The 51,920-nt window shown below is 47.9% G+C and overlaps 2 protein-coding genes and 1 pseudogene across 4 annotated transcripts; 2 read left to right on the top strand and 1 right to left on the bottom strand.

Annotated features, from left to right (window-relative positions):
* The first annotated feature begins 204 nt into the window (after positions 1–204).
* Positions 205–9,654, top strand: LOC136650915 (zinc finger and SCAN domain-containing protein 23-like). Of its 3 annotated transcripts, none has more exons than XM_066626864.1 (5): positions 205–257; positions 2,083–2,938; positions 4,417–4,543; positions 5,179–5,268; positions 6,385–9,654. In XM_066626864.1, exons 2-5 carry the CDS (start codon positions 2,159–2,161, stop codon positions 6,882–6,884), a joined length of 1,497 nt encoding a protein of 498 aa, XP_066482961.1. In that variant the 5' UTR covers positions 205–257; positions 2,083–2,158; the 3' UTR covers positions 6,885–9,654. The 3 variants fall into 3 exon arrangements, with proteins under 3 accessions (XP_066482961.1, XP_066482962.1, XP_066482960.1); XM_066626865.1 differs by having other exon boundaries at positions 230–356; positions 2,510–2,938; XM_066626863.1 differs by having other exon boundaries at positions 230–356.
* LOC136650914 (zinc finger and SCAN domain-containing protein 23-like) lies at positions 9,507–23,517 on the bottom strand. The gene is made up of 4 exons (XM_066626862.1): positions 23,483–23,517; positions 18,705–19,769; positions 15,833–16,034; positions 9,507–14,658 (listed from the first exon to the last, which is right to left on the bottom strand). Exons 2-4 carry the CDS (start codon positions 19,563–19,565, stop codon positions 14,012–14,014), a joined length of 1,710 nt encoding a protein of 569 aa, XP_066482959.1. The 5' UTR covers positions 19,566–19,769; positions 23,483–23,517; the 3' UTR covers positions 9,507–14,011.
* Positions 23,518–30,790: 7,273 nt separating this feature from the next.
* Positions 30,791–30,907, top strand: LOC136655012 (5S ribosomal RNA; annotated as a pseudogene).
* The last annotated feature ends 21,013 nt before the right edge of the window (positions 30,908–51,920 follow it).

The raw sequence follows: 51,920 nt of genomic DNA, 5'->3' as shown, positions 1-51,920 counted from the left end.
CTACACTGCCATTGAAACCTATGCCAAGTGGAATTCTTTTTCTTTTTTCTGTCTCTTTTCAATGCATGAGCTGCTCCAAGGGTTAATATGATAGAGCAAGGGGATGAGAGAGGGAGTTAGGAGAGTTGCTAAAGCTTCTTCCTGCTCCGCCTCTTTGGAGGTGCTGGTTTGGAGTGTGTGTGTGTGTATGTGTGTATTTATTTATGTAAGTACTGCAACAGGACAGTCCAAAGCTTGTGGTGGATGCAGTCCTGGGGGTGAGTTAAAGAGGCATCTGGAAGCTGGGAAAGGGCAGCATTATGGGAGGAAATCTATAGCAAGAGGAGAAAGACACCCAAATCCATCAGGATCAGGAGGTATCTATCAGCTCTCTCTATTATGATTGATTTGTGAGGCATATATCTACTTTTTAACAAACAGTACGGTTAGTTTTCCCTTATCCCTTAGCTTTTTGAGACTCTAGGTCAGTGATTTTCAACCTTGTGCTGTGAGATGAAAAAGTCCTACAATTGTGAAGACATACCATCAGCTTTTTGACAATGGACAAGGCATACTTTGTTTTTGGTGGGGCTCACATCTCCCAATGGTCCTACTAATAAATGACCCTCCTCCAAACTCCCGTGGCACACCTGCAGACCATTCATGGCACATCTGTGTGCCATGGCACAATGCTTGAAAATGGCTGCTCTTGGTTGGGCATTGGAGTCAGGATCGTATTTTTTTCAAAACCACCCCCCCCCCCAAGAGTTTGTGTGTGTTATGCTTAAGTGAAGGCAGCACTTCAGACCTTCTGATCAGCTAAGTGACACCCACCCTCCCCCTTACAATCTTTGCTATGGACAGAAGGGACTGTTATCCCAATTCACATCAAGAGGCGATTGTTGATCCGGAAGGTACCTCCTCTCGAAAACTCAGCAGTTTCAGGAAGAAAGAAAAGGAGGCTTTTCAAGCGGTTTGAAGTCAGCTTAAATGTCATGGGCTCCCCTAACTCTGGGAATTCTAGTTTTGTGAGAATTCTTTTTATTATTAGAAACCACTAGCTGCTGCAGAACTTTCATCCCCAAGCTTCAGTAGCTGGGAGCCCTGCAATTAAACAGGTTTGAAACAAGTGTGCAGTCTGTGCATGCTCAGAGAGAGGGTTGGACCCACTGGGAACCTGAATCACTTCAGTTTGTTCATCCTTAATTTATACTGATAATTCCCTTTTTAGAATTGACTGTCACAAGCCAGATGTTCCTGGTTCCTATACTACCCTTTCTTGCAGTGGTTCCCAAACTCTTTAGCAGTGGGGCTCACTTTTTTAAACACTCAGTCCTGTCCCACCTAGGTTAACCAGGCTTTTAAAAAAGGTGATCTAAAAAGAAATAATATCTATATTTATAAATAATAACCAGAAAAAGGCCCTCAAACATTTATTTCCCTATATTTACACATGCTTGCAAACTGCAGGAACTGAGATCTTTGCAGGGTTATTAGCAGCTACAGTATCTGATTTTCGAATAGCCTCGGGGCTTGAGGCAATTAATTATCTGATCTTTCCATCACCCTTTGGCAAAAATCAGGTCATGACTCACCAGTGGGTCCTGACTACAATTTGGGAATCACTGCTCTAGAGCCCTTTATAATTTATTCAAGCTGCAATCCTGTGTACATGCTTATCTGGGAGACAATCCCACTGAACATCAAAGGGCTTAGATTCCAGTTGATATGCATAGGATTTCACTGTTGGTTAATTGCAGGTATTCTAAATGTTGAAATCTGCATATATTTGTATATAAATAAAACAATGTGTTGGAAAGAAAGAAGCATTTGTTCTTTCATTTTTTGACACCTGAGACAGGCAAAGGAATGCTTCTGTCACTCGTGGTTTTTGTAGTTCTTGAAAACAATACTTTAAAAAGAACTGCTGCCTAATTAATTGAGGGCACATTTTTAATTGATCAAGATATTTTTAATGGACTAATCAGTTAGTGGAATAACTGTTGCAGCCTGTTCTTACATGGCTTCCTCAACATGTCTCATATACCCACTGAATTACATGACTGAACTAGGGGGCTAATAAATTTCCCCTCTCTTTGCTAGAAAGAAAGAGAGTGCATGCGCGTGGGAGAGACTCAGGGACTGACAGGGCAGAACTGGAGAGAGTGAATTCTGTGCCATGAGAGAGAAGATGGCCATGGAGGACGGGGTAGAGGCAGGCCTGGGACCCCTCTTCCAAGTGCCTCGGGGTCAGCAAGGAGTCAAAATGGAAGAGCAAGTACCAGCTTGCCTCAAACTGGGAGAGACCCCTGAAAAATCCTGTGTCCTTCATGGGGAGTTGTCAAGTTGGAAGGCACTGGTAAAAGAGGAACCAGGTGCTGGATTCCCCTGTCGCTGGGAAATTCATGGCCATGGGACAGAGCAGACCTTTCACTTTGGGTGGGAAAAAGCTTGGCCAACTGAACTTGACCCATTGGATGACATGTTGACTCTTCTGGGTTCCTTTGAACATGTGGCTTACGCCTGCCAGTGGACAAAGGAAGAGTTGGTATCCCGGCTTTTGCCAGCCCTGAGCGGGGATGCTCGAGAGGCCTACCTCAGTTTGGATACTTGTGACAGACAAGACTATGGGAAAGTGAAGGCTGCCATCTTGAAAAGGGAACCCATGGCAACAGAAAAGCGGAGGCAGCACTTTCGGCAGTTCCGCTACCAAGAAGCAAAGGGTCTACGGGATGCTTGCAGGAGACTCCAGGAGCTTTGCCATCGTTGGCTGAAGCCAGAGAGCCGAACTAAGGAGCAGATCCTGGAGCTGCTGATCCTAGAACAGTTCTTGACCATCTTGCCAGAGGAGATCCAGAGCAGAGTGTGGGAACAAGCCCCTGAAAACTGCACCAAGGCAGTGGCCCTTGCTGAGAATTATCTGGCAAGGCTGCAGGAAGCTGAAAGGCAGGTACTCCAGGTGAGAGGACCTCTCATCTCCCTGTTAATCCCTGGTGGTCCAAAGAGCTTTTTTTTTTTTTTTTTTTTTTTGCTTTAATCTCTCAGCAAAAAGCTGAGGCTGGGAGTAAACAGACCCCTGTGAGCCAAACACCTTCTGCTGAGCTGCTAAGTCTTAGCAAGTGCCAGGCTCCAAGCAGTTGTGCTCTGGGACCCAGCCAGAGGGAGCTGACTATCCAAATGGGCCAAAAGCAGATACATTGTCGAGAACAAGCAGGGTCATGTTCTAGAGCAGCAAACAAGGCTCGGAGGCAGAGCTGGCTCAAAGCCAAGGAAGCAGCAATCTGGGCAACCTTTTCATACCAGAGACAGACTGCTCAGTCTGAGGAGCTAGTGCTGAGCTTAGAAAGGCTTTATAGGGCATGCTGGGCTGAGATTGGCTCTTGGTGTCAACTGACTGGATGTGCGCACTGACTGGTACTGCAGCCTAGATGGCACTCTCAGAGCACACAATGTGACATGAGCTTTTGCATGGCAAATACTATCTGGCTGGAAGATCATACTGTCTTTATTTATCCACCTTAGGGTCCAATTCTATCCAGCTTTCCAGCACTGATGCATCTGTGCCAATGGGGTGTGCGCTGCATCTTGCATTTGCGGGGCTGTCATGCAGGTCACCTCAATGTAAGGGAACATGGTTGTTCCTTATCTTAGGACTGCATTGTGGCTGCATCAGTGCTGGAAAGCTGGATAGGATTGGACCCTTTGTGTGTTAGAGAAGGGGGAGCCCCAAAACTTCTAGCTTTACAAAAACACCTCTTGGCTGCACTGGGCCGCATTAGAAACATTGGCATCAAAATCATGCTATGCTTTATGTATTTATCTGCAAATTCATATACTGCTTTCCCCAGGAAACAAAATATGGTTCCTAAAGCAGTTGTTATAATATAAGCACAAATACGTAATTTATACACTTTATAAGTAGAGGTGTGATTTTTTTTTCCCCCAGTGATAACGGAATAAAAATGCACAGCTCTGCTTTCTGCCCTTCTCATTTTTGTGAAAAACAAATCCCAAATTCTCTGAAAAAAATAAAATTGTTTTCTAACACCTCAACTAATGGTCAATATAGGCTGGTTGAGCTGGACTGCAGGGGGAGGGCGTGTATGGGTAATGATTATGGTTGCATCTACTGACACTATACCACCTATATCACGTACCTAGTACACTTTTAAAGTGATTATAATTTATAAAAATGAGCCCTTGGAATAAAAAACACATGCTTTCTGCATTTCACTTTTGTCCAAAAACAAAATCTGTAACCCCCCCCCCCATCACATCTATTTAAAAGTGTATTCAACTCGGCCTCCAACCAACCAAGCAAAGAGGTTCTTTGCTCCCAGAGCTGTTCTACACCAGGGACTCCACACCAGGATTTTCAATATTCTGTTAACAAGCCTTGTTCCTCTTCCCTGAATGGGATCTGCCCTGCTGTTTTAGGTCCCAGGGCCATTCGAGGACGTTGTGGTGAATTCCCCTCAGGTAGAGTTGGCTGCTTCAGATACTGGACAGAGCCTGTTCTGCACGGAGAACAAGCAGCTAGGCGGTGAGGATGCCAGCTCACTGGGTAAGTGTTAACTGCGTTGGAGGTATACAGCGCAGGTGCTTTTAAGATTGTCTTCGGCTTCTCCCTGTCTTCTGGCATTTAGTGGCTTTCCCTGTGATCAAAGATGTTGGCCTTTTCACTGTGTTCAAATAGTTGGCAACCTTCAGTCTCGAAATACTATGGTATAAGCCTACAGCACCCAGTATTCCCAGGCGGTCTCCCATCCAAGTACTAACCGGGCCTGACCCTGCTTAGCTTCTGAGATTAGAGGAGATCAGGCGCCTGCAGTTTCTCCTCTAATGTTTTTTCTGTGGTCAAGTCCTGCTTCCTGTTAATGTTCGCGAAGTCATCCCCTTTAGCTGCAGGCTGCCTGCTTGCTTGTCTTGGTGTGAGCTTTCTGCTTACAGCATCTGGTTAAAGATGCTATAAGATACATGATCCTTTGTGGGACTGTAAACAACAAAAACAAAGGTAATGGGTGCATGGAGAGGCGTGGGGGGCTGCAGAGGTACAGTTCCCCCATATCCATGGTTTCCTGTATCCACAGGGGGAGGGCCGGCAGAATGCATTGCCTGCAGACATTGGGGGACCTATATATTTCCCCCCCCACAAACATTTTGGGTTGGTTTGCACTAAGCTCTCTCTTTCCGGTGCAGGTTCTTCTGATTCGGAGGCTACATGGAACTCCTCAGAAGATGAAGGAGGTTCTGGAGGATGTAAGAGGCAAGGCCCTTCCATAGTTGCAGGTAAGCAGAGTGCTCAATTACTCTGGGGAATATGAATTCTTGCTTTAGACAGGAATACCTTAGTGGCCAAGACTGAGCTATGGATCAGAAAATCTGCTTGAATCTCCCCTGTGCTGTGAACTCACTAGTAGCCTTAGGCAGTCCACCCACTCTTGGTATGTCCTTCCTCAGCTGCAACATGGGAATAAAAAATATTGACCTACCTTACAAGGGTATTGTAGGATTACCAGGCAGGAGGTCTGGCTCAGTTGGTAGAGCTGCCGCCTTGTATGCCTGAAGCTCTGAGGCTGCCAGTTTGAAACAACCGGAAGTACCTGAGAACTGATGACACGCTGATATACTGATGAACTAACCCTCAGTGGCAGAGAGGAGTTGCTGTCAAGTGGAGCGTGGGAGGCGAAGGGCCAGAGAGGCCAGACCGGGAAGGAATCCAGCTGGAACGAGGAGTTCTATGAAAGACTAGAACTATTCAATTGTAAAAATCCCTACGGGGGTTTAGAACAGCCTGCCTATGTAAACCGCCTTGGATTAACGTCTGAGGAGAAATCTGACGACCAAAGAAAGGCGGTATATAAATACCTGTATAAATAAATAAATACCACAACATAATATATGTGACATTTGAACACACAGAAGTGCCATGGAAGTGCAAAGTATTATTATTTCTGCCCTTTGAGACATGGGATCCTTTTAGCATACAAGATTTCCTATCTCTGATCTGGCAGCCATGGGATGATGGCCCTATTCAGGTATTCTGAAAATGTTTTCTAGCTAAAGAAGAATAATCAGTACTCTTAAAGCAGATTACTTTTAACAATCTGCAGTTGTTTTGCAGGCGTTCAGAGACTGAGCAAATGCTGCATGTAATGTTAAATGTGTAGTATGATCTTGCATGTTTTTCATTAAATTCGGCCATAGTTTTGGGGAGGGGGGTTATCTGCAGTGGGACAGTAGCATGTGTAGAAGGAGGCTTGAAGTCTCCACCACAGCTGCTCTGTTCTCCAGGAGGGCAGTTCCTAATTGCACCAATATTGTAACAGTAAAAATTCTGCCATGTCCTTTAGATTCTTCCCCTTATATGCTATCTGATTATTACTTTTCTTTCCTCACTGATAGCTAGTAGCTGTGGTATTATGTCTGGATTCTCTGTGGTGGCAGCGCATGAGAGAAAGCCTATCGGAACCAACAAGCACTTGCCGCAAGAAGAATACAAAGAAAGGTTTGTGGGAGCCGAGGGACTCCGGGCCCACCCTGGGGCCGCTAGCAGGGATAGTGCGTACTTATGTGCCCAGTGTGGGAAAGGGTTTCGGTGGCCATCGGCACTGGCCGTGCATGAGCGGACACACACTGGGGAGAAGCAATACCGGTGCACCGAGTGCGGGAAGTGCTTTAGCCAGCGCGGACATCTGACTGTGCACCGGAGGATCCACTCTGGAGAGAAGCCGTACAGCTGTCCACAGTGTGGGAAACAGTTTGTGGACTCCTCCCACCTCACCAAGCACCAGAGGACCCACTTGGGGGACAGACCCCACCACTGTGCTGAGTGTGGGAGAAGATGCCCAAATAAACGATCATTTGTGCAACACCAGAGAATTCACAGCAAAGAGAAAGTCTAAGCCATGGGTTCTCACTGGCCCCTCGTGGAATACCACAGTGAACAGCATTTTGTTTTTCCACTCTGGGCTCTAGAGGGGGAAGAAACATCTGTGGAGGTACAGGGGCCTCTCCCATTTGCCTGTGGAACCACAACACCAGCAGTCTCCTCCCCAAAGGAGGGATACCTGCCCCTCTTTCTCTCTCATTCAGTGAAACTCTTTGGTTTTGCATTACAGTAGTTCTATGAGATGAGAATATAGCAGGCCACATCCTTTCCCTTACTTTCTCCTGTTTCCTATGACAACTCAAGTGCTCAAGTCCAACTGCAAACAGTTCAGGAGCAGTAGTTCTACTGAGCATGGGTAGGATGGGGAACTAGAACTCTGCCCACCACAACATCAACCAACCAACCAACAGTATTTATATACCGCTTTTCAACTAAAAGTTCACAAAGCGGTTTACAGAGAAAAATCAAATAACGTAAATGGCTCCCTGTCCCAAAGGGCTCACAATCTAAAAAGATGCAAATGAATACCAGCAGACAGCCACTAGAACAGACAGTGCTGGGGTGAGGTGGGCCAGTTACTCTCCCCCTGCTAAAAAAAAGGAACACCCACTTGAAAAAGTGCCTCTTACCCAATTAGCAGGGGAAAAACATCACTACCCCTTCATTTCCCCCTCCCTCCCATTTAAAGCCTTTTCATGGCATTGTCTCTGTTAAAATTTTTTGAACACTAAAGTAGCCATCCTCAGGAACCTGAGGGTGGAAGTTATTCCAGTATAATTACTTTGCAATAAAGGGGTATGATGGTGGGTGGGTGTGTAAAGCATATTTTTAGTGCAGTGAGGCCACTCTGGAAGCATCTTCTTCGCCATATTCATTCCACGCATTCCTCTCCAAGGTCAGGCTCTGAGAAAATGTTTCTGTGAGTTTGAAGCAGCAGCCGGCTCTGCACAGCACTGATTGGGTAGCTTCTTGTGATGTCTTAAAGCCCTTTCCCCCTGCACTGCTATTTCAATAATACCCAGTCCTCTCACCCCTTCTTTTTTTTATATTAAAAACAAGTTTCAGGGAGCAGGTGCTCATGTGATAAATGCATCATGTAGCTTAGGTCTCTTAGTGGCCCTTGCCACACCTTGGGGCAGTGAATTCCTTAAGGGCACATTGTGTAAAATCCTTTTTTCTTTGTCCTGCAGCTTTCCCCCAAGCAGCTTGGTTGGGTGACTGAGTAGTAGTGTTACAACAGGCCATTTATGGTTTCGATAAGCACCACACCAGCGCCCTTCGTCACTTGAGAGCGCCATAAAAGTGTCAGCCTCAGCCATGAAGGCAGGAGCAGGGCAGATTGGAGCAGGTTTTAAATTTTAAAAAATGACAACCTGCAATAAACAGATAACATCAAAGCTTTCAGAGAGGAGAACCTAGAAAAATCAAGCAGTAATCCTGTTGACAATGTTTTGAGAGGGAGAAATAAATAAAAAGAAAAATAGCAACCTTTGGCTATCCATATCTCTGGAGCAAACTCTCTGGCAGCCAGGACTAATTCAAGATCTCCTGGCACCTGAGGTAGTGTGTCAAATGCTCCCCCCTCCTTACTAAGTGCCTGCCTCTACTCTTTCCACTTTCTGGATTGGAAAAGGAAGAGGAAGTGTTGAGGAGAGAGGTGCGCCACAGTATACACTTTGAAAGGAAAGAATACTCTTCTCCCATGGAACCTCCAGAGCTTTCATCCCCTCCAGAACTTCTGTCAGTCACCACTGGAATGGAGAACACATGAAGCTGCTTTATACCAAGTCCCCTTTGTCTAACTCAGAATTGTCTGTGCTACTGTTTTTCAGCTTGTGGGTCAGGATAGCTGACGATCAATAGGGTAGCGAGGCCACATTTGGGGCATTGTGGCAACCTTTCAAAGTCTGTGCAAGAGGGGGCCTGGATCCAATCCAATAATGGTACTGCCTTATCAAAACTGAGTTCTTGATATAATCCTGCACAGCTTCTTGTCACTGTCTTGCTCTGCAGCTTCTAAGGCTGGCCCTGCTCAGGCGGCTACCTTACAGGGTTATTGTGAAGATGCAAAAGGTAGGGAGAAACAGAGTGGGCAGGGGTGGGCAGATCAGGTCCTGGAAGGGGAGGTGGGATCAGCATTGGGTCTCCAGTCTATTTATTTCCTTGGGCACAAAAAGGGCTGAAAACCACTAGTCTATGTCGACAGGCTCAAGTTGGGGTTCCATAGATGGGCCTTACCCAGCCTTCCTGGAAATGCCAGGGACTGCACCTGGAATCTTCCACATGCATAGCACGAGCTCTCCCACTACCCTCCACCACTGCCTTAAAAAAAGTTCCTTGTGTATTGTTTGCATAATGCCAGCTGCTTTGGAGGCCCATGTGGGTATCCATATTTTATGTAAAGAGATACATTTGCATGACTGTGCATGCAGGAGCAAGTGGGATTGGTCACCTGTTAGAGGTATTGTCCAGCCCCTGAGAACTATCCATGGTGTCTGGTGGTGGTGGTGGTGGGGAATTACTTTTCATTCTGTAAACCAAGTGAATGCTAATTCCTTTATCCCTGCCAGAGAGTTTTAAAAAGGCACACCCACTGTATCCCATAAAAATATGAAAGACCAGAGCGAGCACCAAAAATGTGAGATGTTTTAATTTTCTTCAAAAATTAATCCATACAAACAAAATGAAAATAAAACTCAAATCTTATTGTGAACAATTGAAATAACCCACTACCTTCGACCACCCACTCAAATCTTATTGTTTTCAACAAGGAACTGTCACCACAGAGTCTGCCCCTGAGATCCAAATTCTACGGCTGAGGGGCCAGAAATCCATCTCATCAGGGATAGTAACCACATGTGGGTTTGGTGGTGCTGATTTGGGGTTCTTTGGTATGAGGGCTTCCGGGCAAAGAGCAGGGCTCTTCAGAGACTGTGGGTGGGACTCTGGGTGGGCCATGTGGCGAAAAGTCCCAAGGAAGGGAGGAAAGGGTTCACTGTAAGAAAGGTTGCCAAGAAAAAAAGCTGGGAGTTGGGGCAGGCCACAAAACTCAAGCTAGATGAGAGGATGGATCATGGGGTGGTTTGGTGAGGCCACAGCCAACAGAGAAATTTTTTTTTTTAATTTCTAGAAGATATAGTAGGTTGCTCCTCTGCTTGGATCTGAAGGAGCTGCACAGAGAAGTGGGTTTAAGAGTAAACCCCACAGCTCTTGCTGCTACATGGCTTTTACTGCCCCCCCACAAGATCCACAAAGATGCTCACCAGCTTACCACTGGCAAACACATTCCGATAAGACCTCTCTCCAATTTCCTTCAGCCAAGAGATCTCCTAGATCTTGTGCCAAACTGGAAAGCAGTGAGACACCTCTCTGCTCTACAAGCCTTTCCAAATTCAGTGCAAGGTCTGAGAGATGCTCCTTTTTATGCTTGAAGGGAGGGAGGGGGTCGTCCTGCCCTTCACTGTGCCTTTTGAAGACACATGACATGGATGAGCCTCTGCCTCCTTCCCCAGCTTGGTTTTGCAGTGGTGCAGGGAAGGTTCGGAGAGCCTCCAAAACCCCTGCACTTTCTCCTTGGGAAGGTTTAGAGGCACATACAAATTTTGGCTGGCTCAGCTGTGACTTGTGAACTTCTAGCCATGATGTGCCCTGCCGCTATCCTCAGGTCAACAGGACTTCAGTAAGTTGTTTGACTGGCTACTGAAGAACCACTGCAGCCCAAATCCTAAGCAACTTTCCAGCACTGACACAGCTATGCCAATGGGGCATGTGCTGCATCCTGCCATTGGGTGGCAGTCACAGAGGTCTACTCAAAGTAAGGGAATGTTTGTTCCCATACCTCAGAGCTGCAATACCTCGGCGCTGGAAAGTTAGTTAGGATTGTGCCCTCAGTCAGATTACTGAGTCAGAAAGCAAGAATGCTCAACCACTGAGCTATGCCCCCGCCCCCCAGGACTGGAACTGAAGCTGGGGCTGCCCCAAGTCTTTCCCAGCAGAACCGGTGGTGGTATGCCAAATACCGCCATCCTTTACAGGTGATGTAACCATTCCACCCACTTCCTGGATTAGAAAAGGAGAGCAGTGGAGGTCAGTACCTACAGCCAATCTGCTGCAACTGCCTCAGTTGGCCTCATGAATGGGCCAGCCCAGGCTGAGTCCAACAAACTGAGTCCTAGTATGAGGGCTACCAGTTCAAGCAACCACACTAAGTGGAAGTCATTCTGCTGACTTTTGACAATAAAACATAATTCCAGCATTACTTCAGAAGTTCTGACAACAAGCCACCAAATTCTGGATGTTACACAAAAAAGTCTGACAATTGGTCTGGAGGCTTAGGGACCAGCTGAGCTATCCTCCTGTTGTGGTTGTTCTGGTTACTTGGCCAATTTACTCAAGAAGATAGTAGCTGCCATAGGAAATTGGCCTGAGCTGGAACTGTTTCCCTTTCCAGATATGAAGCCCACCTCTTCTCTGCGACTAAACTGGCAACAAGGTGGGGGCTGCAAGACCATTGCTCAGTCCTACCTACATTATTTCTCATTGATGTTCTCTTTGTATGCAATTAGGAATGTACGTGAGATGTCAGGAAGGAGACCCAAGGATGATGGGGACATTTCTGATTAATTCACTTCCACTGTGAACTCTGATAGTGTTTTACATCATCTTGATCAGAATACAAGCCCCAAGACATTAAGACCATGCACGGGTGTAACTGGAAGCTGGGAATCTTGAACCCTCCCTCCAACCCATCACTCCCCACATTTGCAGCGCTTACCGTGAAACCCACTGCTCACCCCAGCCTGATCCTGCCTAGGCTTTGGGGAGTCTGCAACTCAGTGATAAAATCATCAAGCTCATTCTACAGAACGCAGCTTAACAGCACCAAGAAAACCGTCAGTGAGCACTTTCATCAGGTCTTCACTCTATGGTAAAAGCTAACTTGTCACCTTACAGCCCAATCCTATCTGGGACTTAACACTGATGGATCTTGCAATCTGTCAGCAGGAAAACCGCTCTGCTGTTCCACAGGCTGTGGCCAGCAAGTCAAGCAGCTGGAGGCTGTACATGGGTGACAGCCATCCGCTGAACATCTTCCATCTCCAGTCATCCCTGGAAAGTCAGTAGGGGTCAGGAGGATCTTGGGAGGAGCCACACACACCAAGATCTTATCCCCACCCCTTCAGCCAGGACCTGCTCCCAGGAGTCTTCTCAGACTTATACCAGAAAAAGAGCTGAAATACGCCCAGGAAGACCCACTGGAGAACAGGTGGCCTATGGAGAGAAAAGTATAGCAGATTTTTGATTATCACTCCGGGGCCATCTGGTTCCTCCCCCCCCCCCATAGCATGCAGCATATGCTCTGTTGGCAGCCCTGCATGGTCTCGGCTGGCAGGGGATAGGACTGGGCTCCTAGTGACATTATCCAGAAGAGCATGGTGGAGGGAGAGGGGAAAGCAGAGCAAAAATCACTCTGTAAATGGCACTGACAAGCTGTGGGAAGTAGCGAGGGGTAGAAGGGATCTCAGCAGTAATTAAAATAATCGTCTTGTCCAGAATATGGCACCACAGGTTCCCGAGATTTAGCATCAACCTGCTATCTATGACAGGCATTGGATTCTGATGCACTAATAATCTGAATAGGCACTGCATTTTTTGCCCATAGAAACTGGCTTTGTTTAGTAAGCCGAAGCAGCAATGTGGGGAGGGCGGAAGATGGTCCATGACACAAATGATATGGCCGGCACTGGGCAGCAGAAAAAGCAGCAGACTCAGGGTGCCCCTTCACCCCAAGTTTGCTCCCGCCTTCCTCTAGCCCACTGCAGATGGAGCTCCATCCATCTGTTTCCTTTGCCCAGAAAACTGCATGAGCAGCAATGATTTGCTTCATTCATCTCACTTGTTCCTTTAAACTTAAAAGAACCACATAAGGAAAGAACAAGGTAAGGGGGAGGTGTTTTTAGGGTGTAAACAGCTATGGTTTTCGGGTGCAGGCAACATGGTTTTTCTGTTCATGCAGTGATGATCCACTTCTCCCCTCAAACCCAGAAGCAGGGGAAAAAAGCACACTTTGCTCCTTCCTTGTGGCTCCTTTAATTAAAACGGTTTTCTTTTCAAGAACAAGCGGGGTGTGCTGGGAATTCCAGCATGATCTGCACTTCCTGTTTTGTAGAAAGGGATTCAATGAGTAGGAGCAAAGTAAGGGGCTGCTTTTTGTTTGTATGCTGTGTGGTGGCTCCAGCACCAGCAGTGAATCTGCTTGGGCTGTCCCTGTAGAGGTGTGTAACAATGGGGGGGGGGAGATCCCTGGGATTGGTGGTGATGCTGTGGACCACATGGGGTTGGGCCAAGTCCCCGAGGTATCAGCTGCTGATACTTAGCATGGGTGTGTGCCTGTTATCTGAACATCTACTAACTCCAAACATTCAGTTTCCCAGGACCATAGCCAGCCTTACCCTTATCAGTGCAATTCTCTCATCATCAATATTATTTCCCAAAGAAAAAGCACCAAAGCAGCTTCCCCCAAAGGGTCCTCCACTATTCTGAGGATTTCCTCCTTTTCCCCCCCAGCACTGAATGTGCTCCCCCCGCCTGGGCATTTTCTCTTTAAAAAAAAAAAAATTCATTGCTTGTGTTTCACTACAAATATATGGTCTCAGGGGACAGAATACAGGCCACATCATGTAACAATAAACTTGTCTAGATGACTAGAAGATCTATCTCCTTTCCTAAAAAGAAAGAAAGGAAGAAGGAAAGGAAAGCGTGAGAGAGAGAGAGACATCCAACTGGTGTCACTACAACGTTATGGGTTCAGTGTTGTTCAAAAAGCCAACCCAAGCAAGACTTGGCATCTTTCTAGATAATTCAGTCTTGTTTTGCTGGGACCGCCCCCCCGCAGGCAGAACACAAAATGGGACCTAGAACCGACAATGCTGTCCATCCCACTTTGTGTGTTAGTAGGGTTCACTAACTAAACCATCCCTGACAGATATCTTTCTGCAGATGGTGTGCTGAAGGGACATCAGTCATTTGGCCCATCACTGCAACCAAGCTTGATGGTGTGGATGGTCCACACTTAGCCCTCAGCGGACATTCAGGACTGACTAGAAAACGCAGCTTTCTTTTCATCAAGGAAGATCTCTGCTAAGTCGTGTGGGTCCTCCGATGCCGAACCAGGTGGGAGTTCTGCCCAAATTTCTTTCCACACTCAGGGCATTTATACGGTCTCTCTCCCGTGTGGGTGATTTGGTGTCGGATAAGATCAGAACTCCACCGGAACTTCTTCAAGCACTGGCCACACCCGTACGGCCGATCTCTTGCATGGGATGCCCGATGCCGGGTCAGCTCCGCACTCTGGTAAAAACTCCGGCTGCACTGAGCACACCGGAAGGGTCTCTCTGAGGCGTGGGTCCTCTGGTGCCGAGTCAGCTGGGAGGTGTGGCCAAAGCACTTGCCACATTGCGGGCACTGGTGGGGTTTCTCTCCCGTGTGGATTCTCTGATGGGTGAGCAGGTGTGAATTGCGGCTAAACGTTTTGCCACATTCCGTACACTGGTGAAGGGGCTTTCCTGCCGGGTGGGGGATTGCAATGGGGTTGGGGCACGCGGCTGGATTCTCGCCTGTGTCATTGCATCTCTCCTCACGCTGCTGACTCACTTGCTCAACCCGACTCTCAGAGGGCACGTTCTCCTGGGAGTTCCCAGCTGGAAAAGTCCCATGAGCCTCCACTTCCATGGGACCTCCCTGCAATGGGTTCTCCCTTCGGCTCCCATTGGCCATCAGGGCACCTGCTGAGAAAAGGATGCAAAAGTACATCGTAATGCTGAGCAGCGGGATGGTTGCAATCACTGCGGTTTACAACAGCCAGGCTGTTGTCTGATGGCTGTCATCACACTAACATTGCACAAAATCAACTCCATAATTTTGCACCTCTCAATCATGACACCCCTCCGAAGCCTTTTTTCTAGAGATCAATGGTTCCCAAATATGTTAGCACCGGGACCCACTTTTTAGAATGACAATCTGTTGGGACCCACCAAAAGTGATGTTATTAACTTGAAAGTGATGAAGCGGCTAGAAGTGACATCATCAAGTAGGAAAGTTTTTAACACCCCCCTATATGAAAAAATCAAATCAGTTAAGTAAGTAAAGGCGTAGTCTCAACCTACTTTCCAGCACCTACATAAGGACAATGCAGCTCCTAGGTAAGGGAACAAACATTCCCTTACTTTGAGGAGGCCTCCAGAGTGCCACCCAACTGCAAGGTGCAGCACACATCCCATTGGTACAGCTATGCCAGTGCTGGAAAGTTGGTTAGGATTTGGGCCTAAGTAAATTAAAAGTTTACAATAAGTATGTTGAAAAATTTATTTAAAATAAAAAAGAACCCTATCCCTCCCAAGCAGTTGCTGTTATGTTTAAAAAAAAAAAATTCTCTAAACATCCCAAAGGCTGCAATCCTATCCACTCTTACCCGGGAGTAAGCCCCATTGACTATCATTGTTAAAAGCATATATATATATATATATATATATATATATATATATATATATATATATATAGCGCAGCCTGTTAAAAATACGGATCTATAACATTTCCCTAAATGCAGTCACATAGCATGGTAGCATCAAGTCTAACAGATTAAAAATACACATTGAAATGAATGGGGACCCACCTGAAATTGGCTAGCGAGTCGACCCACCTAATGGGTCCCAACCCCCAGTTTGAGAAACACTGTTCTAGATTCTACAGCGGGTCCCAGCATATTTTCGTCACTCTCTTCTGCACTTTTTCCAGTTCCACTCTATCCATTTTTGAGGTGTGGCGAACTATATTCAATACTCCAGATGCGGCCTTACTCTTGATTTGTACAATAGCATTATAACATTGACTGTTTCATTCTCAATCCCTTTTTTAAATGATCCTGAGAATGGAATTTTTGGGGTTTTTATTTTTACTACTCACTTGTTTCCTGAAGGACTTGAGGCTCCTGTTTGGGGATGCAGGGAATCTTGAGAACAGGAGCTGGAGGAGGCGGGTTTAGTGTTACTTCGCCCGAGGACACACATTCCGGATGGGGCAGCAGTGGTGCGGGAGGTTCCCATGGTGCTCCAGGCACAATCATCTCTTGTGGGCTCACCTGTTCCACTTTCACACGCACTGTCACCTGGCAATGATGGACAACAACAGATTTTAAGGGTCTTCTTCAAGCCTTAAACCTTCTCCTTTAAAAGCACTGGGGCCAAAGAATGAAAGTCACTGGCCTAAAGAGATATTTGTGCCCTCAAACAGCTCTGCCCTGCCTTCTTCATGGCTCCCAGTGCTGGGAACTTCTTCACAAAATGCTTTCACAATGCAAGCCCTCTTCAAAGTGCACCTTTTCTGTGAAGTCAATCATACAACCCCTTAGTCCTCATCCCCTACAGCAGCGGTCCCTAAACTGTACCCCGTGGGCGCCGTGGGCCACTGATGGCACCATGGCGAAATCACAAGAGCACACCCAGGATGTCCCTGGCGGCCTCTCCTTCAACTCTTCTGGTCGCCACCATCTTGTATCACATGAGAACTTGTGCAATCCAAGATGGCAGTGCCCATGAGAGTCAGGAAGAGGCCGCCACAGAAGAAGGGTGCTGTGACTACGGTTAATTTGGGAACCTCTGCCCTACAACAACAAGGCCTACTACATGTAACTGAAATCAATGCACTGTTTCCCCTTGTTAAGCCCTGCCTGTCCTTCTCTCCCTTTTGTCTGCCTTGTGCTGAATTGTAGATTGTAGGTTCCTTGGGACAGGGACCACCTATACACCATACAGTGCTCCACACATCACTCTTGCTCTACAAATAAATACTTCTTTGAGGCCTTTCAAAAAAAAGTTTTTGGCAGCATTGATTCAGGTCCCATCTCCCCAGAACCACAAGTCACAAAATGTGTGTGATCCACCTTCCCGCAATGTCATGTCTGCCTGTATTACAGACAAACACGTTTAACCTGCATTTGTGTGCTGTTGTGGTGGAAAGAGGCATTCTTGAAGAAAACCACAGCCTGGAGGCAGAACAACTGCTCAGCATGTGTAGTGCTAATTGGGTAAGAGGCACTCCCTCTTGGGTAAGGGTAACCCCTGCTAATTGGGTAAGAGGCACTTTTTCAAGTGGGTGCTCCTTTTTTAGCAGGGGGAGAGTAACTGGCCCACCTCACCCCAGCACTGTCTGTTCTAGTGGCTGTCTGCGGGTATTCATTTGCATCTTTTTAGATTGTGAGCCCTTTTGGGACAGGGAGCCATTTAGTTATTTGATTTTTCTCTGTAAACCGCTTTCTGAACTTTTAGTTGAAAAGCGGTATATAAATACTGTTAATAATAATAATAATAATAATAATAATAATAATAATAATAATAATAATAATAATAATAATAATGTCTCGGATTTGATCTCCAGCACCTTTGGAGCACAACGCTGGGAAAGACCTAGAGATTTTAGAGACTCACTGCTAATAAGGGCGGATTGGGCAAAGTTACTGGTCTGGCAAGGGTTGGAGTTGGTGACAGCAGCAAGAACTGAAACAAGGAGACCAGGCTTGGTGCGTGTTTGAGGTTTACTTAAAACAAGTGCCAACCATCCCTTTCCACATGTTATAAATGTGAAAGAACAGATGACTCTGAGATAGCTTTTTCCTCACTGTTTTAAATGTGTTTTTCTAACTGGAGTGCTGATATTAATTAGAGAGGCAGTGTTTCATCAATTAACCAGATTAATGATTCAATTTTTTATAATTATTATTCTTGAACAGCTAAAAAGCTGTCTTTGATTAACTGGGCTGATTTTTTTTAATATTCTTTCCCTCATAAGTACTTATAACAACTGCAAGATGAAAGTGTGGTTTTAGAAGAGGCGTTCCCTCCTGTGAGAGAAGATGGCCTCCTAGGACAATGCCTACTGCAACATATGCACACTTCACCTGAAAAGAAAGTAAGCAAGGTGTTTTCTTTAAAACAATTTCAAAAAAAAAAAATTACAGGCATGTTAACGTAATTAACAGCCCAATCCTATGCAGGACTGGGCTGCAGGTTATAGTGCTTTGTGACTGTGGAATGGAGTTCCGCTGTCACAAAATGGCCGCTGACAGTGTGCAAAGGGCTCCATCAGCAGCCATAAGAGGTGGCAGTGCTCCCAGTCTGTTGCCAGACCCTGCTTCAGCCACCGGAGGAGGTAAGGCAGCAGCGAGGGAAGGAAGAAGGCAAAACTGGACAGGGAGGGGGGAAAACTGGGGAAGAGGAGGGGGGAAGAATGGGGGGCAGGGAGGCTGCGGGAGGGAGTGGATCCAGTGGCTATGGTGCAAGCTAGATCCTATCTCTTCCATCCCTCCCACTCTCTTTCTCTCCTCCAACTTGTACCAGCTAAAGAGTTGGAGCACGTCTAAGAAGACCCACTGTGGAGCAGAAGGCTTACGCAGGGGTAAGGGGATCCAAATTTCCTTTCCCCTCTGAAGCTTCCTGATCCATCCTCCCCCCCCCCCCGGATACAGTGTGCTCCTTTTTGGCATGACTGCAGCGTGTGGGGGGAGAGATAGGACAAGACTCTCAGTAACAGAGTCCCAACTTTACCCTCTTGGACATTAGGTACTTTGGGGTAGGGACATTTTAGTACCTGCAAAGCAACTACAGCCCTTGTAGGTGTTTCGGTAGAAAGTTTGTGATGAAACTCTGAGAAAAATTTGAAAGTGTTTCTCTGGGGACGGATGTGATTGGATCCAGGGCTAGAGACCCTCATTCCTGTTCCCCCCACCAAAGTCCTGCCTTTTTTTGTGCACTGGAATCACCAAGATGAAGAAGACCCTCACCTGCTGCTCCCACATGCCAGTCTCTCGCCGTCCCATCTGATAACCCTCCACCAAGGCCACGGCCTGGGCACAAGTCATGGGGCCTCGTTCCCACACCCAGCTCTGGATATCCTGGGGCAAGATAGTCAGGAACTGCTCGAGGATCAGCAGCTCCAGGATTTGCTCCTTGGTGCGGCTCTCTGGCTTCAGCCAGCGACGACACAGCTCCCGGAGTCTCCTGCAAGCCTCCCGCGGGCCTTCAGCCTCCTGGTAGCGAAACTGCCGGAAGCGCTGGCGCTGCATCTCCACGCTGGTGCCGGTCTCCCCTCGCAGGCCCGAAGACTTGGACTTCCTGTGTTCGCTTCGACTGCCCCTGGAGTCCAGGCCGTTACGAGGAGGCTGGTTTTTCCCATTGAGAGTGGGCATGAGCCGGGTCACCCATTCTCCTCGCGGCCACTGGCAGCTTTCTGCCGCTCGCTCAAAGCTGGACAAGTAGGCTTCAATATCGTCCACAGGCGCAAGCTCAGGTAACTGAAGGTTCCCCCAGGCAGGGGGTGGGGGTGGGACAGGAACAGGTACAGGTGCTGGGACTACTTCGGCGGGAGTCCGCAGGGTCTGTACCATCTCCTGGCACTGAACCTCCCACAACTGTGGCACTGGGTCAGTCCTTACTTGGGGAGGAGTTGTCCATCTCAGCAGATCACCAATGGTGCCCGCCTGGACGACAAGGGGGGCTTTCCCTGCAGCATCCCATTCCCACCCTGCTTCTGGGCATGGAGGTCCAGGCTCCTCTATTTTCACCCTTGGTGGCATCGTTTCTTCTAAAGGGTACAAAAAGTGGAGGCCGAGTGCTGGTGGTGGCACCTCCTGTGTGGCAGCCATTTTTTTTTCCACTCAGGGGAAGTTCGTATCCTCAAACCTTCCTATAGACTCACAGCAGATCCCTCAGGCTTTTTGGGCCAGTCCGACGATGCTCTCAATGCAAAAGACAGTCTCAGGGGTGAAATGGCACAACAGGAGAAGGCAGGTGACCCACAAGTGTACTGTACCGTCAGGGGAGTGATGAGCGAATGAGAGAATTCCTCCCTGACAGAGAAAGGAAAGACAATTGCAAATTATGCTCATAAGAGGGGCAGCTCCATCAAAAAGTGTTACCTCTACAAAAAGCAGCACAAGGCTGCAAAACGATTGACTATCCTGATTTTGGTGGACGGTGAGCTGCTGTTTAATATTTTAATGGGTTCTTTGTAATCTTAAATATTGCCGCTTATTGTTTTATTGTTGCCTTATTATGATGATTAGTTCTGGTAAATGGTGGTGGTGAAGTATATTCAACAAATAAAAATTCAGTAACTACATAAAAAGGAACAGCAGAATGCACCTGTTTTGCTGTTGGCTTCAAGGATGGTTTTGGCGTTATGTTACTGCCTGAATCCAGCGGCATTCATTACTGCTTCTTCTGGGATGGGCAACAGATAGGACTAAGTTATACAGAACAGAATGTAAACACATCTACCAGGCAGAAATAGTTGGGATACATCCCTTTATCAAAGGCAGCTTCCTCCATACTGCCTAGAAATATAGGACAGTCGCTAATTTTCTTCTCAGCAAAGGATCAAGCAAAGAGCCATGACATGACTGTACAGGCAATGTAGCAATAGAGTACTTAACTGGCTATAGAATAAACTCCTGCTCTTTTAAAAAAAACAACCCAGGTGCAAATTTTCTCCCAGCATGAAAATGCATTTGCAATTACTTATCATGCCCATCACAGCTCACACATAAATCTACAGCACCCCAGAGCCAACACTTCGCACTTTTAAAACAAAACAAAACAAACACACAGAAAGCACCTTACTGGATCAGCCCCAAAGTTCTGCATTCTGTTTCCAAAGAGTGGCCAGCCAAGCATCTCTGAAAACCCATGGGCATTACCACAGAGCAACTGGCCTTCCCCTGCTGTCAGGTTATTCAGCTAAGACAGTGGCCATCACTGCACACTGTGACCGTGAATTCCAGAAATACATCATGTGGTACAAAGAAGTGCTTCCTTTTTCTGTCCTGAACCCTGTCGTCAATCAATTTCATTGGGCATCCTTAAGTTCTAGTGTACTTGGACGGGTGGGGAACTTGGGTGCACCTAGGTGCAATTTGGAGGGACTCTTCAACCTGACCCATGGAACAGAACTATTTGGTATTTTGCTATCCCAAAATCCTATACAGTGGGATCTGAGAAATGTTCCCCAGAATCCTTTGCAAAGGAATCTAGGATTGTGTAATTGGATGATGGCTCACTTCACAGATTCCCCAAGTAACTGCTTGAGTTGTTTGTGTGGGTCAAACAAGAGAACGGCCCTGCTAACAGGCCAAAGGTCCATCTCATTTAGCATCTTGCTGCCATCTACCAGAAACTGGTATTCAGTAACACCTGAGCATGGAGATACTCAGGTATCATATGGCTACTAGCCATTGATAGTCCCAAGACAAAGTGGTGTCTGAGGCAGCATGCTAAATGCTGTCCCCTTCCTGCTGATGTGTCAGCCTCCTTTGTGGAGATGAGCTAACCCTTACCCTCCTCTCCTGCACAATCCCTCTTCCACTCTGTCCCTCTCTTCCCTTTCCAGTCCAAGGAGTGAAAAGAGGAGCAGCAGTAATGCATGGATGGAAGTGGGTGCTCCCTGGCAATCCACTCCCCTGAAGCCATCCAAGTCAGTGGCTATCACCACAATCTGTCGCAATAAATCCCACAAGTTAGTTATACACTGTGCGAAGTGCATTTTTTGTCTGTTCTGAATCTAGTGCTAATTGATTTCACTGGTTGCCTTCCAAGGACAGCAAGTTTTGGTGTTATGGGAGGAGAAAAACATCTTCATCCACAAACTGGTCCTGCACAGAGAACTGATCACAGTCCCCCAGCAGAGAGCAATTCTGAGCACTCAGAAGAAGAGGAAGAAGAAGGGAGAAACTTCTTCTCTTCTCTGGTATTAATTGAGGCACATTCAGTTTTACCTGCAAGCACCGATCCAGGGAACATGGAGGAGTTTACATGGACGGACCACCATGGGACATTTCATAGGTCCCAAAATTTCCAAAGGGAAGGCACTTCTGTGTAGGAATTCATGTCACAAGCACGTTGGAGCCAAAAAATGCAACACGTTACGTTCCTAATATTGTTAAAATAGACAGCTGACCTTAGAGATGAGCACTGGTGGACCAGCTCTTCCAGTATCTCCCTGGACCACCCCTCCACAGGATCATACCATTTGTTGCAACAGGATCCTGCCTCAGCAGACCCTATTTCTCTCCCACAGACCAGAGTCCCCATCTCCCACCCACCACCATTTCTCTGGTGTGTAACCCATTCTCTACTGCAGAAAGTCAGCATCCGAAGACTCAGGAGTCTCAATGTCCAGCTTTTGCCAGTTATTCTTTCAGGAAAGCTTCAAGAGTCCTCGCCACAGCAAAGCAGACTCCCACTCATCTCTCCATCCAAAGAAGCCAAGACCTCCAACTCTTGAAGGGCTGTGGCTCAATGGAAGAGCAGCCACTTTACAACGGAGATGATTCCTGGTTCAATCCCTAGCATCTCCAGGTGTGGCAGAGGAAAAAACTCTCATCTGAATACCTAAAGCGCCTCTGCCAGCCTGTGCTGACACTTCTGGCCTAAACAGAAGTCTGGGTCTGGCCTAAACATGGTTTCTGACCCAGTATAAGGCAGCTTCCTTCTAATCCCAAGATCTCTCCTTTTCTCAAGAACTGATGGGCATTTGCCAAAATGGTGAAAAGTTCAGTCATGCTTCAGTGCTGGCGAAATCTCACTAAATCACAGCACTCAGTGACTGTACTCACAAGTTAAAGTTGGGAGTAACTTAAATCTTGCTCATTTCAGTAGCGATTATTAACCTTTCCCTGGACTGAGGCCATTGGCTCTCACTTCCAAAAGAGCCTGATTGTTATATCATATTCCATGATGTTTCTACTTGTGCCAATAAAGGTTCTGATTGATTGATTGACTGATTGATTGAAAAGAGCCTGATCCTGAGTCACTTGGAGGCATCTTGGCTCCAAGCCCCCTTTCCCTATAACAGAGAAGTCCTCATTCTAACTTCCAAGCCCCCCCCCCCGGATCTAACTTCCCCTGGTCTGAGTTCTCTAAGGGGTCCCCTTTCTAAGGGAGCCCAGAAGTCCTACTTGCAGCATCCGAGACCCCCCACTCCTAGGAGGACCCAGCGGTCCTTATTCCAACATCTCCGAGGCGATCTGCTCTGCCTCCAGACCAGATCCTGCCCAGGAATCCCAGCTCTCTCTCGCCTCCTTGCAAACGGTACCCAGGCGACTGAAGGCAAGGTTGATGCTCCCTTTCCTTAAGGTCCCACCCAGAGCCCAAACCTATGCACGTCTCCTCAGAAGTAAGCCCCACTCCCATACAGTCAATGGGACTTACTCGAGGGTAAGTCGGCGTGGCTAGGACCCAGGATGCAACCTTATGCAAACACTTTCCTGGGAGTAAGCCCCATGGAACCCAATGGGACTTACTTTGGAGTAGACCTGCTTAAGGCTGGGCCGCCCTCCGCGCCTCCCTGCCGACGGGACCTCTCCCAAGCGGGGAGCCCAAGGGAACCCGGGGCGCACCGGCTCTGTAGACCTAGCGGGACGCTGCAGCTGCCCCAGCAGCAGCCGATGCCCCTTCCGGGGCTGCGAGCCTGCCCCGCGCCCCGCCTTTGTTCCCTCCCCGCGCCCCGCGCCCGGCTGGGTCTCCTCCCCGCCTGGGTGGCGCGTCCCGGGCCCGGCGGCGCTACCTGGGCCGTGCGCCTCCAGCAGCGCGCCCCGCTTCAGGGCTCCGGCAGCGGCAGCCCCGGGCGCGGCGGCAGCAGCGGCAGCAGCGGCCGCGGAGGAGGCTCCGCCTGGAGTTGCGCGGCGCCCATCGCGCCCCTGCCCGTCGCTCCAGCGGCCCGGCCCGGCTCGCCTTGCCCTGCCCTGGAGGTGGCCACCAGGTTGGTTCCCGGGCTGCGCCGGACAGGCTGGGGTTAGTCCGCCCTCCGCAGGGCGCGCACTGGCTGCGCTCTCTGTCACTCAGCGCCGAAAGGAAGGGGAAGCCGGCTTGGGACAGCCCCTCGCCCATCGCAGGAGGAGGAGGAGGAGTGGGGAGGGGGGCCGGCTTGCACTGCCACGATTGCTCCGTGGTGGAGCCGCTGAGCCTGCCCCGCACTTCCCCGGGGATCCGCGCCGCGCCACGCGTGCTGCAGGGCGCACGGATGTGGCAGCCAGGAGCCGCTCTGCTCCTGCGGCTCCTCTCCTGCCCTCCCCGGTTGCCTTGGCTGGGAGGCACGCAAAAGGGGCACAAGCTGGCCTGCCAACTTCCCTGGCCCTTGGGGCGCATGCACATGTGCCATGCACACTAAAAGGGCACCAAGCTGGCCTGCCAACTTCCCTGGCCCTTGGGGTGCATGCACATGTTGCCACACACACAAACAGGGCACCAAGCTGGCCTGCCAACTTCCCTGGCCCTTGGGGCGCATGCACACGTGCCATGCACACAAAAAGGGCACCAAGCTGGCCTGCCAACTTCCCTGGCCCTTGGGGTGCATGTACACGTTGCCATACACACAAACAGGGCACCAAGCTGGCCTGCCAACTTCCCTGGCCCTTGGGATGCTTTGCCCTGGAGTGTGTGCAGAGTGTCTTCCTTTAGCTGCCCAAGGGCTGGTTACATCATGTGCTGTGCATGTGCTTCTTGTGCAGAAGTATTTTCAAAGATACAATGCTTTATAATAATATACAAAGATATAGTACAAAGACATAATATTTCAGAGGTATAATACTCTATTAAGGCAGTAAATCCTGGCATCAAATACAGTCAGTTCTCTTTATATGCAAACTCGCTTATCTGCAAGGGGCAGAATGGCCACAGTTCTCATTATCCGCAAATACTGTGCAGGTGCAGCATTCCATTGGGGACTGGTATTGACCCTGTGGAGAATTGGCAGACACATTTGTGTCCACATCTTGGGCACTATCTCAGGGACTCCAGCTGAATCTTCACAACCTTGGCATTGACAATGAGGCTGATGATGAGAGGTCTCTGGAAGGCTACCTGAGGGTTGTTCTGGTGCTGGGGCAAGCCAAGGGAGGAGCCAAGAGAGAGGAGGTGAAGGAGGACAAGTGAAGAAACCTCCTCCCCACTTCTGATCTTTGAGGCCTTGTCATTGGGCCAGCAACCTTCAGTGAGCCAAGAGATAGCCAGCATGGAGAAATAGCCATCAGCATCACCACAATCTTTAGCGCATCAAGAGCTAGCCAGCATGGAGGAGGAAGCATCAGATGTTGCAGATGAGTCCTCACTATTACCCATTCCTGTGTACTTCAAGTTAAGATTCAGGTTCATAAAGTCCATAGAATGTATGGGGAAAAGGGTCTCCTGGAACCTAACCCTATTTTCACCTTAGGTTCAATGATTCAGTATTGGCTGATTTGGTATCCACTAGGTTTTCCAGGAACCTAACCTTAGCAGATTCACTCCCGGATTGGCCTTTTCAGCCACACTAGACGCTGTGCCAGAACCACCTTTCAGAGCGCGATACCATAGTCTTTCGAGACTGAAGGTTGCCAATACAACCTTAGCGGATAACAAGAACCAACTATTCAGCCAGGAGCAAGGCATGGAAAGAGCTCTCCTGCCTCAGCTGCTTCTGGGCAGAACCAGACAGACCCGGGCTGGGTGGATCAACATTCTGACTTGTGTGGCAGCAACATACAATTTTAAAATAGGTAGAAGGACACAGGTGCTCTGAGCATGTGCAGGGCCTTACGGAGACCAGTAGGTGCAGGCACATGTACACCACAGTAAAGAGTGCTGTGGAATATGATATCAAGAACCACCTCTTGATGTAAGGACGGTTATTTTTCCAAAGTGGTGGCTCAGTGTGGGGCTCTGAACATCAGGACTCTCCAGTTCTCGTCACTGGAGAAGGAGGAGGCATCCAGAGCAGGACCTCACTCTGCAGGTGGGTTTATTCAAGCAAAGCTTCAGATCTCCACACATCAACATCATTTTCAGTCATTTGAATTCACCGCATAGCACATTAGCTCATGGGTGTGCTCAGATACATGAACGCCAACAGTGAAAGCACCAGGGAGACACCATTCGTGTTTAACATCTCTCTGTTCTTGCAGCCAGCCAGAAGGATGGAAGTTTGGCAAGGCTGCTAAAAGTCTGGCCAACTGGCAGTCCATCAATCCCTTTGATGGGGAACAATAAGTATGATGGTCAACAGACAGGAACTTCCTAAAGGTGGTTAGCCTGAGCTTCTTTCTAAAAAGAGAGGTACAGTACTGGCAGGGGGGGGAGTCCCTGCTTTCTTGGGAGTTGCATCTTTTGAGCCTGAAACAAATCTCAGCTGAGTAGGAACTGGCTTTGTGGTTGAAGATGGAGGAAAGGCACTCTGTCTATGCTCAGACTGCCACCATTTCTTCTGGTAGGACTTATGCATGAAATTCGACAGGGCACATTTTCCCAGTCTGCATATGCTACAATTGGAAAAGCTTTGCGCTGTGTCAGGCTTCTCTGACTACGGTTCCCAGCAGACAGTAGTCCCAGCTCTGTTATTTAGAAGCAATTGAACAGAACAGTGTTCTTCCACCTATCGGTCATGACCCCAAAGGGGTTGCAAAACCTCATTAGGGAGGTTATGGCACCCTTCCAAAGCCTGTGCAAAAAAAGGGCTTGGATCCAATCCAATAATGGTACTGCCTTATAAAAACAGTTCTTGATATAACCCTGCACAGTCTCTTGCTGTCTTGCCCCACAGCTCTTAAAGCTGGCCCTGCTCACAACAGGGTTGTTGTGAAGACACAAGAGACAGGGGGAAAAGGGGTTGGGGCAGGGAGGAGAAGGATTGGGTCCAGGGAAGGGAATGGGATTGGCGGTGGGTTCCCAGTTTCTTTCTTTCTTTCTTTCTTTCTTTCTTTCTTTCTTTCTTTCTTTCTTTCTTTCTTTCTTTCTTTCAGGGGGGTCATGGTACAAAAAAAGTTGGAGTAAAACTCCCCTTCTCTCCCCTATCTTGTGCTCATATAGCCCATTACAAAGGGGGGGGGGAATATAAAACTTAAATTTACTGAGCTGTTTGCTAGTTGGTCCAATGTAATTTACTGAGCCGTTTGCTAGTTGGTCCAAGAACAGTGGTCACACAATACAATTAAGGATTAAGAAAATGGCACAGACTCCCCCTCCTTTGCAAGGAAGCCTCTTTATTAGGTATGCACAGATGAAGGTCTATGGAAGTAGTTGGTGCCTGTGTGGGGTGGGGGAATCACTCAAATTGCTGCATAGAAATAACCTGTATGTAGCTGAGGGCAACAGACATGAGGTCACAATTGTGGTATTTCTGCTCACACACCTTTTCTGCAGTGTGCAAACAGGATGAAACCGGGAAACGATTGAACCCTGCAAGTTTTCAGTGCTGGCTCCAATTCCTGTTTGCTGGCTGGACAGATCCAAAGCAGTTGCCCTATTCTTTAAGCTGCCACTGAGCATGGTAAACCATAGGCACACTTGTCCTACAAATCTGATCCAGTTTCAAACTAGATTAACTGACATGACTTCAAGGAAAACTGGAAGTTTTGAGCATGGTGGGGGTGTTGAAATACTTCTCTCAGAGAGCCACAGCCTTCACAGAAAATGAACCATATTCCTTGGAGGCGATGAGAGGGTCTCCTTGATGGTTGAACCAGATTCTGTTCCAGGCCAAACCAGTGCTGATGTGCTTTAATTTGGGATGCAACTCAAGTTGCAATTGCATGCATTAGTCACTAGATGGCACACTGAGCTTGGGCAAGCAAGGGTATCTTCACACCCCATAAAAAAAATAAGATGAATAGTTTTTCTACTCATAACTCAAAAACGTTTGGTATTTTGCCGGGAAGGCCTATGCTTGGCTTCTAGCATGGGGCATGGCAGCTGCGTGCATCCTGGCTTGCTCTGAAAATGCCACTTGAGACCTGAAATTAGGGCTGGTTCATCTGTGATGCTACCTGAGGCTGTCACCTCTGTCCGCTCACTTGCATCTGCTGTTTCTCCGCCTCCCACTCTCTGGACTGGAAAAAGAAAAAGGGGAATGGAACGCAAGTGGAGGTGTATAAGAAAGGAGAGTGATGGGCTAGAGTGTTAGACACACTCTAGCCCACCACTCTTTTCTCCTCCACACTTCTTCTTCTGCCACATCCTCTGTTCCTGTTTAATCAAGGGAGTGAGAGGAACAGAGGCTGGCACATCACCAAGTAAGCAGGGGCAGCTTCTGGCACATCAACTTAGGGATGGAATGGGACATAGAAAGAGCACCAGTGTGACGGTCTTTTCTGTGGCGAAGAGCATGTGTGACAGCCATGTTGAATTCAAAGACAGGCATTCCAAATGCAAAGTAGTTACAGCTGCACTACTTGCATATTTAATTTGGGAGGAGACTCCACTGGATTCCATGCAATGTACTTCCAAGTAAACATATATCATATTGGGGTCCTCATATGAACCTCATCCTGGCGTGGCTGTGACAGTTGGGAAAGGCAAGAGTCAGTGGCATTTCACATTTTAAAATTAGACTTTGAGTTGAAAATTTGACACCCAGACGTGGGTTTTGAATTTGAAATTTGCCTTCAGGATTAAACATCTGAACGCTCCCTGGAATGCTTGGCATCTGCCCAGCGTCAATTGTCATAAGCTGTCATCTACCCAAATACTTTCAGAGTGAGTTGTCCAAATTGTGTGCACTGTTGCTTGTTTGTCACCAAATTCTGCCACTAAATATTAATGCATGTCATTCATAAATAGGGTAAAATATCAAATGCAAAATACTGAATGTCGAATATTTCCCAATTCAACTATTTAGACATTACCTGTGCTCTATCATGGAATTCAGGGCACCATACATGATAGCTGCCTAACCAGGCACCAACCAGATCTAGATTTGTTTTGCCTCAGTAGTGTGGCACTATCGTGTGGTCTCACACCATGCCCTTGGATTTACACAGGAATCTTGGAAAAAATATAGGAGAAAATTAGTGTTTGCTCTAGGCTCCTCAATCTACTTTCCCACCTGGTCTAGTATCGAGATCTCCCAGTGTGTTGTGTTCAGGGACAGTCAATTTTGCACTGGCTCCAGATTCCACCCTCCTGTGAACTAGGAGCCCCCTTGCTGCAGGCTCATATTGAGTCATTCCCAGGGGCTGGAATAGGACATAGAAAGTGTGGAGTCTGCATCCATTTGTCAAGCTCCAACAGACAACGCACTCAGCAAAGATTTTTGTAATATAGAATAGTTAACATTGATTATTTTGAATGTCAGCATGATTAAAAGTTCACTGAAAATGAAAAATAAGATGTTTTTAAAGTATTTTTAAAAATTGTCCCATGTACTAACAGGTCTAGTTTACGCATTCAGCAAAACCAAATGGTAAAACTTTGCCTGGATTTTATCATTTCTGCCTGCAAGTGGGAATTTGCATTTCTGATTGCTTCCCTAAGAAGTGGGGGCGCTCTCCCTGCATGCAGAAAACTAGCATATTGGAAGAGGAGTGACCAGACTCTTTTGGCTGACATGTTATTTCGTTTTGTTTTGAATGTACAGATGTTTTGCTTGTTTGGGGCATCGGTGGTGGGGGAGGTTGTTTGTATGTGCTCTATGCCACTATGTAGCCTTAAAGTACCACTGTCCAGGCAAAGGTTTACCACTTGATTTTAGCATTCGTACCTGAACGTTGGCTCTCTGTGTATTCTGCTGAAAGGGTTCTGTTATAATGAAAAGCCTGCATATTCCTATGCCAACTTGGTCCACTAAACTTCAGTGACTAAAGGATAACATTTTTCTATTCAGAGCTGTGGAGAGGAGGGCTGGCAAGGACTGTGTGGGACTCTCCAAACCCCCTAGTAATGTGCATAGGTGTTCTACCCACAGAGGCCCATTCCTCTTCTACGGTCAACACCTGGCCCCCCCAGCTTGCTCACAGTAGCCCCCCTGACCCCACCCCCATCTCACGAAGCCCAGGCATCCCAATTTACAGCCCCCCTGCCTCTACCCTTCCTCCCTTTCACCCCCAGGCTCTCTTCCTTCACACTTTCTCATTAAGCGGCTGTCTTTTTCCTGCCAATTTCAGCAGGTTGGGGCAGACCAACCGGTTCCTTTGCCAGGAGGACAGGAGCAGGGGAAGGAATAGGAGGCGCAGTCGGTCCCAGCACAATTTCCCCCCCTCCCACCCACCCACGATGTGCACAGCACCCCCCAGCCCCTGCGGGCTGAGACAGCCTCTCCTTGCTGTTCTGGCCCTGCACCCCAAATTGTTATTACCTGATCTCAGCGTCTCCCTACAGTCCTCCGTCTCTTTTGCACACGCAGATTTGGCAGTGGGGAAGTGCTGATGACTGATTTATGTGTGGAAGGAGACAAGAGAAGTTTGGCTTCCGAAAGCAGCTGCATGGAAAGTGGGGGAAATGAGACAGATTGGCAGGCGCCCTTTATTTGTAAAGACATCCATTATTGTAGAAGCCCTGCTCTCTAAACCTTATGATGAAATATTCACCCACCCCTACTGCCCACTCCAGGCCTCATTTTGTAAGAAATTGGATGGGGACCTCCATAGAATATTTGGGTTGATTCTCCATTTCATCTAGTCCCATTTCCTTTCTCCTCTTCCAATAAACACACTGCATATGTTTTAGTGTGTGTTTACAATCCTATTCTAATCTCCATTTAATTGTAAAAAGAAAAGAAACATACATATTTATTATTCACATTTTTATGCCGCCCTTCCTCCAAGGAGCTCAGGGTGGTGTACATAGCTCCTCTGCTCCTTTTGTCCTCACAACAACCCTGTGAGGTAGGTGAGGCTGAGAGGTAGTGACTGGCTCAGGGTCACCCAGGAAGCTTCATGGCTGAGGTTTGAACCAGTCCAGAACCAGTCTACCATCCTGGCTCTTCAGATAAGAATGATTAACTAGGGGGCGGGGGCAGGAATTTTGTATATGCAGTCCCAAGTCAAGGGGGGTTATCAGTGGGCAGGATGAGAGCAAAGCATCATTTCACTGGACGATGCCTTCGTTCAATCTGTAATAAGTAATAGGCAGCAACTGTTACCCTGCACATGCCCGATCTCGTCTGATCTTGGAAGCTAAGCAGGGTCAGGCCTGGTTAGTACTTGGATGGGAGACTGCCTGGGAATACCGGGTGCTGTAGGCTTATACCATAGTCTTTCGAGACTGAAGGTTGCCAAACCCAACCCAAGTAATAATTCCCACCAGTGTTTAGTGCAGGAAGAGAGAGGGAGATCCTTAGAGAAATCCATTATCTCCCTGCCCTGATTCCCCTCAAGTCTAGCAAAATTATGCTTCCTGGCCCGCCTTTACCCCCCTTCTACTCAAGCACTGATGCTTACAACTCAGCTCCGTGCGCCATTCAGTCTACAAGCTGGTTCATGCATGCATCTCCATCACTGGCTGGCTGCAATATTCCACAATAGCTGGCTGGCCTGAAAGGGCCATCACAGATCTACTGCCATAAGAGAGAGAACTTCCAGGTGACATCAGCTGCAATGCTTTCCAATGGAGTCAGTTCCCGCATTCGGCTGCCAGCTCTCGAACGTACAGCAATCAGGCACAGGCACGCCAAAGGCCAAAAATGCATGTATGAAGCCTCTCTGACAGGCCTCAGAATCCCTGCCTCTTCCTCTGGAAGCATGCCGCGAAAAGGGTGGAGAAAAATGTCCCGTTTTGCAACCTGTGGCCCCCCCTGGGCTGTGTAAACTGTGGTTAACAGAGTGATTAAGGGATAATAAAAATAATAATGATTGTCAAAAGTTATTTGAGAACACGTCTCCAGTTTGTTGCCATATCAGAATGAGTCCATGGGTGAGTGAGAAAAAGCACCCAATCACTTAATACAGATTAAGGCCTTACCACTTTTAACCAAACTGCCTTACAGACACTCTGGCTAGCAGAGAGAAGTGGGAATCCTGTGTCTCCCCCACCCCCACCCCACCTTTTTTCAGTGTATCTTCCCAGGGAAAGAGGTGATTCCAAGTACTGCTAGTGATCAGGAGAATCACCAACCTTGGCTGGAATGCAAAAAGGGGGATCTTGTGTGCGTGGCATGGGACATTCGCGGTCAGTAGCGAGAAGTGCACTGTAGATTCGCAACCAGCTCTCCAAACTGTGGGGCTGAGCCAAGACTAACCCCCTCCACCGGGGCCTCCTCCCTCCCTGCAGCAGGGCCAGCCTGTGGCATCTGGCCTGGACTAGACCGAGGTGGAGCCTGAGGGCCCCTCCACACCCAGCACTGTCTCCTTGTTCCCCCTGCCTCTCCCATGTGGCTGCAACCCCTCCCTGCAGCCCAGCCCCTCCATTTCATCCCCTCACTCTCCAGTAATGTCAAACAGTTGTCTGTGGTCGGAAAAGGCTGTTTTTAACCAACAATTTGGAAACTTGCGAGCGTGTTCAGAGTGTGACGGAGTGGAGGGAGCAGCTGGGAGGGTTACGGGCTGGGTAAAGTGGCACACAAGCAGCACGCGCGCGCTCCCACACAGTCAGAACATTTGTCCCCATTCCCCCTGCCCCGGCCATGTATCACCCATGGGACATTATGACACGGGTGGCCACACAGCCTTGTTCAGAAAAGGCGTGGGCCTTCTCTGTTTTTAGCTAACAAGAAGTTCATCAACATGGCAGTTGTATTGGCTGGGCTACCACTCCATCTGCAAAAGCCTTCAGCTTGGAAGCCCCCCAAGATATCCCTCCCTCTCTCCCGTGATCTGCATGTTCGATCTATGAGATCTGCTGGCAAAGCCACAGCTGCCAAGGAAGCTGGTGGGGCTGGAGAGAGGTGATTCCCAGGGCCTCAATGGCCTTCCACTCCCCCTTGCCAACCCCATGATGGTGATGGCACCAGCAGCGTTGCTACTGACACAAGTGCTGTTACAGAAATGCGCTGCTCTTCACAGAGGGTCCCTGTCAGTGGTCATGCTGGGCTTCCAACTGATGCACAGTTCCTCTAGGACAAGAAGGAAGCACCATGCAGGAAGACCAAGTTGACCAAAAGAAGGAAGCTGATGGAAGATGGAAGTCTGAGCATACTTGATACAGCCAGCTTGATGAATCTGAGGAAGTGCATCTGTACTCAGTGCTTGAATGAGACACCGCCTGGAAACCCCATTTATGTTGTCTTCAGCTCCATGATGGAAGGAAGGGGGTGTAAAGCATACATAAGAAATATACATGTCCTGGCCAAATCACTCCCATTAGGATGGGATGGGTGCGTGGAGAGGCAGGCGCCTTTCAGAGATCCCTGAAGGATTCAGTGTGCTCCTTGGTGCTTCAACACAGAGAGGCATTGTTTCCCTCTGTAGGATTCAGGCCAATGTAGGCTGGCTCACCCAGCCATGGAGAATCAAGCCTGCTCCCCTCTGCATGTTCCGTTTGTTTGGTCAGGCCGGAGTGTGACAAAGAATTGAAACTAGATTTTGGCTACTTTCTGCAGTGATGGAGGAAGCACTGTGCCTTTTTCAGATGCATCAGGCCCACATTCATTCAGTGTGCCTGCACAAAGTGCTTGGGAAAGCTACACCCACTGAATTTAGGCCTAGATGCATCTTCCAGGGTCACATTCAAGCTGAAAGACCAAGGCCAAGTGCAGGACAAGTGCAGGAGCCTAAATTGTAACCACACATATGTGAGACTACATTTTTTGAGTCTGGTCCAACAAGAAGCTGACGGAACATACCAAGATCCAGGTCTACAGAGCTTGCGTCCTGAGTACACTTCTGTACTGCAGCGAGTCATGGACTCTCTGCTCACAACAGGAGAGGAAACTGAGCGCTTTCCACATGCGCTGCCTCCGACGCATCCTCGGCATCACCTGGCAGGACAAAGTTCCTAACAACACAGTCCTGGAATGTGCTGGAATCCCTAGCATGTATGCACTGCTGAAACAGAGACGCCTGCGTTGGCTCAGTCATGTCATGAGAATGGATGATGGCTGGATCCCAAAGGATCTCCTCTATGGAGAACTCGTGCAAGGAAAGCGCCCTACAGGTAGACCACAGCTGCAATACAAGGACATCTGCAAGAGGGATCTGAAGGCCTTAGGAGTAGACCTCAACAAGTGGGAAACCCTGGCCTCTGAGCAGCCTACTTGGAGGCAGGCTGTGCAGCATGGCCCTTCCCAATTTGAAGAGACACTTGGCCAACAGTCTGAGGCTAAGAGGCAAAGAAGGAAGGCCCATAGCCAGGGAGACAGACCAGGGACAGACTGCACTTGCTCCCGGTGTGGAAGGGATTGTCACTCCCGGATTGGCCTTTTCAGCCACACTAGACGCTGTGCCAGAACCACCTTTCAGAGCGCGATACCATAGTCTTTCGAGACTGAAGGTTGCCAATACCACACGTGTGTCAAATGTAATGCCTGATACCTGAATGCGGCCCCTGGAAAATATTTATCCAGCTCCCTGTTACAATTGGGCTTTTTCAGCTTGATAATGGGGCTCTCTCATATGTTGAAAATATAAACAAAATTTGCACATTTTCTCTTCTGTCATTTGCAGCTAAAAAGAACAAAGCGCATGTTTCTGGCCATCACCTGCTTTATGATGTCACTTCCTGCTTAATGATGTCACTTCTGGTCCTCAGCAGGTACCATGAATGCAAACTTCAGCCCACTGTATGAAATGAGTTTGACATCCCTGGCTTACATGGTACAGAAATTAAGGTAGGTACCTTGACTTACATTTTTTATGCTTTCTGAAACGTGTAGAAACCTCACTCTTAATTACAGGATTTTTGATTCTAGAATCTGTCTACCTATCAGTTTATCTAGGAGTGTTGGGTGCCTCCATGCTGCCCAAATCTGCTGCCCATTGCTGCCTCTGCTTATGCATGCCTGCGCACAACACCTCCCATAGAGGGCAGTCAGACAAATGTGCAAGCATGCTTCTGTCCATGCAGTCTCCAAGGTCTGCGTATCTTCTCTTTCAAATTAGAAGGTGCAGTGAGCAGCGGTCATGCTCATGAAAATCAGGAGTAGAGTGGAAAGAGAGCTTTGTAAAATTGCCTGTCCTTGCCCATGTCATAGGCACCAAGAAGGCAGGAAGATAATAATAATAATAATAATAATAATAATAATAATAATAATAATAATAATAATAATAATAATAATAATAATAATAATAATAATTAATAAATTATTATTTAAATTGTTTAAATTTAACCTTAAATTAAACCTTAAATTGAAGGTTGGCAACCTTCAGTCTCGAAAGACTATGGTATCGCTCTGAAAGGTGGTTCTGGAACAGTGTCTAGTGTGGCTGAAAAGGCCGATTCGGGAGTGACAATCCCTTCCACACTGGGAGCAAGTGCAGTCTGTCCCTGGTCTGTCTCCCTGGCTATGGGCCTTCCTTCTTTGCCTCTTAGCCTCAGACTGTTGGCCAAGTGTCTCTTCAAACTGGGAAAGGCCATGCTGCACAGCCTGCCTCCAAGCGGGCCAGGGTTTCCCACCTGTTGAGGTCCACTCCTAAGGCCTTCAGATCCCTCTTGCAGATGTCCTTGTATCGCAGCTGTGGTCTACCTGTAGGGCGCTTTCCTTGCACGAGTTCTCCATAGAGGAGATCCTTTGGGATCCGGCCATCATCCATTCTCACAACATGACTGAGCCAACGCAGGCGTCTCTGTTTCAGCAGTGCATACATGCTAGGGATTCCAGCTCGTTCCAGGACTGTGTTGTTAGGAACTTTGTCCTGCCAGGTGATGCCGAGGATGCGTCGGAGGCAGCGCATGTGGAATAATAATAATAATAATAATAATAATAATAATAATAATAATACAAGTATTTCTATACCGCCTTTCTTGATCCTCAGATTTCTCCTTGGACTTTATTCAAGGTGGTTTACATAGGCAGGCTAATTAAATCCCCATAGGGATTTTTACAATTTGAAAGAAGGTTCTATCTTTCAAGAAACCACAACATTCAGATGTTTCTTTCTGATCTGGTCGCAACATTCTGGCCTCCATCCTCCCACGCTCAGAGCAGATGGAATAACTCGGCTCAGCTTGTCAGCTGCTTCAAGGTCGCATGGTGTCGGTGGCCTCGAACTGGCGACCTTCGAATGTTATCTTCAGGCAAATGGAGGCTCTACCCTCTAGACCAGACCTCCTGCCCACTGTGATCCAGCACTGCAGGAAGGAGGGGGCGGATGCAGCTGTGATCATCTTCCAACTTGCTCCCAGTGGAGAGCAGGCTACAGAGGGCAGTGGACAGATGAGCAGGGCGCTCGTCCATTTGCTTCCCCTCTGGGGTGGCACTTGGCATGAACGTTTCAGGTGGTCTCATAGTTGGGCCATCCATCCATCCATCCATCCATCCATCCATCCATCCATCCATCCATCCATTGCTGATCTGTGCTGGAGAGTGGATGGAGAACAGCATCTCTGTTGGTCCTGCTCAGAGGGTTTTGACATCATCAACCATGGTGTCCTTCTGGGTGGTTGGCTGGGTTGGAAGCACTGCTTTGTGGTGGTGGTTCAATCCTCTCTGGCTGACAGATCCCAGAAGGTGCTGCTGCAGATTCCTGCAACACCCTGGCCTTTGGCATGTGGAGTGCCTCAGGGTTTCATTCTGTCCCCCTTGCTTTTAGACATGAAACCGCTGGGGGAGATCATCCAGAGTTTTGGGGTTAAGAGTCGCAATATGTGGATGATACCCAGAGCTCCATCTCTCTGCCATCTAATCCTAGAGAGGGTTTCAAAATTCTGGAGTACTGCCTGGAGGCAGTTGGGGATTGGATAAGGGTCCACAGGCTGAAATTAAATCCAGACAAAACAGGAGGTCCTACCGGTTCAGAGAACTATGACTCAGGTTCTGAACGGTCAACCTGTTCCTGAAAGGGGTTGCACCCCACCTTCAAGAGCAGGTTTGCACCTTGGGGCACTGTTTCCATTAAGCCACACTGTTTCACAGATCTCGACCAAGCTCTCTGCAGCTTGGAGAGAGGCATTTCAGGAAGTCTGGCAATGACTTTCTGCATCATCACCGTGTCTCTGGAAATGCTGCTGCACTGCTGCACTGCCACACCAGAGAAAAGGGGTCCACGGTTCGCAGTGTGTGGACTCCTTAGAGGGAATAACACTTGGGGGTCCTTTGGAATTCTCCACTGCTCTTGGTTTGCCAGGTAGTGGCAGTGACCAGTGACCAGTGCTGGTGCACCAGCTGCATCCATAGTTGAGTTGGTCAGACCTGACCTTGGTGCCTTATATTTTGGGGACATCAAGACTTTACTGCTGTAGCACACTCTACATGGGACTGCCCTTGAAGACAGTCTGGAAACTGCAATTAGGGCAGAGTGTGATGGCCCATGTAGTCTTGGGAGCTTGGCAATTCGACTCTTCTGCTGTTCCTGTGGCTGCACTGGCTGTCAGTCCATTTTTGGTGCTGTCCAATTTGGTGTCAGTCCAATTCAAGGTGCTGCTTTTGACCTTTAAAGCCTTTTACAGCTTGGGATTGGGGTTTCTGAAGAACTGCCTTTTCCCACATGAGCGAGATTGTCCACTGAGGTCCTCTGAGGGGGCCTTCCTTCAAGTGCTGCTCCTGAGTGAAGCCAGGACAAGGAGTCAGGCCTTCTCAGTAACACCACCAATATTATGGAACTCCATTCTGGTCAAACTGAGACCTGTGTCCTCTCTAGAGGCCTTCTGGTGGGGGCTAAACATTTTTTTAGTGTGCCTTCCTACCTTAGTTTGGATAGTGCTTGTTTTTTTTTGTTTTTTGTTTTACTATTTTTAATGCCTTTCTTGTTGTTGCTGCTGCTGCTGCCATTTTCTAATATGTATGTTTTTATGGTTTATGCATGGTTCAGGATGTGGACTCACCTCCCCGCATTACAATCTCTGCACATGAACTGGAGGTTGTCCGTGACTTTGTGTACTTTGGCTCAACGATCTCCGACACTCTTTCTCTCGATACAGAGCTAAACAAACGCATCGGTAAAGCAGCTACCACGTTTTCCAGATTCACAAAGAGAGTCTGGTCCAACAAGAAACTGATGGAACATACCAAGATCCAGGTCTACAGAGCTTGCGTCCTGAGTACACTTCTGTACTGCAGCGAGTCATGGACTCTTCACTCACAACAGGAGAGGAAACTGAACGCTTTCCACATGCGCTGCCTCCGATGCATCCTCGGCATCACCTGGCAGGACAAAGTTCCTAATAACACAGTCCTGGAACAAGCTGGAATCCCTAGCATGTATGCACTGCTGAAACAGAGACGCCTGCATTGGCTCGGTCATGTTGTGAGAATGGATGATGGCCGGATCCCAAAGGATCTCCTCTATGGAGAACTCATGTAAGGAAAGCACCCTACAGGTAGACCACAGCTGCGATACAAGGACATCTGCAAGAGGGATCTGAAGGCCTTAGGAGTGGACCTCAACAGGTGGGAAACCCTGGCCTCTGAGCGGCCCGCTTGGAGGCAGGCTGTGCAGCATGGCCTTTCCCAGTTTGAAGAGACACTTGGCCAACAGTCTGAGGCTAAGAGGCAAAGAAGGAAGGCCCATAGCCAGGGAGACAGACCAGGGACAGACTGCACTTGCTCCCAGTGTGGAAGGGATTGTCACTCCCGAATTGGCCTTTTCAGCCACACTAGATGCTGTTCCAGAACCACCTTTCAGAGCGCGATACCATAGTCTTTCGAGATTGAAGGTTGCCAAAACATGATGGTTTATGCTGGCTTCCATTTTTATTACTTTTTGCCTCCATATTGCATTGCATTTTAATGTGCATTGTTAGCAACCCTGGGTACCACCCTGTTATTTGGGGGAAGGAAAGGGTATCAATCGATGGATTGATTGATCAGTTGATCCCTCCCTCCCTCCCTCCCTCCCTCCCTCCCTCCCTCCATCCATCTATCCATCTATCTATCTATCTATCTATCTATCTATCTATCTATCTATCTATCTATCTATCTATCTATCTATCTATCTAATCAGCATTGTTTAAGCATTGTTTTAAATAAAAAGGTACACAATTCAAGGCAACAGGGACACACTGTGGTCCCCTTAGCCAACTAGAGTGCTTACAGGCAGGATCTCAGAACACTCGCATAAATCATCGAAAACAACACACGCTTCTGATGGCTGCGAACACAAATGCTGAACACCATTTATTGGCACCTACACAGTTATGCACACAGTGACTCACAAGCCTAGTGACAGGAGGCATATACAAGCCTCCTTGCTTGCTCACTTGTGAGGCATCATCACACCCACAGATAACAGTGAAAATGATGCATGCACTGACAGATTGGCAGGAGCACACACACCAGGGCACACGCATGCACGCAAGCACACATGTGGGCCTTCCAGACAAACTTCCGCTCCAGGCCAAATGAGTGTTTGCCAGCATTGTGGGTTCCCCTCCTTCCATCTCCCACCCACCCACCTCAGTTGTGCTTAGTGATGTCTTGAAAAGAGCAAGGACTAAAGCAACACACACACACACACATATGAGGGAGGCCATCGATACCAAGATTTATGGGCGCAAGTTGCATCAAAGGTGAATATGACACCAAAGCTTTAAACTCCCTCGCCAATTGCTGCTTCCAAACCAGACTTCCCACCCCCCCACCCCCAAGAGTCAACAGCTGCCTCAGTTGCCTCCAGCACAAAAGCTCCGGCTCATTCGCACACAAACGTATTGTATTTCACACACGCATACTCTCTTTCCTAGTGCTTAATAATATGCCAGGGCTCAGCTACAGAACCTCTTTCCAATCCAGAGCATTCAAAATGGTGGGAAGTAGTGACAAAGATGGGTGCTTCTGAACATGTGCAGAGTGCCTTCCCATTGCCATGGCCAGCCCTGCACATCTGGGATGAAGAGGCAGGGCATCGGTGGCTGAAACCTCTGGGCGGGCTTGAATTCTCTCACTTAAAAAATAATAATTTAACCATTTCTTGCTGCACAAACATATCCACATGCAATTCTAAATCAAGCATAACGTTCAATAAATTGTAAACCCAGGAACACATATGCACACACATATGCATGGGGGAGGAGCACTGCAACTTCTGTGTACGCATACATACATAACTATACATTCTGTGGTGTTCAAAAACATACATTTGGTGAACGCCTGTTTAATGCTATAGGAACCCACTTTCTCCTGGCATGTCCACCACATAGAGAGAGACAGGCTACAATCCACTGCATGCTTGCTTGTGAGTAAAACCCACTGAATTCAGTAAGCCTTATAGCTGAGAAAACATGCATCAGCTTGGGCTCACACACACACACACACGATACAGAAGAAAACTCTTACCAAGTCAAAGTCACACAACACATCATGAATGTATGGATTTTGCTGCTGCAAGACGTGGTGATGGCCACCACATTAGGATTAGATCAGTGGTTCTCACACATTTAGCACCGGGACCCACTTTTTAGAATGAGAATCTGTCAGGACCCACCGGAAGTGATGTCATGACCAGAAGTGACATCATCAAGCAGGAATATTTTTAATAATCCTAGGCTGCAATCCTACCCACACTTACCAGGAGTAAGTTCCATTTACTGTCCCATTTATTGAATATACATGGTAGCTTGTTAAAAGTACAGGTCTGTAACATTTCCTCAAACGCAGTCACATACCATGGTAGCATCAAGTCTAATATATTAAAAATAAAAGGTTGAAATGAATGGGGACCCACCTGAAATTGGTTCGCGACCCATTTAGTGGGTCAAGACCCATTTAGTCTTTCTCAAACCCACAGTTTGAGAGAGACTGGATTAGACACATTCATGGCAGAGAGGTCTGGTGCTAGCCATTGAAACCTCCAGGTTTGGAGCCAGAAGACCACCGATCACCACCAGTTGTAGGGGAGAGCCATAGTGCTTGTGGCATTCCTAGAGGCCGCTATCTGTAAGTGTGGGAAGGATGTGGGTTGCAATGAACTTTTGAGTTAACCCAATGACACTGTTCTTACGTTCTTCACGCCAAAATGACACACTCTTGATTACGTGCACCATTTAATGATGAACATGTGGGCACACACACACACACACACACACACACACACACGTGTTCTTGCTAGCAGAGCACATATTGCTCCCTCAGTCACACACATACATCCCTCTAACTGCACAAAGGCAGCAAATGCCTACAGATGTATTCGCTGCCACTCACAAAGCGCTCCAGCTTTGCTTGTGTGTCGCACACCCCCCGCCCTCCCTGCCCCCTCTTCCCCGTGCAATTGTCTGACACACATCTGGCAGGAGGACTCTGTCGCTCCATCTGGAGGGTTGTGTAACACATTCCTCACACTATGGACGGGCTGTTCCCACGCCCACCACCCCAGGGATGTACGTGTGTGTGTGTGTGCACCCAAAGGGCAAGGCCAATCAGGCTGCCACAGCAGCCCATCCACACATGGCAACAGGGCCGCATGGAGCTGCATGTAGGAGCAACCACACAAAGGAAAAAGGCAATGCGTCTGCCTCTAATGCAGAGTCATTAAACCAATACCCGCCTGTAGTTTAACACTCAAATGGGAAGGGGGTATGTGTTCTGCTGCTCCCTGAAGCATGGCACCCCCAAATGGCAAGTGGGTCATTGCAGTCATCAGTAGATGCCCATAACCAAGTCCCCAGCCCAGCCCAGCACCCCTTTGTGCCTCACTGGGGTCACCCCTGAGTCATCCCAAAGGCATCCATCTGTCCCTTTGAACGCATTCCCTTTTCTAGCCAGGGTGCCAGCGGGAAGGTACAGAAATAGCCTGGCCTGGGAGACTATGGGATGGGGAACAAAAGGCATCGTGCTGGGAATTCCAGGGACCCGGCTTCAAACAGGGGCTGGATCAGGGAAGGCTCAAAGTTTGCCAGGTGCAGCTGGAGGCAGATCTGAGCAGAGAGGGAGTGGAGGAGATAAAGCAAATCCTACCAGATTTGCTTGCAGGATTGTGTTACTCAGGGCAGGGCGGGAGGGAGGGAGAGGGTGAGGAAGGGGAATCAGAAGCTGTTATGGCTATAGAGGCAGAGGGGCGGAGGGTTGGCTTTGATGGCCTATCGAAGAGCCACATCTCAGTATCAATACTGGCTTGCACAGAACACGAAAGCGAAAGCCACTGAGATGAGACCTCTTGACGCCCTTCGTCAAAATGGAAAGACAAAAGTTTCCAAGTACCACAACACTCGTCCTCAGACTGGATGTTCAAGGGACCCTATCATAAGGGTTGATGAAGAGGATGAATTCCTGTCAGCACTAAATAGGTCATAACCAGGGCTGGCCCAAGACTTCCTGACACCTGAGGTGGGCATGCTAAATGCTGCCCCCCTACCCAATGGTGTGCCAGCCTTGCTCCTCCCACTCTCCAGTGTTCTAGCTCAGCACTCTCCTCCCCTCCGCATTACCTCTTTTCGTCCACCTCCTCGATCTGTGGAAGGGAGCTAAAGGAGAAGTAGTGGAGGCAAGTTGGTGATGGGAGCCCCCCCCCCCCATCAATCTGCTGCCTAAAGCAGTTGCTTCAGTTGGCCTCATGGATGGGCCAGCCCTGGTATTCATCCTTTCAATGCCTAGCACAGGCTCCCATTTAAACCTACCCTTGATCTCTGTTTTGTCTCCCCCCCCCCCCGACCCAGATTCAGTGACCGCATGTGCTGCACTGTGTTAGGCTGTCAGCCCAGAGTCAAGGAGAAGCTGCCACTCTGCTAGAGCAGGGGTGCCCAAACCCCGGCCCAGAGGCCACTTGCGGCCCTCAAGGTCTCTTAATGCGGCCCTTAGGGAGCCCCCAGTCTCCAATGAGCCTTGGCCCTCTGGAGATTTGTTGAAGCCCGCACTGGCCCAACGCAACTTCTCTCAGTGTGACGGCGACTGTTTGACCTCTCATGTGAGCTGTGGGATGAGGGCTCCCTCCACTGCTTGCTCTTTCACATCTTTGATGCTGCAGCAGCAGCAAAGGAAAGGCCAGCCTTGCTTTGAGCAAGGACTTTTATAGGCATTGAGCTATCGCAAGATCTTCATTCGTTCATATAAGTTCATCTTTAATATAGTCATTTATGTAAACTTATGTAAATTTATTCAAATTTTAAATGTAAATTAATTCTTTTTCCCCCCCCCGGCCCCCGACACAGTGTCAGAGAGCTGATGTGGCCCTCCTGCCAAAAACTTTGGACACCCCTGTGCTAGAGTAATGCTATACTGAAAAGGAAAACAATAATTTAACATTATTTTAGTAGCTGTCAAGACATGATCTTTGGTGCCCATTTTGTTCCCCAGTCCAGGCTGTGTCCAAGACCTGCCTGCCCCACACCCCACTGTACTCACGCTACTAACTAACAGGGATGTGGGGTGGCCTCCGGGAGTCAGAGTGTCCTGTGCTGCAGCATCAGCTCTGCCATTAATCAGGGCCGAATTAAAGTGCAGGGGATGTGGCATTGGGTGGGTGGAGAGTGGAGGTTTTTGAGGCCGGTTCCTGCAGCTGGGAGCCAGATGAAGGCAAGGCCTGTGTCACACTGTCACTCTTTGATTTGCCTCCCCCTGAATCTTTAATGAATGGACAGGAAGAGGCAGAAAACTGCCACACGCTCCACACTGCACACTCATCACCCTTCTCCCCATCCCCAGTAACACCTGCTTTGAAATGCCACTGCAGAGTGGTGGGCATCCCCAAGGCAGTGTCCTGCATCCCACCTGGGACAGAGAGGTGATGCGAAAAGGGAGTTTTGCCTGCAGTCACACTCTGCAACATGACAGGCTTCCACTGGAAGGTGATACAAGGGGTGGTTCAATATTCCTGCAGGCACTCCTAGGTCCCTATATGGATGGAGTGGCTGCTCGGTGGTGCACTTGCACTTTGCAAGTGCAAGGTTCAAGCAGAGCTTCCTTCCCAGGACAAAATACAAATAGCAGCTGTAGGGTGGGGTGGGGGATTAAAGGGCGGGTGGGGGATTCAAGCTCCCCTCCGCCACAGTCCAATTCCACATCAGGGCCCCAAATGGTGATTTATATTTAGAAAAAGAAGCACATGAACCTCAAACACACTGCTACTGAATTGTCTCCTTTAGACTTAAGCTAGTGGCTACCCCTGTATCTTGTGAGTGCAAATTGACTTTCCATAAGTTAATTGTATGTTGTTTGAAAACAGGGTTGGCCCATCCATGAGGCTGGGTGAGGTGGTTGCCGCAGGCAGCCGACTGGCAGGGGCTCCCACCTCCATTAGCAAACTCACCTCCACTGCTCCTCTCCCTCCCACTTCCTGTATCAGAAAAGGAAGAGAGAGACACTCTAGCCCACCACTCTTATCCACACTTCCTCTTTCACTTCAACCCCTTTTCCTTTTCCAATGCAGGGAGAGGGAGCAGCAGAGGCTGGGAGAGACAGCATTTGGAATACCACCTCTGGTGCCATAAGGTCTTGTACTGGGCATGTTGAAGAAGTACTTGAATTTACTGCCAATCCATTTCTTGAGTTCTAGTGTCACGGCAAAGCAAGAAAACCTTCTCTTTATCCAATTTGTCCACTCCATTTCATAAACCTCCGGCACATCCGCCGCCGCCCCCACCTCTAGCCATCTCTCACAATCAGTTGCACTGAGACACTTCTGTATCTTTTATAAAGAAGCCTTTCTTCAGACAGCGCATAGCTAATTTGTGGAATTCACTGCCAAAAGACACGTTGGTGGCCACTCGTTTCAATGGCTTTGAAAGGGGATTCAACAAATCCGTGGAGGCTGTCTAGCAGTGACTGTTCGTCCTGATGGCTTGATGGAGCCTCACTCGTCAGATCCTAGGATACCTCTAAGTGCCAGGCAGCAATGGAGAGAGACGTAAGTCGGCCATCACTTCCATGCCCTGCTTTTGAGCTCCTGGTAACACCTGCCTGATTGCTGTCAGAAAAAGGATAAAACAGGTCAATGGGAGCCAATTGTATGCATTCTTTGGGAATGGTTGTTCAACCAGCCTTGAAGCTATGGAACAGTAGTAACATTCAGCCCACATTCTTCCGTTTTATTGACAACAGTATCATGCAAGACTTTATCAAATGCTCTGCTGGAATCTAGGTACACCATATCCATGGCATTTGCTCATCTCTAGTCCACTAGCACCTCACCTGCTCTCCAGAAGTTCTCCAAGAATGCAGGCAGGGGCTCCAAGATCACAGCTGAAGCTCCTTCAGTACTCTTGGGTGTTGTTCACCTGATTTCAAAAACATGCATTAATTTAAAAGAACTAGGGCTGCAATCCCATGCTGTATACACACTTTTCTGGGAGCAAGCCCCATGGATCACAATGGGACTCACTGCCAAGTAGAGATCAGTAGAACTGCACTGTTAAGTGTTCCCTTACCATCTCTTTGCCTATCTGGAGCCAGGATGTCCCCAGTTCCTTTTCAGTGCTGGTCGGGCCACTTTTCCCTTGTGGGAGAAGACAGGTGCAACATGAGAACTGAACACTTCTGCCTTCTCTCCATTGTCCATTACTACTTCACCATCTTCCCCGAGCAACAGATCAACCACTTCCCTGACCATCCTCTTGTTTCAGACATAGCCAGAAAAGCTTTTGTTGTTGTTTCGGAAGCCCCTTGCAAGCCTCCATTCATTCTGTGCTTCTTTAGGCCATTCTTGCACTCAGGCAACTCTTATGTAGCGTTCCTTTGTTATCTGCTTCTTAGACATACCCTTCTTGCTTCTCAGCTTTTCAGAAAGCTCTTTGTGCAGCCCTGCTGGTTTCCTTAGCTATCTCTCCGTTTCCCTTCTCATGGAAACTGTTTACAATTGTGCCTTCAGTAGCTCATTTTGAAGAAAATCCTATCCTTCTTAGATGGTTTTCTCCTTTAGAACTTCTAGCCATTAAGGACAAGCAGCAATCCTATACATCTTTTCCTGGGAGTAGGTCTTCCTTAACTCCACAGCATTCCTTAACAGACATACCTAGGTTTGGGCTGTGAATTGTCCTCTGAGCCCATAAAATCAGCTTTCCTAAAATGCAGGGTACATATCTGACTACCCTTAGCTTTCCCTTCTCTCGATATACTGTAGAGGATTCCGAGATGACGTGTGCGCTTTTGTCCAAAGTCCCTGCCATTTTCACTTCCCCAACCAATTCTTCCCTGTTGGTATGGATGGGCATCCCAAAGGCTCTGGCCTTCCCACCAGTGTGTGGGCGGCTTGCCCTGCTGCAAAATGCACTGCTCTGCCAGCGGAACATGCATCCCACTGGCACTACTGTTCGATAGTGCAGGTCCATGAAGTCTAAAATAGCCAATTGCCTTTGGCATTGTCAGCCTTCTTGTCCCTTCTTCTGCCTTCTGCAAGATAAAGTTGTCAGGCAAAAATGTATTGGACCTCCCATTCTTACGACATGCAGCAGATGTCAGGGTCCCCAACGATCCACCATGGCTTGCCATGGAAAGCTTGGCCATCAGGTTTAGGAGAACGTTGTCTGTGACTTCTGCTTGCTCTCCCACTGAGCTATACAGGCTTGTCATCACTCCGGTGAAGCCTTCTTCCTGCTTTTCTGGTGAATATGGATAAAAGGCGTCCTTTGGCTCCAACCAATCTCCTCAAAGGCCACAGGATTCATTATTCTCATTCATATGCTTTTGCAGTACCAATTTGGGGCTCTTAACTTCAGCCAGTTTTGAGTATCCCAGAGTCAGCAAGTGAGCTAAAGGAGGAGAGGAAAGGGGTCTGGCTCCCTGCCATGGTTCTGTCCTAAACTGCCAGTGGAATCCAGTGGCCGACCACGGCTGTTCTTTATCGTTTAGGGGTAATCTGACATTTCTTGAGGGTTGAGTCCCAAGGCAAATGTGAACTGTTTTGCAGAAGTCTTACATTGAAGTTGCAAAACCAGGGTAGTTAGAAATGGAGCTTGTTCCAGTGTTCCTTGCTTACAAAACAAAAAAAAAGTCTGGGTAACCCAGGGCTTACTCTCCAGTGGTTTGGCAAGGGATTGAATCCCTTGCTCAATCCTGTATACAGATGCAGTTGTACACCCCCCCTCCCGCTGTCCCCCCACTCCTGTCTCTTCCTCAAACTCTTGGCACTGAAATGGTTAGGATGGAAAAGCCAGGATGCCGAGCTGTCCACCATTCTTCACAAACATCCCTCAACTACAGAAGTCAATTTTGGGTACAGAATTCCAGCATCTTGCCAGTCTTAAGGTTTAGCTTGTTTGCATCTGTGCTTTAAAACAGGGCTGTCCAAATTTTTTGTCAGGAGGGCCACATCATCTCTCTGACACTGTGAATTAATTTACATTTCAAATTTGAATAAATTTACATAAATGAATATATTAGAGATGGAGCTTATATGAACGAATGAAGGTCTTGCAATAGCTCAAGGCCAATAAGAGGCCTTGCACAAAGCAAGACTAGCCTTTCCTTCACTGGTGCTGCTGCATCACAGACATGAAACAACAAGCAGAGGAGGAAGCCCTCATCCCACAGCTCATGCAAGAGGTCAAACAGTTGGCCGTAACGCTAAGAGCAATTGCAACAGGCCAGTGCGGGTTCCAGCAAGTCTCCGGAGGGCCAGAGGCTCATTGGAGACTGGGGTCTCCCTGAGGGCTGGATTGGGAGTCCTCGAGGGCTGCAAGTGGCCCCAGGGCCGGGGTTTGGGCACCCCTGCTTTAAAACAAGTTTCTAGTCCTGATGGCTGCAAAGCTTAGACTGGATTGCAAGCGTGTAGGAAATGTTGGTTTACATAGCATCTTGGAAGCCAAAGAGCAGTTTGCATGTGACTTTCTCTAACCATAGCTGGTCTTCTTTCATTTGGGATTATTAGAAGAAAGGTCTACAGGACCAAGCCCCTACCAGGGCAGGGTCTGAAAATCCATAATTTTAAATTACACAGCCCCATGCCTAGAAGGAGAGATTGCCTGGGGACCCTGTGCATGCCATCTTGAGTTCCAGCATGGACGGCGGGTGAGAATACAGGTAACAAAATAGCTAAATTGAACACCGCTTGCAGTAAGGGCCATTTCGTTGTGCAGTTGGGTCCTTGGATGTACTCTCAAGATGGAGCACCTGGGCTGCGTCTTCCCATGTGGGTCAGACTGGATGAGAAGAGCAGCTTCAGGGCTGCCCAACTCATTCATGCAAGGGAATGAGGTGACAGAATGGGCTGCACCACTTCAGACTATAGGGCAGGGGGATTTCTGTCTTGAATGGTCTTCCACATTAAAGCAAAGAAAGGAAAAAAAAAAACACCATATCCTTACAAATAGCATTTTGGCCAGTTCTAATTTTCTGCTTGCAGGATGTTTATAATATAAAGGAAGTATTCAAAAATATAACCCCCCAAAGTCTGAAGTTATACAGTCTGTGATGCCATCATCTTAGAACTCTATCACCTCATTCTGAAGCACTATGTAGACCAAGTCTTAGTGCAGGAGTGGGGGTTCCTAAAATTATATGTTTAAAAAGCTGGATTCTGCAACCTGCGTAAATTATGTAAATCAATGCATAACTTCTGATCAAAGTACCCTGCAGGGCATCAAAGCCCTGATCTCTGGAATTCTTGCTTAGCCTTCTTCCTTTGGCTCCTAAGATTTCAACAAGAATGACCCACACATAGCTCAAATGTATGATCGTAAGGACTAGAAACTTGCTTTCAAAAAACCAAACTTTTTAAAGCCATTAGGTCTAGAAACTTGGTTAGAAAAAATTGGGAAGTGGGGGGAAGGCTTTGGTGTTTTGGCCACATTGGTTAATTCCTACAATGGAAAATGCTATCTTGAAGCCTTACCCCTTAGATTCAGACTAATTCAGATTCAGATTCAGGCTCTGAAGGAAAGTCTTGCAGGGCTCTGAGGCAAACTCTGTGGCCAAAACAGTCACAGAGATAATGCTGACCAACACTCCAGCCTTGAAGCATTGCCTTCCTCAAGGGAGTTAAGCAGCTCTGACCAGTCATGGACCCATCTGGATTCCATCCCTGGGAAAGCCCCTGTTTCAGTATGGGCCTCTCTGCCCCAGGGGAGTCAGAGTTGGTCTGAGGAGTGGTGTGTTGCATGTGCATTTTATTTTATCAAGAGCAACAGTTTCTGTAAGACACCCTCTGTGTAGCTGTGAGAGCCTTTGTGTGTCTATGTCAGCATATGGATACTGCGCATGCCATGTTGGATTTGACTTATGGGGCAAGCCTATGCATTCTCATTCAGAAGAAAGTCCCACTGAATTCAGAAGGTCTTGCTCCCAGGAAAGCATGCATTGGATTGTAACAAGTATTTGGCCTCCAACAACAACCAGCTAGATTATTATAATAAATAATAATAACCTGTGATGCCTTTCCCTGGGTCAGGCCACGAAGCCCTGTCTGTCTTGAGGGGAGGCTGCATTCCTTGGACAGCAGCTCAATTCTAGACTTGAAACGTATGACCTTAAGCCATTTCTGCCCAATGTTGCATATATTATTATTATTATTATTATTATTATTATTATTATTATTATTATTATTATTATTAACAGTATTTATATACCGCTTTTCAACTAAAAGTTCAGAAAGCGGCTTACAGAGAAAAATCAAATAGCTAAATGGCTCCCTGTCCCAAATGGGCTCACAATCTAAAAAGATGCAAATGAATACCAGCAGACAGCCACTAGAACAGACACTGCTGGGGTGAGGTGGGCCAGTTACTCTCCCCCTGCTAAAAAAAAAAGGAGCACCCACTTGAAAAAGTGCCTCTTACCCAATTAGCAGGGGTTGCAACAGGGATCAAATGTGCACGCCTTTGGTCTGGGCAGAAATGGGTTAACAGGAGATATAGGAAACAAACCCTGGGACTTTCTGCATACATGGCATGTATGCTGCCATGGAGTTATGTCCCCACCACACAGACTTTAGCAGGTCTCTTTAATGGCATCTAGACTGCATTCTGCATTGTGATTAGTCTTGGACTCAGTTTGGTCCTGGGAGTGCCTGGAATGTACTTGGTAGGCAGGCTGGACTCCTGACATTCCTGTTTTGGCGTGGGGTGTTGGTGGAGAGGCTGCCAATGAGGGGCTGAAGGATACATAGGGACCGAAGGGGTGAATCTGTGCAGAACAGCCTGAATTGAAATACAGGTGGCCTCATAAGTTTAAAATTATTGAACCATATGAAAACTTAACAAAATTCATTTTAATTTTATCAGGCTTGCAGATAAGTGCCCCAAGCTGGATATATAGTATTGTACATTGACAGTAGATCAATGTGGCATTTAACCCTGAAAAAAATTAGGGCTGAAGCTCAAAAGCCAGTCCTCTAATCCCAAAGATGTGAAGAGTTGACAGTGGATACTTAGAGGTGAAGGAAATGCACTCTTCTCATGCACAGAGGCACTCTCAAATCATGAGTCCTTTGCAGTCACCTGACCTTCAAAATAGTTCAAGAGTTCACTAGGCACCATCTTTGTGACTGGTTGCTGTTGGTGCAGTTTTGGAGGAATGTGTATGCGTCGTCGTGAGGGTGAAGTCTTGGGCGCCTGTGGAAGCCTTCTGTCTTTGAGAATTGGTCGTGTGTCAAATTCTGGATTCTTCTATGCTTCAGTGTTCACAGAAGCTTTTGTAGTCAGTGTGATTGATGTATAAATGATCTCTTCTCTCTCTCTCTGATCCCCCTCCTCAATGCGCACCGCTATTTTGGCTTCCACCTGGGGCCGCTCCCCCCCCTCCCCAAGCCTGGGGAGAGATTCCAAGCCCCCTTCTAAGAGGCAGGTTCCTGCAGGCCCCAAATCCCAGCTGGTTTCTCTTCTCCCTGCATGTAAAGCCCCTCAGCCCCATGTTGCTGCCAAGACACCAAAACAAGACACATCACACCTAATCCCCCCCCCTTGATCCCCAAGAAACAGCTTCCCCCCAATGTCTCCCTCCCTTCCACAGCTTTGAACCTGAAGAGAACAGTAGATGAAAGAAGAAGGTGTGGTAGTACTCTAGGGCTGATAGATGCCACAATTCCAACCCACAACAATCCCCTTCTCATCTCCCCCTGCTTCTAACCCACCTGTTAATCTACCCCCATTAACAATGATGCTCTTAAGTCCTTATCAATCCCCTCCCTCTACTCCACCAGCCCACCCCATCACCTCATTCAGGTAAGAAAACCAAGCTCAACTGCAAGAGAAAATCACACACCGTCCCACACAGACATAGGTACACACACCTTGGCAGGGTGTCCTCGGGGTTTAAGAGGCTCTCTCCCACTAGAGCTGCTAATTCCTGCTGTGGCCAACTGATTGGCCAAAGGGGCATTAGGCCTGTCATGTTAAGGAACTGGTATACTAGAATCCTTCTCTTGTGCATCTAGTTTCTATGTGCAGGGAATATTTTTTGGTATGGTGGAGTATTCAGTCATATGAGCTTCCTCCTGAAGGCCAGGACTGGCCCATCCAATATGCCAACTGAGGGCCAAATCCTATTCAATTTTCCAGTGCTGGTGCAGTTGTGCCCGTGGGGTGTGTGCTGCATCCTGTGGGGTAGGGGCAGTCTTTGGGGCCTTAAGGTATGGGAACATGTGTTCCCTTACCACAGGACTGCATTGTGGCTACATCAGAGCTGGAAAGTTGGATAGGATTGAGCCCTGAGACAATTGCCTGAGGTAGCAGATCAGTGGGGGTGTCCATTCCCTGAGGTCCTGGGAAGCCGGTCCTGTGGCAGGCACAGATTTACAACCTTAGCAAGGCCTAGGTGTCACAACAACCCTGTGAGGTTGAGCAGTTGTGGCCTTTTGATATGGATCTTATTTTCTATGTGGAGGGATTTTATGTGTGTGTTTATGAAACAGCGAACAAGAGACTGCTTTCAGGGACTGCTCCTTAACACTCTAAAATGGTAGTCCAGACACAGGTTTACCACCTTGATGAGATCTAGACCTGGGTGCAAGAACACTGTGAGATAAATTAGACTGAGTGATCATGACTTACCCAGTTCACTTCACGACTGAGTAGGAGGAGAATACAGTAGCATTTATGAGTGTTCATGTACAGTATCTCAGTATTCTTTCCAACCATCTTGTGAGATAACTCAGTATTATTGTTCCAATATGGGAAATTGAGACTGAAACATACCGTAATGAGTTAGTGGGAACATTCTGATTTATGTCCTTAATTAATATGTGATACCCGCTGAGTGTAACTAGTCCTTTGCTGGATAGAACCCAAGCATTCTGTTTCCAGCAGTAGTTAGCCATGTCCCTCTGGAAGCTCATGAGTAGGAATGTGATAGCCCTCCTCCTCCTCTG

This window comes from Tiliqua scincoides, chromosome 5 (genome assembly GCF_035046505.1).
Source record: "Tiliqua scincoides isolate rTilSci1 chromosome 5, rTilSci1.hap2, whole genome shotgun sequence".
NCBI lineage: Eukaryota > Metazoa > Chordata > Lepidosauria > Squamata > Scincidae > Tiliqua > Tiliqua scincoides.
This window is presented reverse-complemented; position numbering and strand designations above follow the sequence as displayed.

Coding starts and splice junctions, on each gene's coding strand:
- LOC136650915 (XM_066626864.1), top strand. CDS start 2,159: ATGAGAGAGAAGATGGCCATGGAGGACGGGGTAGAGGCAGGCCTGGGA. Junction 2,939..4,416: donor CTGAAAGGCAGGTACTCCAG/GTGAGAGGACCT, acceptor CTGCTGTTTTAG/GTCCCAGGGCCATTCGAGGA. Junction 4,544..5,178: donor TGAGGATGCCAGCTCACTGG/GTAAGTGTTAAC, acceptor TTTCCGGTGCAG/GTTCTTCTGATTCGGAGGCT.
- LOC136650914 (XM_066626862.1), bottom strand. CDS start 19,565: ATGGCTGCCACACAGGAGGTGCCACCACCAGCACTCGGCCTCCACTTT. Junction 16,035..18,704: donor CTGGCATGTGGGAGCAGCAG/GTGAGGGTCTTC, acceptor CATCATTGCCAG/GTGACAGTGCGTGTGAAAGT. Junction 14,659..15,832: donor TCAAGTCCTTCAGGAAACAA/GTGAGTAGTAAA, acceptor TCCTTTTCTCAG/CAGGTGCCCTGATGGCCAAT.